The following is a 66,069-nucleotide window of genomic DNA, read 5'->3' on the forward strand; positions in this document are numbered from 1 at the left end:
CGTTGTGGCAACAGCCACTGCCCTCCACTTTCCTACCTGTGGTTCCCAGTGATGGACTAAGCCAGCTTGAGCAATGAGGAGGATATATTTGCCATTAAGTGCATGGGCAGAAATACCTGAAACTGTAATTGATGGAGTCATTGATCTCATTTGCTGATGTGAAGCAATGGACATCTTCTGTCTAAGAGAGGATGTCAGTTTGCATTGCACAATTTGGAAGTTTTATTCCCTTTGTTTTGAAAGAAGCCATTAGGAACCAGATGGCTCAGGGATTTGGTAATAGGATATGAACCCTCTCATCTCTCCATCGACCATTCAAATATGACCTATTGTGTTAGTCATAGAAAAGCATCAGATTACTTGCTGGTGTCTTATACAAAATGAGATATCCATCCTCTTCTGCAACCCAGCTCCAGCTGAACAGATTTTCCTGAAAATTGTTTCCTGAAATAGTAGGATTTTGTTCTGGCAATTTGAATTTCAGCTTTAAAAAAATCAAGTCTGTCTGGACTGCGAGCTGCAGCTCCTTGCTGGGACAAAGCTGAGCCTGACTGCTGCCTCATCCCTGACACAGATGTCTGCCAGTGACACAGGGAAGGGACAGCTCTGAGACACATCCTCAGGTCTGTGTAACTCATGAGTGAAAGTTCCTTATGCACAGTGCTTGGCCAATGCTCCTCAAAGAGAAGGAGTGCTGGAATGGGCCTGTGGCTTTATCAGGATCGGGAAACACTATTGAAAGCAGGAGAAGTGATGGAACTGCACATCCCAGCTGATCTGGGGTGAGTTCTGCAAGGAAAGGCTGTGTGATGGTGAATGGAAGAGAATCAGAGGTAACCCTCAATGACAAAACACTTTTATTATCCTTTCCACTTAGTGGAGATGCTTTGAAATGTTCATTCTCAGTGCTGCCAGCTGGAGTGTGAGGGATGGGAGTGGCAAGGCAATATCCTCCATCAGGTCCCTGGTTGGGTCCACAATCCACACAGTGGCTGAACAGAGCGCCAAGCCAAACAATCTCTCTGTTATGGTGAATCAAATGTCATGGAACAACAGAGGCTCATAAGGAAATACTCGTAAATATAGAATTGTAGAATCATATAATCATTTATGTTGGAAAAGACCTCTAAGATCACTGAGCCCAGCCATTATCCACCATAAAAGTGTGTCCCTAAGTGCCCTTAGGGGGCACTTAGCATCCGTTAAATACCTTCAGGGGTGGGGACTCAGCCACTCCCCTGGACAGCCTGTTCCAGTGCCTGATAACCCTTTCCATGAAGAAATCTTTCCTAATACCCAGTTGAAACATTCCCTGGCACAATTTGAGGCCATTTTTTCTTGTCCTATCACTTGTTACTTGGGAGAAGACAGTGACTCCACCTGGCTACAACGTCCTTTCAGGTGGCTGTGGGGAGCAATAAGGTCACCCCCGAGCCTCCTTTTCTCCAGGCTAAACAGCCCTGGCTCCCTCAGCTGCTCCTCACAGGACTTGTGTTCCAGACCCTTCCCAGCTCCACTGGACATGCTCCCGCCCCTCAGTATCCTTCTTGGAGTGAGGGGCCCAAAACTGAACCCAGGATTTGAGCTGTGGCCTCACCAGTACTGACTACAGAGGGATGGTCACTGCTCTGGTCCTGCTGGTCACACCGTTGCTGGTCCAAGCCAGGATGTTATCCTTTGGTGTATTGGGTTTTCAAGGCCAGGTTTTGGATGCATTTAGAAACACAGGAAAAGAGGAATGAAACAGGACAGCAGAGCAGAGAGAAATGTGTCTTCAATGTATTCAGTTTTTCCCAGTCATGACAAATCTCTGCTGTTGTAGGCACTGGCTCTCTGCTTGGACAGCTAAGGAAATAAGGCTTTTAAGGAAAATGTTGTGCATATTGTGGTTTAACCCCAGGTGGTAGCTAAGCCCACCAGCCTCTTGATCACTCTCCCCAGGTGGGATGGGTGGGGAAGAGAATCAGAAGAGTAAAGGTGAGAAAATTAATGGGTTGAGATAAAGAGAGTTTAGCAGGTAAAGCCAAAGCAGCACTCACACTAAGAAACAAAGAATGCACTGGCTACTCCCCATGGGCAGGCAGGTGCTCAGCCACCTCCAGGACAGCAGGATTCCATCATGTGTAATGATGATTTAGGAAGACAAACACCACTGCTCTGAATGTCCCTGCTTCCTTCTTTCCCCAGCTCTGTGTGCTGATCACGGTGCCACATGCTGTGGGACATCCCTGTGGTCAGCTGGTGCCAGCTGTCCCAGCTGTGTCCCAGCTCCCTGTGCGCTCCCAGCCTCCTGAGGGGCAGAAAAGGCCCTGACTCTGTAAGTCAACAACTAAAACATACAGGAGTTATCAACATTGTTGGTAGCACGCACCCAAAGCACAATCCCATGGAAGGTACTGTGAAGAAAATTAACTCTGTCCCAGCTAAAAACAGTGCAACCCTCCCATGTGCCCTCCTGGTCTCTAGGACAGGACCAGAATCCTGAGCAATGCTTGGTGGAAGACAGGGCATGGACACTGGAGCCTGCTTGCCTGATCTGCTCAGGCACAAATGTCAGCAAACCTGTGAAATCTCTCATGTTCCTCTGCAGAAGTGAGGAGCAGTCCCATCCACCGATGCATTATGAGCTTGGGCATGACCCTTGCTGTGCACAGGTTTTTGCTGGCCATTACCCTTCTTTGGGGACTTTGGGCAAGGCAGAGTCAGTCCACGCTCCAGCAGCATTCCTGGAAAAGATGGAACAGGCAAACAGCAGCCACTTGCAGCTGAGAGTTGCAGTGAGAACAAGTGGCTAAGGCTTGCCAGGCACAAATACACAGCTGAGGATGGTGGCACAGGAAGGAGAATGGAGGGCTCCACTGATCTCATTTCCAGCAGATGGAGAAAAGGAGGCTGCAGTGTCTCAGGCTATGCAGCTGTAACTGCAGGGGACAGCCAGAGGTGCTCTCCCACATGGATCCTAAAATATATTACAAAATGGACAAAGCCTGACATGTTTCTAATGGAGAAAAAATTTGCTGTCCTGATCCCCTTGCCACAAGCCTCGATAATGTAATGTAAAAAAGAGGGAAAAAAAAGGGTATGATCTCATGCTCAGTGATTTATCTAAAGTGAGTTGCTGAGCTCAGTCCAGCTCTTAGTGGGCAGATCTAGGCTCAGTGAGCATCTGCACACTCCTGACCTGCTGCTGCTTTCCTCGAGAAAGTCTGGCACTGAGGGCCCAGACCTTCCCCACAGGGGTTTTACTTTCCATGTCAGGGGCAGCAGAGCTGGAGGGATAGAGACTGGAGTACTCTTTATTTGTAGAGGTAGCTCTTCCCAGGTGAGGGATTAGATTTACTGGTGGGGTAGTCTTGCTGTGTGGTTTTGTGCCAGTGAGGGTTAGAAAGGTCCATGCCTGTAGAGACAATGTATTTCACACATCCAAGCTTCACTTAAAAGCAGGCAAGAGAAATAAAAGTGATAGGAAGTAATGAGCAGGAAAGACAGCAATAGAACAGTTGAAATATGCTTAAACCCACCCCAAAAGGGTTTGTACCCTCAGGACTAGTGGGTCCACCTCAAAAAGTCTTGCACTGATGTGACTTGTGCTACTGCTTCATCTTTTTGGTCCATTTATCTATTTTCCACCCCCAAAGCCCTTTGACTGGGAGGAGAGGCAGCCACCTTGATCAGTGTCAGGGCACAGAGAAACAGAAATGTGGGACTGAGAGTGAGCCCAGCCCTGTCCCCTGCAGGCAGGTGTCCTGTTGGCTGCCCCTGCAGGCTGGGGATGTCCCTGTGCCTGGAAAAGCAGCCAGCCCTCCACCACCCCAGCCACATAACGTGGAAAATATTTCTATCCCTCTGCCATCTTGGCTACGTGCTGCATATTCATCATCTTTATATTTTCTCTACGTTAATCTCCCCCATTTGCATATACACAGGTCCAAATGATAACAATTACCATAAAACAATCGCGTTGTCGCCCTACCAATAAAAATGGCTCTGTTAATCAGGAGGCTTTCAGAGGCACCATGCCTGAAAGACCTCATTTTAACCTGGCAGGCTGTACAGGGCAGCAGATAAATTAGCCTATATATGATTGCATGCTGAAATACATTGATTTAAGATTTTTCCCATTCAGCCTGACAACTTGTCTAAATAAGCTCATGCCTGAAGAAGACAGCTTGCAGACATGATGCGAGTGACAGGGCATTGCAAATGTAATGCAGCGCTCCGCGGAGCGAGGAGCAAAATCATCGCAGAAGGGATTGGGGGACAAAAGGCAGGGTTAAAAATAAACAAAAGCAGGTCCTCCAAAAGCACAGCTCTCAAATTTCGCCCTGATTTTCCTCTTCCATTTCTAATTGCTGAGTCACTACAGGGAAAAAGCAATTAGTGATCTGCTATCATTCACGGTGTCATCCTTAGGTCCTCATTAGCAATTCCATCGACAGTCTTAGCATTTAGCTCCCATCCTGTGATTCCGAGTGTCCTAATCACAAGGTGATGGTTCAGGGTGCCTGAGGAGCAGGGGGCAGAGACCATGCCTTCCCCTGTGTTTGGACAAACACAGTACCTTAGACATGCATTAAAGTGAGTGATTGAGATGGGTTCCGGTCACTGCCGGTGCTGTGAGCTCTGCCCCTGCCATTCCCACAAACATTTTCAACAAGAGAAACACTTGAGAAGGGCTAAATCCTTTTTGAAAAAGCACCCCATGAAGCACACTGTAAATCAGCCCTATTTCACAAAGGTTTTAACCATGTAGGTTAGACCCCAGTGTTTTTCCTCACCAGCAGCACACAATGCCAGGTGAAAGAGCTGACACTACTTGCAGCATTAGGGTTGATATCAAATAATATGCATATTTTGATACACTGTGTAATACCATCCATGTTATAAATATTAAGTAGCTGCTGGATTCGCAGTACAAGGCAAAGGCAGAGAGATGATTTATGGAGGAACTTCACTGGAGACCTTACCACCCAGAAAGCTCAGGAGGGCTGAAACTGAGCCAGGTGGAGGTTGAGGCAACTGGTGCCTGGGAGCCCCTTGGCCCTGCATGGGCACATGAAGAGCTGGGCTGTGTGAGGATGAGCTGCTGGAGCGAGCCATGGTGGAAAGATCCCCTTCTCCACCTGCAATGTACCAGCTGGGTCCCAGCTCAGTCTCTGGGAACAGCTTCACTGGAAATCCTCAGAGAAGCCTCCTCCCCAACATCCCAACACACATTTTGCAACTTTTTTCCTCCCTGAGAGAAACCTGAGGGACTTTTTGAGTTGCCTGCATTGCACCTCTGCCTGAGGGCTTCCCCCCTAATCCCTGCTGGGATAATCCCTGTGCTCCGTGGGGCACAGGGCAAAGCTCAGAGCAGAATATGTTTCTCAGGACATGAGGACAGACCTGCAGTTATGGATGTACCCATCATGTCTGGAGGTAATTTTTGAGGTTGTATTTTACAGATTTCGCCATTGAATATGCTGCAGAGAAGTCTGTGGGTAAAGCCTTGAGTAAAAGAGGTTTGTGGTCCTAACAAAGCTCTGAAACACGTGATTCCTGTGAAGACTGTGGCCTTGGCAACAGAGGAACAGAGAGGAAAGCAGGGGTTTTCTGTGTGTGCTGAAGCACCAGTGGAAAACCCTTCCCCTTTGCATGCAGACGTTCCCCACACAGGAGCACATCCAGCACAGGGCTGTGGGACCCTTGCCTTGAAACCCTCCCGTGCCCCTGCAGCCTGCGTATCCAGCTCCAGACCTCCCTTTTCAACCATGACCTGGCTCCTTTCTGCATTGGCTCACCACACAACTGGGCCCCCACTGTCCAGAGACCATCAGCTTTTCATCTTCCACCAGCATGGGGTGGTAACCCACGTGAGGTGGCGAGGAAAAACCAATTTAAAAACCTTGCTGCTGAGTCCCCTGGTGCTCTGACTCAGTGTTAGTCACCAGCAGGGCTGGGAGAGCTGTTGGGTTGAGTCCTCTGTGTGTCCAGCAGGACAGGGAAGGTGCTGCAGCTTGTGGCTATCAGGAGTTTCCAACGTGGGCTTTCAACACCAGCTTCCTGCTCCTGCTCAGTTATTGCAGTGCACTGACATCTGAGGAGGGTGGGGGATCTGGGAATGCCTCTCTGACACTGTAATTATCATTTATTTGATCATCCCTCGCCTTGGATCCTTATTAAAGCATTTCAGACATGATGCAGTTTTCTCTAGTGGACCAATAAATTAAGGAGACATGCATTTTTAGAGTAAGCATTTTAGTAAACAAACAGTCTAGGGAAAAAAAAATAAAATCTCTGAGAAGCTGGTATTGATGAGAAACAGTCTCTGTTCATGGGAAGCTGCTCATGTCTAGTGAGATCTATTCAGCTGCCTGGAAGACAGAGAGGGAAGGGCTGGTGTGAGGGGCAGGGGGTGCTGCCACAAACACACCCCAGGATGGCTGGGGGGTAAAGGAAACATTTGTCAGTGTGAGGGATGGCAGTGGGCTGCTCAGAGGTTGCCCTCTTCCATTTTGTTTGGAGGTTTAATTACAGCACAAGATGCTGCCCAGCCATCCTGTGAGACAAGCCTGTTCCTGAAGCAAGAGCTCCAGGTTTGATATGTAGAGGGAAAAGGGTTATACCCTGTGCTTCAGAAAATACCCAGAATCAAGGACTCTGCTTCACATGCTGAACTTATCTTGGTCAGCACTGTGTGCCAGGATAAACCCATAAAGCCCTGCTGCATGAGTTTTCTCTTCTTTGGGTTTAGAGCACTCATATCCCCTGGAGGACATCCCTCTGATCCCTTCTCCATTGCTCTGGCCCTGCCTAAAGGCATCCTGCTGATGGGAACAGGCACAACAGCACTGTAACTCAAAGAGCATTTCTGCCTGCAGTCACTGGAAATTGAAACTCTTCACCCACCACAGTTTGTCTGCTCTGCTCTGGCATGTGTCCAGCCTGGGATCCACAGATATTCCTCTGTTTTAGATGGCTGGTTCACTCCGGCCAGCCTGCACTGGTTTTGTTTCTCTGCAGGATTTGTTTGGGGTAGGAGCATGTTTCCCTTTCTCTCTGCCCAGGCTATGCATAGTCCACAGGTTGTGGCCAATTCTTCTGCACAGCAATGCAATGCATTGGATTTTTGCACAATCTTTGCCTGCACAGGGGTTGGTTTATGCTGGCTGTCACAGGCTGTGCCTCTTCACATGCCAATTTTTGTGAGTCTGACTTTGAACTTCACATGACCCCTCGTGTCAAGCCCTTACCTGCAGCATCTTGATTTTTCACTTTGTCCCTTCTGTCAAGGCACTGTCCTCCTCCCTCCATGATTTACCTCTCTTTCTTGACAAGCTTTCAGTCTTTGTCATGCAGTAATTCCCTGCCTTCCTTTATTCTCTCCCAGAAGGTCTCAGTCCAAACCTTTGTTACAACACAATCTTACAAAAGACTTTGCTCCTAAAATCATGAAGGCGTTTCTGCAGCTGGAAAACCCTTGCCAACCATTCTTCCCTTGCCTGCACATGCAAAAAGAGGTAGGTACATCTCCTTTGTTTCCTGTTGACATAACACCCCAGCCAAAGCTTCTGCCATGCACTTTCCCAGCTGAGTTAACTGCAGATCAGTAGGAACATGGTGTTTATTGCAGGGAACAGAAGAGCTCTTTTCCTGGCTCCAAGTGCTTGTGTGTAGCCCTTGGCCGTGGCTGAGCCTTTTCCAGCCCCTCTCCAAGTTTGTAGCATTTTAGTTCCTGTTGGGAAGGTTTGGTTGCATAAACAGCTTCCTCCTCCATCCCTTCCCAGTTTAAAGCTGTTTCTTGTCATTTCAGGTCCTAACTCAGGCTCTGCCTGGCAGTGAGTCCCCTTCCTGGGAGTCCAGACCAGGATGTGTCCATCCCTGGATGCTGTGCTGCAAGGAAGTCCCTTTGGGGACTGGTCTTGGTGCTGCTCCTTCGTTTGGGTCTGTCTCCTCTGCATTTTCATTAACAGCAGCATAAAGAACAGATGGCACCTTCTCCCTTTACTGCACCGAAATGAAATTTGATATTATTCTCTGTTCTTTGTTATGAGCGGCTTTAAATTGCATTAGAGGCCTCAGGATTTGCAGTACACGTCACCCCTTATCGTGCAGGGCAGGGAAAACAAACACTGCTGAGATCCCTACCCAGTGACTCATTCACAGCAGAAATTTTACACTGGGGGCTTGGGTTGGCTCCTGGTCAGTGCATGTGCAAGGGGCTGAGCATTCCTTCAGCTGGAAGTAAGGATAGGGCTGCCAGGGAATGTCAGGATAACAGAGTTTTGCTTTGGAGAACTAAACTAAAATAGTTAGGAGACCAAAAAAGGAAAAAAAGAGAACTAGATTTCAAGGATATAATTAGTCACTAAGATATTTGCATTTTCATGTTCAGTCAAAAAGGTGGAGGATTAAATGCACATTACTCATTGAAAAGTCTCAGGATAAATATTTAGATACATGGAAATTATCTCCAGATTTCTATTCCAAGACAAAATACTTAAGAGGATATTGAGAAATGGCCAATATCCAGAACAGTTGCTGAGAAATGAGTAAAAGCTAAAGTTCAGTTTTACAACAGGATGTGCTGTTAGCCCTGCAATGCCTGTGAATAACCCCTGGCTTCAGTGGATTTACAGCCTGACCTAAACAGTACTCAGGTTTCTGCTTGCCTTCTGCACAGGAGCACACTTCAGCCTTCTTCATACTCAACAGAGGTATGGAAATTTATGTTTGCATTTTTGCTTTCACACAGAATTTTTTGTTTCACCACAAAAGCATTTATTTCTACTGAGAATCTCTGGAAACGCCCACAGCCCACCCTCTCAGAAACTTCTTATATGCACTCCCAATAGTATTAGAGTGGGGTTTGCTCCTATTTGGATCTCCATATGGCTCTCATTAATTTTGTCATCATTCCTCAGTGCTCTGGAAGCCCAGTTTTCCCAGTCACTTTTATTATCTTAGAAAAAAACTGAGCACTTTGCAGGTAGCTAACATATTGCAGCCACTTTGTCCAGCTACTTTAAGTATCACAACACTCCATGGAGTTCAGCCCATGATTGAAAAGTAAAGAAGGAAGTTTGTTGACATGGCCCAGGAGTAAGGAGCACATTAAACAGAGAAAGGAGAATAAAAGCCACTTGTTCTGAGTCCCAGCCCTCTCATCCAGGGCTCCCTTACCTGCCAGGGGTACTGCAGGTGTGGGGAAGCTGCTGTCATACTCCTGTGCTTCCCTATGCTCTGACTTCAGCAGTCAGCTTTGTCCAAAATCGGAAGCATTTCACACCTGAATTTCACCATTTGTAACACCACTTAATTTTAGATGAGAAGCAAAGCTTTGTTTTTTTATCAATATGTAATAGAGGGCATTGTTTCCCTGGGTTTTTGTTGTTGTTGTTGTTGTTATTGTGCTTTCCCCACTCCTTTCTCAGTGGATTTGAAGTCACTGTTAATCTAGTTAAACTGAAGTTGATTAAAAATCCAGCTAACGAATAAAACCCACCAGCAGCACACACAGTCTTTCTGGAAAATTCCTGCACAGTTCTCCCCACCCCAGCTCCAGCTTTCATGTGTCAGAGGCAACCTGTTATCCACATTGGCATTTCCCCAAAAAGCTGCCACTGAAGTGGGCAGGAGTTTAAATGCTTCCATCCTGTAATCCAGTGAGAAGGTGACAATCCTCTGCAGTTGCACAGCCACGTGCAACTGGGGACACCTGAGCAGGGCTCAGCTCTCACAGAGGACTTGCCCATGGGAAATATTCCTGCTCCAATGGCTCCCTGAGCCCACCTGGCTTCCCCAGGGAAGGGAGAGAAAAGGGCACCAGGTGGATTTCTCTAAAAGGCATTCCTCAAAAGGACTGGCTTCCCTCTTTCCAAGGCAAAAAGGCCTTCAAAGAGATTTACCTCCTGTGGGAATCCAGGGCACAGGGAGTATGTCTCTGTCTGCTCTGAGGGGTGCTGACCCCCAGAGAAACACTGCCTTAACCTTCGCCCATGGAGAGGACTTCCAAGAGATAGATTAGAATAGACTTTGAGATAGATTAGAATTTACCAAAGTGTGAAATAGATAATAGAGAGTAGTATAGTATGTCACTTGGGTGGGAAATTTAGGTTTTGGGATTTTTAGTATGTTGTAGATGGGAACAAAATGGAGGATTTTTGGGTGTAGTCTCTGTCTTCTTCTTCATCTGCTCCATTTTCTGCAGCGTTGGTGGCGCAGGTGATTGGTCAAGGAAAGCACAGTGCAGAGGTTACGTGGACAGTCAAGGGATGAGTTATTGGCAGATAAGTAGAACTAATTTGTGCTTTAAGAGTTAATTGGATGAGAGGACTTTAAAAGACCTTGAAACTCTACATTTTGGGGCCATTTTGCGGTGCTTTTCCAGCGTGCTGAGCCTGGTATGGACAGTGTGCAAAACTTTAGATAAAATAACAATAAACAAGAAGATGAAGACTGAAAAAGTCCTGTGCATCTCCTTTTCCTAGCACAGAACTGCTACAGGAGGGTTTCTCCCATTTGAGGAGCCCCCAGAAGGGCCCAACACAAAACAAACACCAACAACTGGTTCCCCGACAACCTCCCATTCCCAGTTTTGGGTCAGCTAGCTCGTGGCCCATCCCAGGGCAACTCCTGCAGCCAGGAGGATGCCAGGCTTCTCCAGAGGGCTCTGGGACATGGTCCACCACCCTGGCATCCTCTGCAAGGGCTTCTGTCTCTCTCTGTCCTGAGGGGAAGAGTGAGTGGACCCACAGCGCAGGGAAGTGTGTCCAGCAGGATGATTATCCTAGTCCCAGCCCTCCATCTGCATGGCCAGGGTCACAGTTTTCCTCTTTTGATGGTTTCAGTTAAAGGTAAAATTTTCCCTGGTTGAAAATATGTTTTTGCACATTTTAATTTGTTAGCAGTCACACAGGCAGATCTCAGGCTTTCATCAAGAGCTCTGTGGCACTTGGTATGCCAGCTAAAGCACCCACTCCAGGAGATATGTGAGTTTATGGACATTTCAGCCTTCTTTTGATCACTTCACTTATTTTTTTCCTCATTGCTTTGAAATAGGTTTGCTTTGACTCTCACCTTGGAGATTTTACAGAGTTGTAAAATAACTTTTTGTCAAGAAAATACACATTCTACAAAAAATATTGCATGAGGTTTCTGACTGGCATTCTCACAAATAGCAGAATAACTCCACCTTGGTCCTGTGAAATGATCTTTGCTTCTAACTGAGAGAGTAAATCTCATGACTGTATATAAAGAACGTTTCAAATCAATAATGAAATAAATAAATGGAACTGAAAGAGATACAACTGCAGACCAAATCCATCAGAATACCAAATAACACTCCAACAAGCAGTGAAAATATGGAGACAGCATCTTTTACGTACTGGTTTATTACACATGATTTTGAATGTACTTGGTTCATCACAGTAAAGTAATACCTCTAGGTGAGAATCCACCAGCACATAAAAAAACAATAAAAAGAGTTTAAAAAAGAGAAAAACAACTAAAACCAGTTGCAGGTGTTGGATCCAGTTCTCGAGCTGTGACCCAAGCTGGAGGATGTTATTTTTAACAAGGAGGAAAGTTTGAAATTGTCTGAACTACTTAGCTCTCAAGTTTTTAGCTATAATAAGCTTTTTCCTTAAAATTAGTATCCTTCACAAATCCTTCCTACTTGATCATCTTCAAACATTTTAAAACTCTTTATAGACTTGATAATCTTGAAAATATAACAAAAATCATTTCCCAAGTCCTATGGAACAACCCACAGTGCAGAGAAAAAGCCCTTCTCCTATTTTGCAGTTAAGCTGTGATTATTAAATCAGGCTCAAGACTGGGGAGCTTGGGACTGGGAATTCATGGGACTGTTTTGTGTCATATGATCAATTTTCACTTCTCCTGTGATCCCTTCATCCATGTTTTTTGCCTTGTGGTACTGTGCTCAAACCCATAGGTGTTTTCTACATTTTAAATCTTCTCATCTTGGCTGAAAACAACTGTTTTTCCCCTTTGCTGTTAACTTGTATTTGCCCTAGAGCTGGAGATGTCTCCTTCAAAACTTGCCAGCAGGAGCTCAAACTCCCAGCAGCACAACTACCAGGAATCCAGCAGGTATCCTCAGATCCAGCACCTTCCTCCTCCACTTTGCAGAACTTCTCAAAGGAGCTGAGCAAAAACGGGCATTTGCATGTTTTCAGCAGCTTTGCACATTGCCTGGAGCAGCTGCGGCACTGTGGAGCTGAGGATGGACTATGCAGGACCCAGGTTTGCTCTCTCCTCAGTCAAATCTTGCAGGAGGAGGCTGGGGAGCCCCAAGCAGAGATCCTGTCACAGAATCATTGAATCATAGAAGAGTTTGGATTGAACTGGACATTGGAAGGCCATCAAGTCCAACTCCCTGCAATGAGTAGGGGACTCTTCACTCAGGTTAGGTTCCTCAGAGCCCCTCCAACTTGGCCCTGAATGTACCCAGGAATGGGGCATCCACCACCTCTCTGGACAACCTGTTCCAGAGTTTTACCACCCTGACTGCAAAAGACTTTTTTTTCTTTATTCCTCATCTGGCCCTAAGTCAGGCACTGATGGCTGCTACACAGAATTCTGCCCTTTCTAAATACATGAGCTGATTAAAAGTAACATCTCTAGTGAGTCCTGAAACTCACTCCATCTTGCCCCCAACAGATCAGTGTTAGAGGATCTGCCCAGCATCCCTGAGCCTTGGAGGGAGGTCATGGTGCTTTCCCCATGAGTCCCTGCCCAAGGACTCTCACTCTGGAAAGTTTCTCCATTTCTGAGAGGCAGATGTGCTCAGCCCTGTGCCCTGGCCCTACTGCAGCCCAGGGACTGGGGATCTTCAGAAATACCCTGGGTCTGATCACACAGGTGTACTACACTTGGGCATGAGAGATGCTCAGCTCAGTTTCTTGGAGTTTGTCTTCCTTTTTTACCATTACTCAGGAGACTCAACTCATTTCCAGAAGGAATAAGTATGTGCCAGGGGGATGAATATAAATTGTATATGATTGACCATCCCAGAGAAAACATAAAGAGAGCTGTCTCCAGGTGGGCTGGGAACCAGCAGCATTGCACCCATCTCTATCCCACCTGGCTGCCCTCAGCCAGGGCACAGTGCTGGAAGCCAGGCAGGGGGACCCTTCCTCACAAAAGGTCCTTTGGGGCTGGGTGTGGGGCAGCAGCCTGACAGACCCGAAGCCAGCCTGGTTTAGCTGGCTGAAGGAAGAAATACATTCTGCAGAGGCAGAGGAGAAAGAACCCCCAGGTGGGGAGGCTTTTCTCAAGGAGAAACTCCTCACAGTCGTGCAAGGGACAGCAGGAACTGGGGAGATCTGCACTGAGGCATGGGAGCTTTTATTGTAAAGCAAGGCAACCCCGACGCCCAGGGAGAAAGGATGCATCTGACTCCATCTTATCAGAAGGCTAATTTATTACTTTATTGTACTATATTATATTAAAGAATATTATACTATACTAAAGAATACTATACTGAATACTATACTATACTATACTAAAGAATACAGAAAGGATACTTACTGAATGTTCAAAAGATAGTAATGAAAACTCATGACTCTTTCCAGAGTCCCGACACAGCTTGGCACTGACTGGGCAATGAGTCAAAACAACTCACACCAGAGTCCAGTCAGGCAATCACCTTGGGTAAACAATCTCCAAACACATTCCACAGGAGCACAACACAGGAGATACAAATGAGACAAGAATCGTTTTCCTTTTCTCTGAGGCCTCTCGCTGCCTTTCAGCTTCCCAGGAGAAAACCCTGGGTGAAGGAATCATGTTCAGGGAATGTGAATTTCACAAGCTTTAGATGTCTACAGAGCATGGGGCAGCCAGGAGAGTCTGAGGTTGCTGCCATTCACTGACCTTTTACAGACCAACACACACTTCCAGGGCAAGTCTCTCTTCCTCAAGCAGCTTTGATGCCAGCCTGCTCTGCCTGTTCCTCTGTCCGGGGCACTTGGAGGAGAGTGACAGTGCCAGTCTGTGCCCAGCAGCTGGCAGTGCCCAGCCTGCACCCCAAACAACCCCGTCACCCCCAGCAGCTCCTGATAACCCCACTTCAATCCACCTCCATGCTGCTGGATTGAGGCTCTTGGAGCTTGCTGGGGTTGCACCCCCTTGCAGAGCACTGGAGGCCTGCTCCTCATGGAATTCCATCACATCCTGCATTATTCAGAGCACCCCTCACTTCACACCATGGCTGCACACACACACACACACACACACACACACACACACACACACATAAACTCACTCATCCTGTTCCATTTTACCTGTTTTAAAACTGTGCAGTGTGAGGGGACACCAAATGGAAATAATTTGTACCAAAAGTTGTGCCATGCATCAGTGAATGTTGTATATCCTAGGATGGGTGGTATTTACTCCACAAATGCAGCCCAAACTGGGATATTATAATATTTTGTAGACAATCATGACAAGTAACTAAAACCTGTAGGTGCCACAAACAGGCAGCCAAAGGCAAGCTGTGGGAAAGTGTTACTAGAGACCTAGAAGTGGCAATTTCCCTTCTTGCTGGATTGGGATGTTGGGGAAGACACACTGCCCCTCTCTGTTTTCCAAATGTGGCTTGGCAAAAGTGTGGAAAAGACTTTGCCAGTCAGCAGGAGGAGGTACAGCAGCAATCATGGCAGGGACCTTTGGACATTCTGGAGAACTTTCAGGAGAGGACTTAGGCAGGGAGGAGGAGTGACCTCTTATCTTTAGCCCGATTTTTCTGGCTTTTCTCCTCCCTTCTCCTTGCCCTGTTCCCTCCCTTTCACTTGTGAGGAGGCTGAGACAGAGACTTGCTTTATTCATGCAAAAGGTTTGAGAGAGGAGAAAGGACTGAATCACACTAAATGCACTTCACACTCCCCAGACATCAGGCATCTTTCCAGCACACCCCCCTACTGTGTCCTGGAACCAGCAGCAATGCTGCTTTTGGCACTGGAAACACAGGGACCAAAAGGATCTCTCTGCTTGTCTGGGCCAGTCACACACTGTCAAGGAAAGCTTCAAAAAGTTCAAAAAGTTCAATAGTTTGCCAAGCTGCTTCTCTAAACTAGTTAGGATTTTTTTTTTTTTTTCCCTTTTTTGCTCCTTTGTTTGTATCTATTTGTCCTGGACAATGTTATGACAAACTTTGAAGGCAGCAGCTGAATTTCCAGAGTAGGAAGAAAAGAAGATACAGGGTGATGTGCCGTGGATGTGTAGTGATGTCAGTGCTACCCATCCTCCTGGATTGCTTATGCTGCAAACCCACTGGCATGCCCAAAATACGTAAATATGTAAGGTTCATCAGCATTTTTTTTTGAGGGAAAAAAGATAATCCAAACCAGCAGATTTGTTATTTTCATCCACAGAACCACGACAGAAAACTGGGGTGGATGTGAGGGAGCCCACCAAGGATTACTAATTTTATCAGCACCCAGAGCACCCAAAGGTGTGGGGCTTGGAGGAAAGTGCCTCAATCTGCCTCTTCTTCATCTACTCCATGCTGCAAACTTCATTTCAAGCACAGCACAGATACTTTCCCCCAACAGGGCAGCCTGACAGAAATAATGGAAATCTCCAGGGCTCAGTGCCAGCCAAGCTCCCCAAATTGTGTTCTGCTCTCCATAGATGCACTGGGTACAGCTACCCTGGGTCAAGGCTGTGAAGGGATTTTAGAGCCTCCCTCTAAGAGCCCAGATTTGGAAACTGTTTTTGCCACAGTGGTAACTTTTTTTGTTTTTGCAGGGAGTTAGCATGAGCAAGCTGCACTTCAACTTCCCCTCAACTTCAGTGCTGAGAGAGCTGGAGCCTCATAAAAATCCCAGCAGTGTACTTTTCATGTGTTTTTTTCCTGGGGGAGCCCAGCTATCAGGCAGGAAGGGGCAGATTTCTGCCACAAGGCAGGTGAGGACAGGCTGAGGGCAGCCAGTCCAGGGGCTGATGCAACTTTCCCAGGGAGGAGGTGATAAAGGGATGCCCTCACCTCCTTACCCAGCCCTGACCAGGCAGGGTCACTTCACAGCAGGTGCAAGATCAACATCCAGATTATTTTTGTGTCTTTCTTCTGTGTTTCCTAACGCAATGTTTGTGGTGTTTTGTGAAACAAGTGTTTGTGGAAGAATTAGGCCAGATACAAAGCATCTTGGAACAGATACAAAGAGCAAACACTGACCCATGACAGATATTTCTTTTATCTGCTCCCTCGCGTGCCCCGATTGTTCCCATGCCCAGCTCCTCAAGGACACAAATCTGTCACAATCTCTGTCCAGCAGTCCCAGTTCTGTCTCCAAAAGGGCTGACAATAATTGGCTCCCTTTTGAGGCTCCCCAGAGCAGCCTTTGGGGTGCTGCATCCCCCTCAGCTGCCTTTCAGGGTGCCAGGCTCTTAGAGCCTCCCAAGGTGTGCAGATGGTGCCGGTGTTTCGTTCCCCTTTCCCAGGGGAAATCAGAGGCAGGAAATTATATGGCTGCTACACACATTCCCACACCCTGAAGAATCCATCCTTCCATGAAAATGCCAGAGAGATTTAAACAGCTTGCATAATTTCAAGAGGAAGCAGCGAGAGTAGAAATAAATATACATTGTAATTGTATAATATCGCTGGGTTCAGGAAAAAAAAAAAAAAGAAAAAAAAAAGAAGGGAAATATAATAAAAAGAAAGCTATGTGCTTACGAAGGTAAGCTGCTGGCAGCTCTTGGCACCAGATGGGACTGGATCTACAGGAAAGCACGGCAGGGCAAGTGCCCATGATCCAAAGGGAGTGGTGCCACGCTGCTCCCAGTCCAGCACTACTGGGAGTGGGACTGGCTGCTTCTGCAGTGACAGCCACCAGTGCCACCCATTGCTCCAGGCAGCTGCTGGCACTCCAGCTGTTTAGTAGAAGTTACAATGAATGCATGGACAGACTACCTCAAAAAATGCTCACTTTGAGACTTTTTTTCTGAAATTATTTTGTGCTCTTACCTTGTGTTTTAAGTTATCAAATGCTGAACTGCATGCATTAGCCAGGGTGTGGAAATCTTACTTAATAACTAAGATAACTAATACAGTAAAAATCTCTTCCAAGTTCCAAGGTGAAAAAAAGAGCTTAATCTCCATTTACCAGTGGACACAGAGAAGCACAGTGCCCTCAATCACTCAGAGATTCTTTCCCCGTGGATTTGCCCATTTAAGATAGCAGCACTTCTGGAGAGAGTTCCCACCTGTTCTGTATGCCTAAAATAAATTACTGGGCATTTTGTGGGCTGAAGTATAAGATCTTTAAGGCTGCAGGAGGGAAAGGCTGCAGAGAAGTCAGGTGCTGGTGACCCTGTGGAAGAACATTCCATTCTTGGCAGAGGCAAGCCCCATTCCCCCTGCAAACAAAAGGAGCATCAGATCCAGGAGTTTGCATGCTGTGATGACATTCATCCCAGCAGGGCTCTGCTCCCAAGGAGAGCAGGCACCAGGAAATTATGTGCAATACATTTAGCTGATTTACAGCTCTGTGCTTGTGCAAGCCCACTGTCAGCTCCAGTTGCTTTACAGCCAGCAGCAGCTTCTAGAAGTTTAAAGGCTTCTTTCCCAGCTCACAATATGCATACGAGGTGCAAAGGAAGTCTACAAAAACCATGAGTTAAAAGGAAAACATAATTTCAAGAAGGAAAATGCACATAACCATGTAAGAAAGAAGAGTCTAATATGTCCCTTGGAAGGAAATTCCCCTTCCCAACCCAGGTACCAAGGAACTGAAAGAGGGGCTGGTGGGGGCACTGGGCAGTGGTGGTCCCTTTGAGCACATGGGAGATTTAATTTAGGGTGAAAAGGGTGGGATGGATGCCATCAGCACATGGCATTTTCATCCAGGACAGCAAGAATCTGCCTGTTGTTACCCCCCCACACCCTGTGGATAGATAAAGGAGAGCCAGTATTAATATGAATTTATCTGGAGGCAAACAGCAATTCTCAGAAAAGCACTGGCAAGCTTGGGTGAGGCAGACATAGATCCAATCAACACACAAGTCTCAGATTCATACATCTTGGGAAAAATGTGAAATCACTAAATAATAATTCTGTTTCTCGTTACGCTGCATCATAAGGAAATACAACACATCTCTTAGTGTGCAAAACTTTAAGTTAATTTTTAACTTTCCTTCTTTATCTGCCTTTAAGCTAAGTTCAGACTATCACAGTGGGCACCTCTCCAATTTCTGCTTATTATTTTGAGTCACCCTTCCCATGGCTCTTGCTCTCAGGCAAAGACCAACTTTGAACTTTGTGCATTACCAAGCTTGCTTCACTGTGACTTACTTCTCCTTAAAAAATCACCCAAAGTGAGGCCATTTTACTTTCAATGCATTTACATTTTAGCTCCTTTAAGCCTGATGAGAACCTCACTGAGCTGCAATTTGGACAACCTTCAAAGCTGAGGGGAGCAAATGTGACTTTTGCTGTCCATATCTACCATCTTTAGTTAAAATCCTTGCTGTGCACATGGTTGAAGCACTAGGAAGTGTCAGAGTTTACTGTAATTCCTAGATAAGCTGGAGCAGAGGACTTCTTTCACATCTCTTACCTACATTAGAAGGCGTATCTGTATCTCCTTATTGCTGAAATTTCACCATAGCTGGACTTCCCAGGGGGTTTCTGTACCCTCTCCATCTTCATCAAACTCAGTAAGGAGAAAAAACTCCAAAGAATATTTATTTTTTCAGTTTCATTTCTGATTTTCTCAAATGTAGATTGGTTGTTTTGGGTTTTTTTTCCTCTAGAGTGGAACATTGAACTTATTCACTACCAGGGCATCCAGGGGCTCCACTTAGGGCCAGACCAGTCTAAATTATATTCAGACATGTAGGGAGAGACAATTGCTGCCTCGTAGCATTTACAGCTGGGATATCTTCTCTAAACCATTGACACAGAAATAATTTTTTGCAAGACCCCACTCTTTTTTTGTAAACTTGTTAGAGCCCTGAAAATATTGTCTGACTGTAGAGGGGTTAAAGCACCAGCACAGACCAGGTGGTACTCAGAGAGAAAAGCCCTCTGGGGAGTGTTTTTCCTTGCATCCCTATCAATGCATAGGGAAGACCTGCAGGGGCTCCACACCCCCTCCACAGCAGGCACAAACCCCTTCTGCCCTCTTGTCACTGACAACAAAACCACAAATGTGGTTCCATCCCACCCCTCCACTTCCATGCACTTCTCCTGAGCCCCCTCCTCCTGGCTGGGAACTGGCAGCTCAGGAAGCACCGAGTGCTGCAGCCAAAGCCAGATGTTTGGTCTTGACAAATTCAGCATGAAATGATTTTAAAGCAGCATAATAAAGATAACACTTAATGAGAGACCTACACACAATTTTTACCTAATGCAACTTCTTTTTTTTTGAGACCTCAATGCAAGTACCACCTAAACCATTAAAATTGAATTACTAGCACAGAAATTCACCCTTTGCCATGCACATAAGTAATTTGTCTTGTATTTTGAATATGGAATATTAATAAATAAAACTTAGCACCTATGTTGTGACTGTGTTTCAAACTGCTTTTAAAATTAATTAACTCTCACCAGCTTGTGTGAGGCAGAAAAACATTATTAGCCTAGTTTTTACACACTGAGGCAGAGAGCTTTCTGCAGCCTGCAAGCTCCTTGGGCACCATCACCACCGAGCTCTTTAAACAGCACTTTTAACTCCTGGAGCTCAGAGTACTTTGCGAAGGAAATTGGCTTCCTTTCCTTGAGATGAAAGGAGCAAGGAGGAGAGGAGAGCTGTCAATTCAGAGGTCTAGACGTGTTTTATTTAAATCCCTGGGGCTCCAGGTGCTTGCCAGGCCCCCTGGCTGTCCCCTTGGCTGCTGACGGGCACAGGGCTATGAGGAGGGTCTCTCTCAGCAACTGCAGCCTGGAACAAGGTGGGCACAGGGCAGATGCTCCAGACCCTGGGCAGTGTCTCCTGGGGTCTCCTCCTCATCCAAAGCAGGATCCTGAGCTGCCAGCCTTCCACAGGGGACTGCAATTCTAGAAGAAATTGCTGTGCCAGCTTTTCTATGGTTATTACCTGGTTCCTCTTGGCCAAGAGCCAGAAACCTCTGGTCTCAGCCAAGGTGCAGCTCTCAGGCCCTGAAGGCTCAGACCTGGGCTGTGACTTGGGTCTGGCAAGCCCTGAAGAACCTTCCTGGGGCCAAATGCTCCAGGGCAGGAGACGGGACAGCTCTGTGGGCTCCTGTAACCTGCTAGAGAGCGGCAGGGCAGGACGGGAGCCCCAGGCAGCCTCCCTGGTCATCACCCCAACCCTCAGACAGGCTGCTCTGCCTGAGCACCCCAGGCAGCTGGTGATGACATGAGCAACAGATTTGTCTGGGGCCAAGATGTGAGATTAAAACACCCACAGCCTCCTGCAGGGCTCAGTGAGGAGCCCTGGAGTACACGTGCAGGCACAGACACAAGCTGCCCTCGTGGAGACTTGCCAGAGTGGAGCCAAAGCCCGAGCCAAACCCGGGGCAAAAGGCAGGGTTGTTTTGGTTCATTTCTGTTTGCTGAAAGCAATTCAATGGAAGAACTAAACAAAAAGGGCTTGTAGGATTGCTGCTGCCAGGTGACAAAGGCCATTTTAAGGAAGGCCATGGCTTGACCTGGCCTTACCTCACCTTGCTGGCTGGCCTTCCCCTCACGTCTCCCACTCTCACACCAGCCCTCTCTCCCACCTTCTGGCATGTTACCTCCTCCAACCTCAGCCCCGTGCTGCTGTGTGCTGCGCTCAAGACAGCACCATCTACACCTGATAAACACCACACAGTCAGCAAACAGTAGGCTCACTGGTCTGGAGCTGGTTACTGGCAAAAATAAGTTGTCCTCTGCAGCAGGATCTCAGACCGAGCAAATGGTCCTTGTGAAGCACAGGGGGTTCTACATGGACACAGGTGTGATGGTCCTTGTGAAACACAGGGGGTTCTACAAGGACACAGGTCTGATGGTCCTTGTGAAGCACAGGGGGTTCTACATGGACACAGGTGTGATGGTCCTTGTGAAGCTCAGGGGACTCTGCATGGACACAGGTTTTGTAAAGCACAGGGGACCCTACATGGACACAGGTCTGATGGTCCTTGTAAAGCACAGAGGACTTTACATGGACACAGATTTTGTAAAGCACAGGGGACCCTACACGGACACAGGTCTGATGGTCCTTGTAAAGCACAGAGGACTTTACATGGACACAGGTTTTGTAAAGCACAGGGGGTTCTCAGCCACATGTTTGATTTAAATTCTGAGTCGATCTTGCAGGGGAGGGAAAAGCTGTGAAAGTTATAAATATTCTGCAGATTTCTGCAGTAGGTGATTGTGTCATGGGGACATGACTCCTCTTGTCACCGCCCTGGTCTCTGCAGGAGCTCAGGAAGCAGTGGGATGTTTGGTACTTGAAAATCTGTCAGCCAAGTGTGAGCCAGAAAAGGCCAACAAGTTCCTCGGTGTGAGGAGCTGACAAGGGGTGGAAGGAAGCCCAGAGCAGAGGGTCAGCTCTCAGCACCCCCTGCACACTCTCTGTCCTCTTCAGCAACAGGTGATTTTTCTGCAGCAGGCACATCGGGGGGCACTCACCTGCTTCCATCTCAGCTGGGACCAACAGGGCAGAGGGCAGCTCAGATGCATTTTTCAAAAACAAAAAGAAAAACCAACCAAAGAAATAAAACAGGAGAATCCCCCCATATTTAAAGAAAAGAGCAAAGCAAAGCCCCAGAAGACTTTTGGTGGTATTCCCAGCACCTCCAGTGGCTCTTGGCTTCTGGCCAGCCTGGGTGAACAGGTTCTACCATATTCTTTAGCCTCCTCTCCTCACCAGAGACTGCACTGGCAAGACCTTGTGGTGCTTGCATGTCACATCTCAATTAACTGGGTCTTAATTTGTAGGGAAAAACCCCAAACCCAAACCCCACCATCACCACCAAGAACACCCAAACAAAAACCCATAAACAACAAAAAATAAAAACCAGAAAAAAAACCTAACAACAGCAAAACTCCCAAATAAATAATAATAATACAAGATTTTTTTTTAAAAACCCACAGAGCTCCTCTGAGAGCAAGTCCCAGCAGAGCTCACAGGTCTGTCAAGCAGTTCCAGCATTATGTGAGACCAAAGCCAGAGGCTATTGAGGGGCAAGACCTCGAAGGGCCCTCTCTTCTGGGCTCTTCTTCACTCAGCAGATTTGCTGAGGTTTAACAGCAGCAGCATGTAATACAGCAGTAGCTGCTCCCTCCTCCAAATGATCATTTAGCCCAGGCTTACCAAGCCATTCATTTCATGCTTATTAACCTTTGGAGTATTGTTTTGTCCAGACTGCCAGACAAATTAACTTTTAAGAGGGGTCTATATGGATGTCTGCAAACTCCCTTGGACACAAAGCAACTCTTAAGGAATATTTAATGAAATATGAAACAGTCAGTTTATCTATCTGTAAACTAACACATCGTTCTGGACAACAACTCACTGGAAGTGGTGTGGGTAATTCTTAGGGAAAAAAAAAAGTATCTAAAGAGGCCAATAGGGAAGAAGAACAAGACAGTCAGGTACATCTATAGAAGTGCTCTAAAATCCCCATGCCAGATCCCTGCACAGCGCACCAAACCCAAGCACTGGACTGCAGCAAACTGCTGGGAGGGGGTGGCAGTTCCAGGGGGCTTGGATGACACTCATTTGTCGCTGTGGAGAAGCCTGTGGAAAGCAGATTCCCTAAAAATTGGCCCAGAGATTTTCTCTCACCACATACTTGCATGCAGGCCAAGTCTCCTTCTTAACATACTTTGCCTTTTGTTTTGTTTTTCTGACTTGCAACAACAACCCAAATAAACCCCTGGAAACAATGAAAGCATTAAAGGAAAATGTCATGCCTATCAATAAATGCCTTTGTGGCTGTGGGAGCAAAGAAGGCATGATGTCACTGGGGGGAATAGCTTAGAAAGTTCCATTGAGAAAAGGGATCTGCCTTTAACAGATGCAAAACATCCCAAAATATGCGTGGTGCCACCCAGATATCCAGGAGAGTGCTGAGCTGTGATGCAGCACAGGCCAGGAAACTGATTAAATTCAGAAGCCACAGAAGAAATTAGTACTTATTTACCACTGGGCACAGAGAGGTGATGAGTGCAGGGTTTAATTCTGTCAGCAAAGATATTGAGGGGAGCATTCTCCATACACTGAGACATAATAGCAACCCCTCAAGGTGTATGTGAAATGCTGAGGCTGGGTGAAGCTCTGCAGCTGAGCTGTTCAGTTCCACTGTAGGACCTTGCATGAAATCAAATAACAAGCTTGCTCCTCTCACCTTGGCTGCCTGATGGGCTTCTGTTGGTTTCAAGTGCATGACAAAGGGATCAGCCTCTTCTCCTGGTGACAGAGATGTTTTAATTTTCTTGTTGACTTTGTCCTGAAGTGGACTGGAAGCAGCAGCCTGGTCCCTCAGGGCTGGGCAATGGCTCAAAAAGCCACCTCTGGTCACCTTCCAGCTTCCACCCTTTAGTGGCTCAACTATTTTCAGTGCACCACTTAGCAGCTTTCTGGCTGGTGGCTCTCTATACTGACAAGTACACTGGATTGAGATCAGATAACAGGATTTTGAATGCTAGAAGAGCTAACACCGTGATGGCTAATTTTGGATCCAGATTTACCCTCCTGAAATTCCTGGGAGGGTGGGATCTGAAATTCTGGTTTCTGCAGCTCAGGTCCAGAGGTGAGTGAAGGCTTCAGTTCTGGGCTGGGTAAACGCTGCTGTAAAACACTTAACCACCTCTTCAGCTCACTAAAAACCTGAGACTTCCCCACCTGGGAATAAGAGTGAAAAAGCAGAGTCACAGACAGCAAGGTCCTGCAAAGCTTTCTGGTTTTCCTCTCCATAGTCACCCTCTTTTAAGGAACAACTCTGGAGGAAAATTAGATCAACTTACAGCGTTACAATAAACTTCATAGTGAGAAAGTACTGGCTCCTGGCAGTCTGTGCTGGGATATATAGAAATTATGGACTTTTGCCCAAATCCATGATCTGCTGGGCTTTTGCTGTTGCTGTGGATGAAAGGCATGAGCAGGTATGAAACAAGGTGAGCAGAGAGCCTTCCTGCCTGTGTTTCAGGTCATCTCCCCTCTCTCATTTGCAGCACAGCAATTGCTGCTGCCAGAGGCATCCACAGGTGGCAAACAGAGGGAGACAGCTCCAACTGGAGCATCGGGAAGTGCTAAGGTACAATTTTGTTCTGGGAGCAGTGGTGGTTTGAAAATGTCAGTGCAGGGCTGGGAGTGTGTCTGCACTGCAGAGAGCAGCACTGCCAGGGACAGCTGAGCTGGCCCTAAAGAGCTGCTGGCACAGGAAGGACATGAGCAGCTCTGGTGCATCTCAAACACAGGGCAAGTCCAGCTGGCAGTGACCTTGAAGTGGCTGGAGTGCAGACAGAGCTACATCCTGTCCCCATGTACCCAAACCGTGGGTCAGGTCTGCTCTCCACTGAGCACAGTCTGTCCTGGCAGCAGACTGGCACATCCCAGGGCTCCCTGCCTGCCTGCAGGTTTCCGTGCAATGTAACCAAGGCCAGTGCAGGGACTGCTGTGGACCTGCACCTTCTCACAGCAGGCAGAGATGTGCTCCCTTCCCACTGCTTAGATGCTGCAAATCCTACTGGCCCTTTCATCAGGATGGATGATTTCTGGCTCTCCTCCCCCAAATGTTGAGTTGTTACAGCTAGAATCCACTGAATGCTCCTGTTTATAAAGCAAAGGCCAGCACAGCTCACATTTCCAAAGAATAGCTGGATCTGGTTTAGAGAAACAGCAGTGAATTCATAACAACTTATTCTATCATTAAATTCAGCTGTCCCAGTTTGGGCAGACTTGGGAAGCAAAACAGTTGTAGGCTGAAGTTAAGCAGACCTTTTTCAGGGTAGATTTGTGCTCTAAAATGCGACAATTTGTGGTTGTTAGGGTCCCTTCACAAGGCTCCTGTGCAATGCTAGCACATGAAGGGTCACACCAAATGTCTACCATATGCTGCACAGGCACAGTTTCCTCTCGAGGTTTTCATGATTACATTTTTATTTTTTCCTTTAACTCCCTAGGCTTGGAAGTAGATGCAGTTGTATTGATGGGAGGAATTCCACCTGTTCAAATCAGGTTTTGAGGGATCTGGACATGCTTTATTTTAATGTTTCCTGATAAGCATTCAACCCTTGTCCCTCCAAAGAGTGGTGGTCATGCTTCTCATTTCCTTGCACGTACCCCAAGTACCTGTGGCTGTGCTGCACAGGGCTAAGGCAACACAAGAACCCACTGCTTACTTAACAGAAGAATGTAAATGAATGTCAGTCTCACCTCTAATGTCACACAAGAGTCAACACAGGAAGATTATATTCCACCAAAAGCCTTGGCCTGCAGGTCACTGCCCCCCTGCCGTCCTACTCCAGCTATTCCAGGAAAGTCAACAGACCTCGACCGGTCATCTCTTCCAGGTGGGTCAACAGATGATACCACTGAGTTCATTTAGACTTTTTAAAAGCATAGCTTTTCTAACTGGGAAAATATATACTGAGCAAATTTCATCCTAGCTCAGACACGCTTAGACAAATTAGAGTACAAAGTTCCTCTGCTTGTTTTGTTTCTCCACAAAAGCAGTTGCAAAAAAGGCTAATCCACATCATGAACTGTACTAAGTTGGTGAATCAGCCAATTCTATATTTAAGTTTCTAATTCTGGGTTTCTACACATGATGAAAAAAGATTTGCTGTCACAATTTGTGGACTACAGTCACAACCTGTAGCTTTTAAACACTTTCTTATAGGGCTCCTGAGTTTTGGCCCGAGTTGCAATTTCAAGAGATCATTCTCAGTGAAGTTGTGGATCAGATGTAACAGTCAAATTAATGCAAACAAAAGGCAGCAGGCCAGGTAACTTGCAGAATAAATGCTTGGGAACCCACTTACATTACTCTTTACACAGACAGCTTTATTTGGAAGTACCTGTTCTGAACAATTCAAAACCACATTTTTTATTGTAAAGGAGGCAGAGTTGGGCTCAGAGAGGTTCAGGATGAGAAGAAATAAAAGACTACTTTTTACAGCAATGCATTTTGTTTCCCAGCTGAATCTGTCCTTAGGTCTTACTGAGGACATGTAGAAAGTGTTATAGCTCCCATTTGATGTGCAGCACACAGGTCTGGTCCTACATTCAGTTAACAGCACTCTGCTCACAGACCATGGTAACTTTGCCTGGCTGTTCTAAGGTATTCCTGCAGCCACTTGAAAAACGTGAATTTTAATATTCCACCTGGATATAACAGGAATGTGAATACCAGGAGCTCTCGAAGCAGAACTCATCCTTCAGCTCGTGAGTGGAAGTGATGGCTTTCTTGACTTTTTAGCACTGTTGAAGATTCAACAAATTTCCCCTTCGACCTCCACATACTCTAGAGAAGGATTCCAAAAAAGGATGATACTTGAATTTCCCTAAGGCTTCACATTTTATGGAACACATAGTACAAAGACTGAGAGCCATGGCTTCAACTGAGCATGTGAGTGTTCCCATCCAGTGAGGGCTGCACTGGGAGGAGGATGAGGAAGAAATCGAGAAGATTGTGTGGAAGGTGTAGAGGCACTCTTCAGTCCATCATTATACACTTACTGTTTTTAAGACCACTGATCACATTCAGACTAACTCTAAAATACTGGATTAGATGCTTCAGCACTTCCCTCAGGCCTTAAGAAATTTTCAGGTATTTTTAAATCACTACTAATTACAAGATGTGAGCTGATGCACAACTCTGCCTTTTTCGGCAGCCATCTTACCCTTACCCAGTCTTGTTTATTTAATGGTGTGTTAATCCAAGCTAATCACGTTCCTAGCAGCAAATTATGTTCTAAATGACAATGAATTATGTTAGCAGGAGGATAATCAGGGGAGAGCAATCCAATCACTTCTATTTTTTTCAGCATACCTTAATCAAAAATGGCAGAGAAGAAGAAAGGACCCACAAGAGTCCAACTCTTAAGCACCAGAGCAAACCCAATGGGCTGCCCCAGGCACAGGTCTTGCTCACATTTGGGAGGAAGTTTTCCCTCATCCAAACACACTGCAGGGATCTCACCAACCTTGCAGGTCTGCCAATGCCTGCCCCAGAGGCATTCAGGCAGTCAGCCCTTGTGTACAATGAACCTTTCTGAGTTTTGGGACCTGCTTTCTCTCAGGCATGGGACCAGCAGCCCACGCAGCTTTCTCTCCCTTGACAGGCAGCCCATGGCTGTTTTTTCTTTCTGGAAAGGATGCCTGATCAAGAGTCTTGCTTTAAGCCTGGTTTTCAGGAAAAAGAAAAAGAAAAAAAAAATCATTATTTTACACTGTGTTTACAAATGTCTGGATCTCCCTTAGCAAGCTTTGGATCCACCAGCCCAGCTCACCCAGCTTTGACAAAGGAGTTGTTATTTCCAGCTGCACTTGCTGGGCTAAGAGACCTTGGAGGAGACACATATCAGGGGGCCTGATGGACTGTGTCACATTCCCCACAGGGACATTTCCCTCTTCTGGAAACCAGAGCCTCTGGCTGGAGGGACTGGGGCACTGACACTTGAGTCTGGTTTACCCTATGAGAAATAGCTACTCACTTTTCATAGTTTAGGAAGGTTTATTAAACCTTATCAAAAATACGACAGAGGAATGAATAAAGAAAAAAGGTTACAGCACTGGGAGCAAAAGACTTTCCCCACCATGTTCTCAGCCATGAATGCTGGTTTCACCTCACAATGCAGGTTTTCCCCCTTTTAACCCTTTAACCCCTCCCAAAGTTCTGTCCATCTACTCCTTCTTTGGTGTCCAGTGGTGGAGATCTCTTCCCCAAATCCTGATTGAGGTCAGATGTCGCCATTGTGACAAACCAGCTCTCCCAGATGTCCCAGCTCTGGTTGTCCCTTGATAACCACGCGAGGGGGTACAACATAACTATAAATCTATGAAACTTTTCTTAACCTATGTACATTCTATTTGTCTGTTAATTGTGAGAGTCAATCATTGCATTACTCATCTATCACAACCCTCCTACAGGGTGAGGGTAAATCTGTGGAACCCAGGGATGCAGAGGCTTGGGGGTTTCACTGGCCAGAGACACCTGGCTTCTGCAGGTTTTGTGGGAACAGCTGGGTATTCCTGCTCTCCCCAGGGAGAAGACTGAAGCATGAGGTCATGTTTTGCTGGCAGGGAACCCCCATGCCAGAGAAAACATGGAGACAGACCTCATAGTGCCCCAGCTTCAAGAGGAGCTGCAGCTGAAGCTTTCATTTCCTCGGATGTCAGAGCCAAGCACCACCAAGACACAGATCTGTACCAAACCATCTGGTCATTAGCTCTTTTACTTGCTGCTTCCCATCTTCCCTGCCCAGCCCCCAGCTGCTCTCTGAGCCCACTCCACTCCTGGGGTTTAGAGCTTAAGAGGAAAGTATCTGCATAAAGTAATACACTTTATAGTTTGCAGTTATATTCTGCCCTGCACATCTTCACATCTGTCACAGGTTTTTCTCAAGGTCTGAGCTCTACAGGCAGGACTCTCGTATTCCCTAGGATGTAAATCTGAAATCACAAAATGATCTCATGCTTTTTTTTTTTTTTTTTTGGCTCTGGGTTTCAACCTCCCTCCCCTTTTACAGCATACTTCCAATATACAGAATATGTTTCCCTGTGTTCATTTTCAACTGTTTTCTATTTCCATTTTTGCATATTCTTACTCTTTGCTCTCTCTTTTTGTCTGTCTTTTGTCTACTAGTCCTCCTTTCTTCCTTCTGTCCTATTTAAAAATCTTCCTATGAGCCAAGCCTACTATCTGTAAAGAGTAATGCTGTCAGCTTTAATAGGAGCTGAATTAACTCTCATGGCTTTCATCTTCCCATCTTTTTTTTTTTTTTTCCCCTGCATCCTCTGTTCCCAGACAAAAATAAATCCTGGTTCCTGCTTCCATTTTCAACTTCTTTGGAATTTACTTGAACTTTTCTTTCCATTACTTACCCCACACCCTTCTGCAGCCCCTCCTTGAGTTTTTCCAGCTCTTTTCCCTCTATCCATGTCGCAGTAAACAATCTCCCTAATCTACCATCTCCCCGGCTACCGAGCATTTCGGTCCACACCCGCCACTGTTGGATGGGAGAACCTAACACATATTTAAGATTAGGATCTCTCTCCTGCTCTCTCCCCTTTCCTTCACCAACGATGCCAAAAAGGCTGCTGTGGGGTTTTGTTCAGTAGTTCTGCCTCTTCCTTCCCTGCTCTTCCCTAGCTCTCCTGGAGAAACAGAAAGCCAGAGATGTGGGTTACACAAATTTACAATTAGCCTGTTAAATACAGGAGAGATTTACTGTCTTGCTTTCTCCCCCCGAACGCGACATGAAGCCTGATGTAATATCATCCAAATCCGTGCAAGGACTGAAATGAAACCATGAGCAGGAACAGACCCCGGGGACAAGAGATTGGCAGAGGATGTGTGGGAAAAAAAAAGAACAGGATGGCACAGAGGACTGTAGGAGATGGAAATAAAAGGGAATATTAGAGGAAGCCCACGTTACCTGACACATGGTCTTCTCCCTTATAATCAGGATCTCCCTTGAAATCTTTATTTCACTCAAACAAAATATCATTCCCTGGGAAAGTTATTTTAGGAAGCTGATCTAGACAGTAGGGTAAAGGAGGATCCACCCATCATGATCTCAGCTTTTTCTTTCCCATTGTTCATAGGAAAGTAATTTTCTCACAGCCACTGCTTCTCTCAAACTTCTGTGCTGTTCTGAGAAACAAAAAGGAAATGGGCAACTTTGTGTATCACCCAAACTTGATCCCAGAAGTACAAGCAGATCTGGAAGGGATTCAGTAACTTTGACAATAACAAAAAGGAGTGGATCCTGCTCCTTTCTGTCCCAAAACCAGGAGGAGAGGACCGTGAGAGATGTTTATTGGAGTACCTCCCCTTTCTGTGGGGCCAGGAGGGAAAGGAAACAGAAATCAACATGAAGGGCTGAGAGATATGAGCATCTCCTGCCCTCTTCCAAGGTGTGAGAGAGAAGAGGAGATGGGGAGCGAGGATGAGAGCCTCTTCTAGATTTTCCTGGGCTGTGAAACATCTGCCTGGGAAAAGCAGAAATATTTAGGGTAAGGTGCTGGGAGCAATATGGGGAGCAGGGGACTGAACCTAGCCCTGAGATTTCTTCAGAGATTTCTTTAGTTCCACAGTGGAAAAGGGTCAAAAGTGAAGTAAACTTACATCCATGTTTTAGAAAACATGCTTCCACCCTGGAAGTCTGTCTAGGCTGCTGCAGGTAGGCACTTCTCCAAAACACGGAGGCTAAATGCAAAAAATGCAGACAGGAAAGCCACTCCAAGTAGCCAAACAGTTGTTCTGAGAAGGAAAAGGAAAGACAGAGGAAAAAAGAGAATAAGCAGAAGAAGAAAGAAGGGAAAAAAGCCCAAGATCATAAAAAACTTAATTCAAAATATCTTAATTCACAAAATCCAAATCAGCTGTGTTATGTTAAGTACATCATGCTAGTAAGTTAGAACTGCCTTGACTTGCCTTATCCAGACACCAAGTTCTTTAAGTGCATCAGCAGTAAATTAGGTCCATTTGCCATGATGTTCTTCCTACCAGAATTAGGTTTCTGCACGTTTTATTTCTCCTCCTTTCCTATGGCAGGAGCTGAGATGGAAATGATGAACAACTCTGCTCATATGCTTCTCACCATTTCCCATTCCTTGATTACTCAAACTTTCTACTCCAGGCAGTGTAATTAGCAGCTCTTTCTGCCACAGTGAGGCTTTGCAGCAGGTACAGGACACCAGCTCATGTCCCAGTCTCAGTCCACAATGCCGAATTATTGTGGTGTGGTTTTCCACAGACTTCCACAACTGCAGGGAAATATCTGCAGGAAGGAAAATGGAATAATTCCACATCCATTCGGATGAATTACAGCCCCAAAAGAATAACTGGAAACTTGCTTGCAAAAGTCTGTAGACTTGAGAAACAGTGGTTTGTGAAGAGAGGTAATGATGTTGATTGCCACTAGAAGGAAAAGGATTGCAGTATAAATAATGCAAGAGGGAAGGAAGAAGGGTCAGACAAAAATAATATATTATTGGTCATAATCAATAAAAATAATAATTTTTAATGATTTTTATGAGAACCTCTCCTCCTTGAATAGGTGAAGGCATAGGAGCATAGCTCAGTAGCCTAAAAATTAGAATGTTAAAGAGAAGTAAAGCAGACCATGTTTTTTACCACCTGTCAAGTAAAACATGATGCTCCTGAGTAAATAAGGCAGTATGTCTGCTGGCAAAATGTGCAGGGTATAATACTGTCATCTGTATATTGAGGAACCCAAATCTGCCAATTCAGAGAAACTGGGGCTTCCTAGAAATTAGTAATTTCATCTGATTAATAATGAAAATACTCTTCTCTCTTTCCTTAGGTAACATGTCCTCTCTTTGGGTCAATTCCTTGGGGAATCATCCCACATCAGACTTCCACCTGAAGAACTTGTGCCTAATGGTTCTGGTGACTGACTGTGTCAGAGAGCACAGTTTAGGAGGCATCCTCAGAAAAGCCTTTATGTGATAAATTCCTCAAGTGGCAGAGATGATATTTTCCCTAGTGCCCCAAACCTGCCTTTCTCTGCTCCACTGCATCAGTGACAGATCGTGCCTTTTGTTGTCTGTGCACCTCAGGGTGCTTTCCTTTCCCTCTGTAAAAGCACCTTGATTTTCTAGTGGAAACTGAAGGATACTTACATGTCCTCATACATCCATGAAACTCACAAATAATGGAAGAAGTCTTTAAAATGCATTTGTGTTTCCTCTGCAGAGAAAACTGGGAGGACTGAGGTCAAAGACAACTCACCATCTCTCCAACATTAGTCAGTGTGATGCATCTATACTTAGCTTTGCTTCACATCCTTTGGTATCCTTGTTCCTAAACACTTGTGTTTGCTACCTTGAAGCTGGAGCAGAGGTGACCCACTCTCCTGCCTTTAAAGGCAATTTAGAAAAGGGAAGACATCACCGTGCAACAGAAAGGATGACTTGGCAGTAGATGCTCTGCCAGCATGAGTCATGCTGCTTTCCTAGGAAGGGGATTTTACCATGCCCTGGACATGGACCAGATGACTTTTTTTTTAAAATGCAAAACAGTGTCCTGTAAACCATGCACTGACCCAGTGACATTCAGGATAATTGGGTGGAAGGAAGGTAGTGTATAGCTTAGCCAGCAGAGACTGAATGATCAAGCACCCAAGGTAGTCACATTGTGTTCCCTCAATATGCTCTGACAGTCCACAGACAGCTGGCTGGTCATATGGTGCCAGTCTCTTTTCCCTGCTTCTTGCTGCTGCATGATATTAAAAGGAGAAGGAAGGAAGGAAGGGAAATCCCTTCTTAAAATCATGTATACAAACAATAGCTGCATCAATGCAGATGGAAGGGGATTCTGTCCAAAACACACAGTCAAAAGCAGCAAGTGCTTCAGAGTCTGACAGCCAGTCTCTCCTGAGGCTGACTTTCATGGAGACACCCACTGCTCCTGGAGATGTCCCCTGAGCACTGAGTCAGGGAGGAGGAGAGGGACTTGGTGTGGATCCCTAAAGCTCAGCCTTTGATGCAGATCCTTGGTGCCCCACTGCCACCAACCTCATCAAAATCCTCACCCTGTGTGACTGTGTGATTCAGGCCATGGGGCAGGGCCCTCAGCCATGTTTCTGATGGAATCTCTTCTCCAGAATTGCCTGGGTAAATCATTACACACATGCAGACCAAAAGAGCACCGTGGGCACCAATACATCTTCCTCATCCTGGTGACCCAGGTCAGATGGGGCATGGTGAACAACATCCTCCCCTTCCTTCTGCTTTCTGTATGGAGGAAACTGGGCAGGAGGCTTGGAGGAGCACTGTGGGTTAGCACTCTTGTTCACATTGCAGTGGATTCATTTCTGCTTCTCCTTCTCAAGAAGGCAGCATCTTTGGGCAAAATCAACAGGCATTTCTTCCTACTCTTTCCTGGTGGTACAGGCTCCTGCCTGCAACCTCCTGTGTTTTCCAGGTGGCTGCCCTAAGAGTAGGGAAGTAACAGAAGCTGAGAGTCAGCGTAAGGCATGGCAAGGCTCCAGTGCCATAGGGAGGAGAGGGAGGGAAGGGAAGGTCATTGCCATGCAGAGCTACCTACCCAACGGAGAGAATTAGGCAAAATCCTTGCTGCCTTCCTTTGCTCTTCATCCATGATGGTTGCAGCAACAGCAATGGAAAATTTTACCTTTCACAATGATGTGGAGGCAAGAGAAGAAGTCTGGTTGTTCCTGTACTGCAGTCAGATCCTACCTCCTGCAGAAGGCAAGGTGAGCCAGAGGAGAGAACTGTGCCAAAATCTGCACTCCACTAAACCACAGCTCCCACGAGAAATGGTTTTAGGCTTGGTAGTGGTCTCACAGCATGTCTGCTGAGAAGGAGTCCCCACAAAATATTCTGCCTTTTTACCCACTGGCACCTTTGAGGGGTAGCAGAAACCTTATTTTCAATCCTCCAAGTAGCTTCAAGTTCACATCTGGAGGTTTCTTTAAGTGTGCTTAATCACTTCAGGAGCAACCTTCTCTCCTGACTCTCAGTCTTCTGGCCACAGCCTTACTTTGCATGGCATCCTTTAATTAGAGAGCAAGAGAGACCTTGTGCTCAGGGTGCTCCCAGGGAGGGCAAGTCCTGGGCTCCCATCCCTGCACCAAGGCCTGGCATGTGTCACTGCCTGTGTACAAGATGCACCAGGGCTCCTGTTGTCCCTTCCTCTTTCCCTCACACACAATCCAAAAGTATTAAACCCTTTCACAACAAGCAAAACTGCTGCCATGGTGTACTCAGCGTCATTGTCCCATGGAATAGGTGTTCTCTGGGAAGCTGGGACACCAGTGGAGGCAGGATGGCAGCAGTGCTGTTGGCTGTGCTCTGAAAGAGCTGAGGGGCTCCTCCTTAACTCCGTGTGGGACCATCTCTTCTTGGCCATGGCTGTTAAACTCCATGTGGGACCATCTCTTCTTGGCCATGGCTGTTAAACTCCGTGTGGGACCATCTCTTCTTGGCCATGGCTGTTAAACTCTGTGTGGGACCATCTCTTCTGAGCCATAGCTCCTAAACTCCGTGTGGGACCATCTCTTCTTGGCCATGGCCACCACAAGGGGACAGAGGCAGCCAAGAGCCAGAGGAATGAGAAGTGACCTCAGCCTCCTCAGTGCTTGTCCCCAGTGGTTCATGCCGCCCTGCTGAGTGTCCCAGCTGCCAGGAGGGTGTGGGGAGCTGGCTCTGCCTCCTTAGGGACCATGGGCTCTGGAGCAAGGAGCCGGCGCCTGGCACAGGTGGCACATCTGTGCTCATCCAGTCCTGGCACAGGTGGCACATCTGTGCTCATCCAGCCCTGGCACAGGTGGCACATCAGTGCTCGTCCTGCCCCGGCAGAGGTGGCACATCAGTGCTCATCCAGCCCTGGCAGAGGTGGCACATCAGTGCTCGTCCTGCCCACCAATCTCAGCCCCGAGCAGTCCCAGTTTCAGTGATACTGAAACTCATCAGCATACAAACCTCTTTGGAAGATGGGACTCAGATGACACTTTCACAACACGCTTAATCCACTCTACTTGGAAGTGGCTGCCAAGAGGGGAGGTCTGACTCTGCCTTCTGGCAGTGTGTTCCCAACCCTCCCTCCAACAGCAGCCCGCAGCTAATGCAGCTACACCTTCTGCTGAATGAGGGAATTAGTACAGCTGAAAGCTTCTCTCCTCTACTAATTTTGATCTGCATCAGCTCCCTAAGTCTGGTAACTCCATGGCTGCATGAGTGCTGGTGCCAGCACAGCAGAACTGGAGGGTTCACGGGTTTGGGATGGGAGTCAGGGGATGGAACAGGACCAGCCCTCCTGGCACTGCCTGAGCTTAAACCAGTCAAGAAATAGTCACTGCTGGGTCTCAAAATAAATAAAAAGACCTTCAAAAATAGTGATTGTGTTTGGTTGTTGAAATTAAGGCTTTCATGACTGTATTCACCTGGATGAGGAATTATTTTAGTCTTTGCCAAATACCAGTGAAAACTGAAAGAAACCTACTGCCTGTTTCATTATAACCAGACTTCTCAACTTCTTTAAATGAGGCATTTTTTTTTCGTTACACTGAACTTGAACACAAAAGGCAGTATCAGAAATGCCAAGGCCATGATGTGCCAGCTCCCCTGCTTTTCCTTGTCTGTTCAGGCTCACTACAGGGTGTGTTTTTCTCTCAGTGTGTGATGCTACAGTTAATAGGAATGCCAATTATTAGGGCACGTTGAAAGATGAGCACTGCACACATTAGCAACAGAAACCAGCTTTCTGCATTGTTGGCTCTGCCTTCAAAAGAGCTATTTAGACATTGATATTTCTCAAAGTATGGATTGGTGATCAGCCATCACCACTGAAACATTTTAAAAAGAAAAGTGCCTCCACATGAAAAATAGCACGCTAATAAAAGAAGCCAGGTTTAATTATACAATTCAGACAATAAAATATCATGAAATCACTTAATACTCCTGTTATTAGTAATTGCAGTTCAGTTCAAAACTGAGAGCTGTCTGGGTGACAAAACTATCTTGGTTTACTAGGAATTTCAGAGAGGAAAATTCTCAGAGAGAGGGGAAAAGGAGTTGGAAAGGACACATATTGGTCACATGGTGAGAAAACACCCCATTGCCCCATTCTCCCTTCCAAACAATGTATGACCTGAAGGAATGGTTCACCTTGCATATCTCCCTGCTCCAGCACATAAACCAGTGACCAAAAAGCAATCTCAAAGCAAGGAGGCTGCCATGCTCCTGTGCTGTGGTCTGCGTCATGGCTTCAGGCACTCTGCACATCTTCTCAGTTCAAATTCAGATGGGAAAGTGAGATGCGCTTCAAAAGGCTCAGCTAAAGTGTCCAAAGTGCCTGGGCCTGTGGGATATTGACCCTGCTGTTTGCACCCCAAAGTTGCTAAGATATAACAGGCCAGAACAAAAAGAATCACTTTAGAATCAGATATATGTAGATATACATGATAAAAAGATACAACTGATACTATGACAGACCTTACAAATATGGGGCAAGCTCATTCACTGTTTTGTGGTTTAACACAGAGGCACCTGATTTCTCTGTAAGTTCTCTAAGCTTCTACTGTGCCATTCCTTCAGGACAAAATTCAAAAGCACAAAAACTGGAAGGTGTTTTCCTCATTCTATCACTCCGGGCCAAATAAGGATATTTGAACAGGGAAGGAATGTTACTTTTTACAAAGAGTGCTCATTCTGGCAGTTGGCCTACAAAAAGATATACAATTACTGCACTTCTATTTACAAATTTCTTTTTGGAAAGGCATTTATAGCTTCATTCCTTACAACTAATTTTGACCTAAACTTGTCATGCAAGTCTGTGGTCTGGGGGAAAAAAAAAATTGCAACATTAGAACTAACACATTCGGGTATTTCTGCTTGTTTAGGGGTGACAATGACAAATAACAGAAAAATTCATGCAAAGCTGGAAATGCTTTTGTAATGCTCACCTTGATTGCACTTCCCTCAGATTTTGTGGCAGGCTATAACCCATTGTGCCCTTCCATTTCCCCTGTGTGTACTATCACTTAAGATCTTTGGAAGCAACTGACGTGTGCAGGAAATTGTGCAAAGCATTTGACACACAACATCCTTGTCTCTAAACTGGAGAGACATGGGTTTGATGGGTGGGCAACTCCATGGATAAGAAATTGGCTGGTTGCACTCATAGAGTTGTGGTCAAGCGCAGAGCAGTGACCAAAGGAGCTCCTCGTGTGTCAGTACTGGGACCAGCGCTGTTCAACATCCTTGTTGGTGACAGGGACAGTGGGACTGAGGCACTCCCAGGCTGTGTGGTGTGGTCCACATGCTGGAGGGCAGGGATGCCATGCAGAGGACCTGGACAGGTTGAGAGGTGGACCTGTGTGAGCCCTGTGAATTTCAAAAAGGTCAAGCACAAGGTGCTGCAAGTGGGTCAGGGCAGTCCCAAGCACAGACAGACACAGGCTGCATGGAGAATGGGTTGAGAGCAGCCCTGAGGAAAACAGCTTGAGGATGTTGTTTGATGAAAAGCTTGACGTGATCCAGCAATTTGTGCTCACAGCCCAGAGAGCCAAATGTGTCCTGGCTGCATCCCAAGGTGCAGGTTATGGGAGGTGATTCTGCCCTGCTACTCTGCTCTCACGGGACCCCTCCTGCAGTGCTGCATCCAGCTCTGGGGTCCCAGCACAGGAAGGATGTGGACCTGCTGGAGTGAGTGCAGAGGAGACCACAAAGATGATCAGAGGGGCTGGAGCACCTCTCCTAAAAAAACAGGCTGAGAGGATTGGGATTGTTCAGCCTGCAGAAGGGAAGGCTCCAGGGAGACCTTAGAGCAGCCTTCTGGAACCTAAAGAGGGCTACAAGAAAGCTGGAGAGGGACTTTTGACATGAGCATGTACAGATAGGGGGAAATGGGTTCAAACTGAAAGAAAATAGGTTTGGATTAGATATCAGGAAGAAGTTTTTACTGTGAGCATGGCAAGGCACTGGCACAGGTTGCCCAGCGAAGCTGGGGATGTCCCATCCCTGCTCAGGGCCAGAGTGGATGGGCATTCAGCAACCTGAGCTAGCAGAAGGTATCTCTGCCCATGGCAAGGGGGTTGGAACTACACCTCTTTCTCTCCAATTCTGTTTTTATGATCTTTGAGCTCTTTGAAATACGGTACCTAACACACTGTTACCTAGATATAAATAACAAAAACATTAAAAGTTTAAAGGTATGAATAATAAATAGCAATACCTCCACTCAATCCCCTCCCATACTCAAGATTTCAGGAAAATAAGTCAGTGAAGGAAAATTACTGCAGACTTTTCTGCAGAGAGATTAGCTCTGTACCGAATCCAAAGGCATAGAAAGGAGATACTTTCTATTTCTTTCTTTTTTAGTTTTTTTTTTGTGGTAGAACAGGGTGCAGAGCTTAAGTACATGATAATAAGATTCTACCACAACCTTCCCTCTGACCACTAACATCAGTGCCTCTTTCAGCAAAGCCAGTCTACTGATGACTCATGTTGTCTTGGTGCAAGAGCCTGTGCAGAGGGGGAGGACACAAACCACAAAACACGAATATCTTGATCTAGTTAGAACCCTCTGCAAGGAAGAGCTTTCAGAGGGAAGGAAGGAAGGTGACAGCCTAGCCTGACTCAGCTTGATCTGCTTCCACCAAGCACTGACCAGCTCATGATTCTTGTTCTTCCCATGGAACTCACACCCTCCCCTTTATTTTTATGGAGAGAAAGAGAGAGAGAGAAAAGCATGGCTTTCCCCTCATTTGTCCTTCTTTTGTATACACAAAAACAAGAGTTGACTCATGAGCTACAATGACAGATACTGCACTTTTATATATAAACCGATGCATGCCATGAGCAATGTCCTTGAGGCTCCTTGGCTGTAAGATAACTTCTGCTGTAATCAATTTGTTAGTGCAAACAGCTCTGAATCTCATTATTTACTGCTCTTCTAATGTCTGCCTTACTCTATGTGGAGTCTATTTCACTTAAGTGAGCTAAAAATGACAACTGCTTCTCACAGTGCATATCCCGTTTTGAGCATGGCTGGGGTAGTTTGGCAAGTTGTCTTTTTGACTGCGTGTGGCTAAGAAATTAAGTCACTTCCCAAAGTATTTGAGATCATAAAGATACTTTTTACATTAGACTGATGTCATTTGTCATTAACCCAAGTACAAGAATCACTTTATCAGAGCAGCCTAAAGGTTTGCTGAACTCTGTATACAATTATAGAGACTTAGAGAGACTTAGGACTATAGGGAGACAAAGTGATCCAGTCCTTCAAGAGAAAACTTAACTCCTTAATAATAAACCTAATTGTTTTATATAGTGCTGCTGATGGAAATTTTCCCCAATTCAGCACCTAACACACAAAATCTGCATTAACACTCTGCAATCTCATCTTTGCCTACTGCAATGCCAGGAGTCAGCATTTACATAATTGCCTGACCACCCTACTTTTTAGGCCAAGTTGTTTTACACAACAGCCAGCAGCAAAGTCATCCCTGGTTTTATCTCCTGCTGTCTTCCCCCTGCATTAAGATATCACTTTCTTGATCCCAAGAGCCTCAATCCTCTCCCATGACCTTGAGAAGGGGAAACTCTACAGCAGCTCCCAGGTGGGAGGTGGCAGGAGTGTCTAGCTGGTGTGACTCTCAGCAGGTTTTGCACGGCTGAGTTGGGATGATCAGGGCTGCTGCCAGCCCAGCGCCTGGGCCCCGCGTGGGAGCCACGTGCAGTTCAGCAACTGCAGCTTAGTCACAGACAGAGGCAAGGCAAATCCTTGAGTCACAGAATCCTCCTCCTCCCCCTGTCACCCCAAGTTTTACCAGTAAGGAAATGCTACTTTTGCTGCCCCATAGCACAAGATTTCAGCTGCTCTTCCACCGAAACTTTTCTCCTGTGCTTCTTCTTTAGGATGCAAAGGGAATGAGTCCATAATCATGGCTGTGCTGCGCTAATGTAACACTATTTTTCTGACATTACTCATAGTCTAAATCAGCAGCACATTGTCTCTTGTGCAACATTTAAACAGTATTGTCTAAACCCATACCAGGAGAAGTTCCTGGGAGATCAAAAGGCACACGGGTGAAACTGTGTGAGCTGCTTTTGTCTGAGGTTTCGCCTGTGGTTTCCAGCCGATGGAGTGCAGGGCCAGAAGGGAGACACACGGGCAGAACAGGTTCTCCCTCTCAGCCTTGTCTTCAGAACAGAACTTCAGCATCCAGCACAGGGCACTGCACCTTTCACACTGCATTAGTTTGACTGCAGAAAGACTGGCAAGCTGACATGTTAGGAAACCAGGGTAATCCCTCGCCTTGTTCCTGACTTTTTTCCTGGCATCTTCCCAAGAGGGGAGGGGAAGAGGAGTTAAAAACATTACAAAAAGAACAAGCATCACCAAAGTAAAAATCATCCAGCCTTACAAAGCTGTTCTTTACCCCAGAAGGGAAAATCCTTCCAAAATATATATTTTTAAACATAGATTTAGGCCGAGTGTTTTAATTTACACAAACATCTGCCAACTAGTACCATGTCTGGAGTGCTCATGCTTTACAACGTCCTAACAGTTGGGCTGAAAAATAAAGTGCTAAGGAATATCTGAATTCAAACAAAAATATCCTTAAAGTTGAGAGAAAAATTCTTCTATTTTTAGAAGAAGAAAAACTCCAAACCAACACCACCAAACAAGCTCTAAATTTGATGCCAGTAATACAAAGTGAAATCTCAGTATGCCTACAAACTTGGCATTTCAGTGCCTGAGAAGAAAACTTACATGATGTAAGGACTTACATATTTATCAAACATTTATTCTGTTATATATTGTATCACAACCAGCAAGTGCGCTTTAATATCTGAACTTAATGTTCGAACACAATATAGACACCCAATTCTGAGGTACTTTACCTCACAAAATGGAAAAAAGTAGAGAGAAAAAAATCAATACAATCTGGATAACATAAAACCGATTAACTCCTGGTATCTAAGGAGGATTAGAGGAAAGAAATGCAGGAGACCTGGGAGGCAAGTCTGCCAGATCTATTCTGAGGGACAGAAAAGAGCTCCCCACAGTACATTAAGATACTTCCCGAAAAAAGCAAGAGTCATTCCTAGGCTTTGCTCCAACTTCCATGAATCGCTGCCTGCAGAGTAACCATGACTCGATCTTCTCAGATTTTGTTAAAGAGGCACGACCTTCAAGCCAACACTCACACAGAGCAACTGCACTGTGCAGCTCAGAACAGCTTACTAAAATTCAGGCCATGTATGGTTAAGTTTAATATGGTGATTCAAACATTTTAGATATGCCAAGTTACCATCACTGCCTAATTGCTTTGATGGAAAAAAAAGCAAAGCCACAAAACCCCCTCTCTTGCACAAACAGATTTCGGTATCTAGTAAGGCAACACTGAATGTAACATAGAAGAAAAACAGAAGAATTCCAGATGTTAAAAATATCATTTAATTAAAGAAAGATAAATCATACCAAAAGTTTAGGTCACTCTTAGTTAATACATTTGCATTTATTTTAGAATATACTCTACATCTGAGTAAAAAAGTTTTAAATAAACTCCAGTACATGTACAACCATGGGACCCGCCATCTCTCCCACAACAGAGGGATGTTCCTTAGCTCACTGGGTTCCCTCCGAGGTGACAGAAGCAATTTTGTGCCAGTTTCGTTATGTTCATCGGCTTGAGTGGAGCCTCCTTATCAGCCAGCAATGCCACCACCTCGTACCCACACGGGCTCAGCCTCCCTGCCGGGGCGGGCACAGCGACTGCTCGCCCCGGACCGTACAACGAAAAAAACACGGAGGGGGTCAAAATAATTAATAAACTAGTATTGATTAATTTACATTTCTTTCTCTCTCTTGTGCGTTGGTAGAAAACCTGCTGCAGTCTCGGGAGCGCGCAGGGAAGCCCGGCCCGGGGCGCTGCCCTCGGCCACCGCAGCAGCGGCGGCGCCGGGCGGGGACGCGCCGCTCCCGCCGGGTCGGAGCCCCTTCCCCGCTCCCCCCGGCGCTCACTGCCCCCAGCTGCTGACGCCGATCTCCTGCTTGTATCTGTTGGTGAGGACGTTGGCCTTGCGGGTGAGCTTGGAGAGGACCGAGTGGAGTCCGCTGAGGTGGTAATGGAACTGCTGCTCCAGGTCCTCCTCCCCCTCGCCCTCCTCGGCGGGCCCGCCGCCCAGCTTGTCCTTCTTGCGGGCGGCCTCCTCGCCCGCCGGCGGCTGCACCACGCCCCACTCGATGTCGTTGCGGATGGACTTGAGCAGCATGTAGTGGCTGTACATGTCCCTGCGGGAGAAGTAGGCGCCGGGGTCGCCGGGCGGCAGGGCAGCATCCCGGGGCGGGCACACGGCGCCCGCCGCGTCCAGCTCCTCCAGCAGCAGCGGCACGTCGCGCAGCAGGCTCGGCACCATCACCGTCTGGTCCATGTTGTTGACGGCGCCGATGAAGCGGTTCATGGCGTTGAAGAGGGAGTACTTCTGGCTGTACGAGTCGCAGATCTGCATCATGCTGGCGGCCGGGCAGACGTGCTCAGCGACGCGGCTCGGACCGGACCGCGGGGCTCCTCCGGCGGCGACCTCTTCCTCCTCCTCCTCCTCCTCCGCGCTAGCGGCACCCCCCCCCCCCCAGCCCGCCTTCCCGTCCCCTCCCGCCAGCGCCTTCTCCTCCCCCGCCGCCTTTATCCGCAGCCCCGTGTCCTTCCTCCAGCCTTCCCCTCCCCGTCCCTTCTCTCACCCTCCGCTGCTCCGCCTGCCCTGCTGCAGCTGCCGGGGCTCGCTGCCGCCGCTCCCCTCCGCACAAAACTAGCCAAAACGCAGAACTTCCCCCACACCTCCTCCCGGGAACCGGGTGTGGGGGTCGGCCGAGTGGATGGCAGCCCCGCACCGCGCCGGTAATTAAAATTCAAGCGGTCCCTTGCCGCCGTGCCGCGGGGAAGGCACCCACCGTAGCTCGAAGCTGTTCCCCGCCGCCCGTGGCCGCACTCCCATCCCCGGCGCCGTATTTATAGCGCGTATCTTACAACAAGGTGTTCCCCAGTGCCACCCCCCGCGCCGCCACGCCAGATAAAGGCGGCGGGCGGCGGCCACGCCGGCTCCGCCTCTCTCCCCCCACCGGGGGAGGGCGCCGGGAGCGCAGCCCGCACCGCGGGCATCCCGAGGGGGCCGGGCCGCGCGGGCTCGGGGCTGGCGGCAGAAACTGCGGGGCTGAGGCCGCAGGGGAGCCGTTCCAGTGCGGCGGCGACTCCCTCGCACCCCAAGCCTGGGACAAGGCAGCGGCGGCCGCAGAACGCTCCCCGGCGCCGGTGCCGGCCCGGGCACGGGCGGCGGTGAGGGGCACCGTGACCGAGCGGCGCTGCGGGCCCGCTCTCACAGCGCCGGGCGGGGGAGCGGCGGGCGGGGCGGGGCGAGTGACAGACTGGCGGGTGATTGACAGCCCGTGCCGCGGGACACGCGGGCCCCGCGTGCTGCCCGCGTTCTCCCGGCCCGCCCATTGGCTGCCGGGCGCGCGGCGAGCGTGACATCGGCTCCGCCCCTCCGCGCGCCGCGTGCCCCAGCGCCAGTTGGAGCGGGCGGCGGGGCGGGGAGGGCGCGGGGTCTGTGGGCGCCCGGCCGGGCTCGCGTTGCCACCTCCCAGCAGCGCGCCAAGAGCCGCGGCTCCCCCGCGGCCATCCCGCGTCGCGCCAGCCCGGGGGCGCGGGGGGAGCCCGGGCAGCCTCCGGACAGCCTTTGGGCAGCCTTTGTCTGTGTCCCGGCGCTGCGCGGGGCGGCCGGCATCACCCCACAGCCTCACCTCCGGGCCCAGCCAATCGGCGCGCCGCCGTCCTCCTCCCGCCAATCAGCGAGCTCCGGTAGCAGCCAATCGGAAACAAGAGCGCCCCCCCCACGCCCCCGCCATGGTAACAGGCGGGTGGGCCGCGAGCCCCGCCGCGGGTCACGTGGGGCGGAGCGGCGCGGGCTGGGGGGTGGGGGGGGCCTCCGCGCTAGCGGCACCGGCCGCCCTCCGTCGCGGGCTGCGCTCGGCGGCTGCTCGCGATCAGAGTCCTGCTGGGAGGCGGTGGCGGAGGCGCCAGGGTTAGAGGCTGCTCTCCCTCTCTCTCCCTCCTCCCTCCCCCAGCCCGCCTTCCCGTCCCCTCCCGCCAGCGCCTGCCGCGCCGCCGGGATCCGCGTACGAGCTGCCCGGCCTGAGGGGCCCGGCACCCTGCGGCTGCCCGCCCTGCTCCCCACAGCCTCTGTGGTCCCGGCCCCAAGGCAGGAGACCGCTCCCCTGGGTGACAAACCCGGGATTGGACCGCGGGCAGCTCGTGCGCTGCAGATGCTTGCGGTTGAGCAGTAGTCAGAGATACGGGCTGGTATAAAATTATGAGTTGTTCGCTGATAATTCACTATGGGGAAGAGAAGGAATTATCTCACCGGGCCAGAAAATTTGCCGCGACTTATATTTGCATCTTTATGTAGATGCAGTGTGTCGTTAATAGACCATTAACAGTTTTGCTGCCTTTAATTGAAATACAGCCTGCACTGAATGTTCAATAAATTGGAAAAAGCAGTAAATCTTTGGAAATGAGGGGAATTGGTTTATTGTCCATCTTTCCAAATTAAAACAATTAAACACTTGAACAAATTAAAACTGAAGTGTTTACCTGGGCTTACAACATACTGGCTGGGGAGGAAGAAGAGTTGGCAGAAACAACCCAGCTTGGACCTGCAAAGGGGGGAAGTGAGTCTTCAGTGTGATGGTATTATACAAATTAGGGCTTGAGCAGGAAATTTGTTTCCCAAGAGGTATAGCCACACATTCTGCTTTCAGCTGTAAATGTTTCCTTATTTTAGTAAGGCATGTGTCTTACCCGTTAGGCTGAGACAGATCATAGTCAAGCCAAACTTAACAGCATAAGGAAATTTGGGTTTTTTTTCCCTTATGTTCTGATCGATTTTGATATGTGACATAAATGTCCCTGGTACATATAATGTGCATCATGAACACAAGCCTGGGTAGGTTTGATTGCTCTTTGGTTCAAACAAAATAAAGGAGCACATATTCCTTACTCCAGTGGTATGTAATTGTCATGTGCACATGAGAGGAAAAGAAATGGCACTTTTTCCACTCCTCTTGAGGAAAAGATGACCCCATTTAGGGAAAAAATACCTGTATGCAAGTGGCATTTGTTTGAAATGTGTCCTCTTCAGAATGATCTGGTTATCGTGGCCATGCAGGCCCTGGAAGGGAATCAGATGGAACCCCTTATCGTGTCCCGAGCAATGAGGAAGTTTGCATGTTTGCTATCTGGCAGTTCAAGAAAGTGTAAATGTGCACCTTTGCCCAGCACAGTCCTGCATGAGGCAACATGCAACAGCAGTCTTTATCCAGCACCTCAGCTGGGTGGAGCACTCCTGACGTACAAGCCCAGCAGTGTGAGTGAAAACACCTTTCTGCCCAAATAAACTTGGTTCCACTAGGAAAGCAGGAGTCACATAAAAGTTACTATATTAGCTAAAAACCTTTCATTTTCCCTGAAATCAACGAGGGCTCGTGGGGTTCAGCCCTTTGTGGACAAAGACCTTCTTCCTTTCTTCTTCCTGAAGAAGATCAGGGATGAGCTATAGCTGTTACTATGTAGCTGTGCCTGTTTCTGAGCTATTAATGGCATTAACTGTTTGACTTAGCTGCAAACCAGTCCTTAGCCCCAGGAACACTGAGGTTCGTGCTACAAAGGTTGGCTATAGGAGCAGAACTGCTACTGGCCTGTCTCCTCTGGCAGCATTAGCAGCTGTGCAATGTTTTTCAAGTAAAGACAGATGATTCTGTCAGCTCGAGTGGGTTTTCATACCATTTGCAAGGCCTATCTAATTTCTCTGTTCAGTGGCAACAGGATGACAAACCGTCTTTGTTCACAGTTTTCCCAAGACACGTGCTGGCACAGAAGAGGTGCCACTGGCACGCTGCAGACCAGAAATGGCTACACTTTGGTGGCTATGAAGTTGTTCTGCTGCAGAGTGTTTGCAAAATAAGATGAGATCTTGTGCGGGCAAGAAGTGATAAATATGTGCAAATATTTAATGTTGCATTCTTCAGGCTGGGAGCGCCATTTGGGCCAGCCTTGTAAGGGCAACATCTCTTGGGAATTTCACTTCCTCTCATAATCTGTTGTCAATGTGACATGGCAGATTAGAGTTCAGCCTTGGAAACTGCGAGTTGTTTCCTTCTATTCCTATTTGACATACATTTTTGCTCAAACTTGTGAACTGCTCCCATCATTTCGGGGAGCAGTACAGATGCACTCATTTAACACTTTCTCTTTCTGGAAGCGAGTCCAGTTGTACCAAACACTGAACCGGGGAAACCCGTCATTTCTCATCCAGAAGGAATGTATGTAAATTTATCATCTTAATTGATGCCTCTCCATGAGGTTCATATAATCAGCCCTTGTAGCTTAACATGCTAATGAACAGGGTAAGTAGAAATCTAATATATTAAAGGAATGCAGACCAATTTGTCTGAGCCCTGCTGAGACCTGTAGTGTAAGTTTTGCAAAGATTTACTCATCTCTCTCCTGCCTTTAACTTAGCTGCCTTTTACTCCTCTCTCTGTTGATCCTCTGCAAGTGGAGTGATTCTCCCAAGTGCACAGAAGCCTCCTTGAGGATGTGCAGCGGCGTCAGGAGGATGTTTGGAGGAGGCAGCGGTGATGGTAAATCCCCTTTCCCTCTGGCACACACACAGATCTGCATGAGACCACACACTGCCAGGAACACCACGAGAGCTCTGCATTCTCACATCCTGGCACAGAGCAGCAGTGCCTGGTGAAAAGTGTGGGATCCAGCAGGAGATCTGCTGGCAGTGGGATCAGGGAGCAGTGCTGGGCAGGTAGGCAGCTGTCTCAGGCAGCTGAGCTCCTGTGGAGCCCCTCTGAGTTGCCTGGCTTCAGTTTGCACCCGGGTCTCTCCAGGTCTGTCAAATCCTTGCTTCCTCAGCTTTCCTGGAAATCATTACATGCACAGCTTCAGTCTGTTTGCCAGTTACCCTGTATTTTCAGGGCCTGGGATCATCTAGCTAGTGCTGTGAGGTCAAAACAGGCTGAATCCTCTTCCTCCTTAAAGGAGCCGGTGGGATAAATGCTGCCACAGGCTGTTTGCACGGCGTGTGCATAGCATCCCTCTCCCCTATCTCTTGCCAGCCCCATTCATCTTCCCTGGAAGCTGGTCTGAGCAGGCACTGCAGTGTGCAGTGCCCAGGACAGCAGCAGCCCTTTTCAAATGGCTCCTTAGTGCTGCCATAATAAGCCTGATAAATAAAACATGGCTTGCAGACACGGATTTACTGGAGAGGGCTAAGGGGGCTGTAGCTCCCTCATTAGTATCTCCCAGTGCAGCATGTGTGCTCCTCATTATGTGGCACAGTGGCGGTTGTCTAGTCATCCATGATGAGGCTGCAGCCACTCCAAGGATGCACCAGGGATCCCAGGGATTCTTTTTTTTTTTTTTTTTTTTCCCTCCTGTGTTAATAATAGGAATTTAGAAGAAAAAAAAAAAAGAGCTTGAATATGAAGAGGATGAAGGGGAAAAGATTGCAACTGGGTCTGATTTTTTCTCCCTTGTGTCTCTGTAAGTCAGCAGCAAATGCAGAGAAATCCGTATAGCTGTGCTAATATGGAACTGGCATGAGCAGGATTGAGACCTCTGTACTGCACAAACTCCTATTTTGGGGAGCTTTGTTTCTGTTCATTCTAAAATGCTGCTCATAAACTTGTGGCCCAAGTATAAACTTTTATCCTCTCCCTCACCGTTTTTGTCTTCTGTTCAAGGGAAAGGATCCAATTTGGCTGATTTCAAGTCCCTCAGAGCTGGGGACTCAGGAATCTGGGTTAATCTGAGCATGGTTTGTGGAGGTTTGATCCAGCTTTTCTTTCTGGCCATCGCTTAAATCCCTCCTACCTCCTGCATACAAGTTGCAACTGCATCATCTTAGTAACCCTGTGACCAAGAGGCATGAGAGTCTCCTCTGAGACTGTAATCTCACTCTAAACAGCTCTCTGGCGGGTGCTCGTGAGTGGTGATACATCATGCAATTTTCTCCTTTGGAGGTTTGCGGTGTCATCTCCACTGTGATCCCTGCCCTGCCTGGCCAGTGCCGGCGATCCAGAGACCAGGGATTGCCTGGGAGTGTGCTCCTGGCACAGCTCTGCGTGGCTGGGGCATGCCTGGGGTCATGAACAGTGATAGCAACATCTGCCCCTTCCTCTTTGCCTGTCAGCCATGCTCTGGCAGGAAGAAACCTGTTTAGGATGGCAGGAGACTTTACTGGTGTAGCAAAGTAATCCTCAATAAGCTCAGGACTTTTCTGTAATGGTATTTAATATGCAGATAGTCAAACGAATGCCACTGTGATATATTTTTATGGACAAATATTATATATTAAGCCCTGATTTATACGTTTGAGCGTAATACCTGGGGCTCTGAGGAGAGCCTTTAATCTCTGTCAGCGAGGCAGCACGCATGCTAAAGTGCCGAGCAAATCTGCACGGGAGTGCTGAACTGAGCGCAGCATATATCAGAGTTCTTCCGCCTGATAAAATTAAATACACGAGACCACCTTTCTGTGACATTACCGGGCTGATACACCGGGGCTGACAGCAGGAAATACCCATCTGCTTCCCGCTCTGACCCAAACCCGCGCCATTCCTGCGGCATCCTAGGGGTGCCATCTCAAGGTCCCAGAAGATGTTCCTGGGTGGAGGAAGGTCTCTGTCCCTGGGGTTCCCTTCCTTCCATCACCTCGCTCCCGTGTGACTGCCTGGGTGCAGCTGAGCGGGTGCCGGTGCCCTATTTCCCCTTCATCAGGCGAGCATCGTCTCAGCATGGGGCTCTGCATTTAATAATCTCAGCAGCTCAACTGTTTTTATCTGAATCTCCCTCCTGAACTGATAAATCTAAATTGCACATTTTCCAACCCGCTGTAGCTGAGGGGGAGATCTCGCAGGTATCCTCAGGTGACGCCCGGGCTCTGCCGCGCCTCTCCGGCTCCATCTACTGCACTTCCCTGGGATTGCCGCCCTTCCCGCCCGCTCCCGCGGGAGCTGCCCCTCCATCCCGCCGGGCCGGAGGAAAAACGGCAGCTCTGCTTTTGTTTGAAAGGCCCGCAGCTGTCCAGGTGGTGAAACAAATACAATACGCGTTCTTGCAGTCCTATAAATGGTAATTCCTCGTTGTAAAGAAGTCACTGATTTCCAGCATCTCGCTTGCTGCGCGGATTCTTCACGAGAAGAAGCAGAACAAAGGTGGCCACTGTCACTGAAGCTTTCTGGTGGAGCCAGAATTGGGGACATGGCAGGATGAGGGGCTGGAGGAGAGCTCTGTGTGGGAAGGAGCGGGCCTGCCTAGGAACAAATCTGCTTGCTGCCAGAAAATGCCGAGGGGAAGACACCAGATTGGATTTCTGCCGTCTGATGGGGACTTAGAGGGTGGGACTAGAAGCAGCAGTATTTCCCTGTGAAAGTCCTATCTCTTCATCTTGCATTCAGTATTAAGAGAGAAGCTGCTCTGAAAGAATATCCTACTTTTCCTGGCTCTGTAGTTCAGAGCTGACATGGAGGCGTTATGTGTCCTTATTATAAGCACTCCTATTATAGTGTGGTTTTGGCTGGAGGATGCTGTGTGGCTAAAGAGGACTATTAGAACCAAAAATAGTGCCAGAGCTTCCCGGATGCTATGACTATTATGAATTTGTAGGATTAATATTTAGTTACTCTACAAAAAGCACCAAAAGCTGGAAGTCAAAATCAGAACAAAGTTGTGCTAAGGACTGCATGTAAATTTTTTTTTTTTTTTTTTTTTTTTTTTTTAAGAAAATATATATCTATTTATAGTGCATATTTATGTAGGTGATAGATTAACATAAAAATACTGCCAGTTGTTCAGGGTCGTAAAACACAAGGTGCATCATATATTATTTTTTAATTGAGACTCAGATTATCTGCTTGAAACAAATTTGTTTCAATGGCAAGTAACATATTTTTCCACAGTCCTTGTGAAAACTGGAAATAAGGTATATAAACTATGAAGTTCTGGGGCAAATCTCTAAACCAAAAGACCACAGGGTTTTGTCCTGGCTTTGATGAAGTTCTAAAAAGAGCTAAATTAAATCCATGCTGTGGCCATATGTGTAATTTTGTTCTACTGGAATAGCTTATAGCTGTCAGTAAATTTCTCCATACTCCCAGCATTGTGTAAGGGATGACACAAGAGACTGAAGGTTACTCTCTCCAGTAGTTACGTGCATTTGCAGCCTTAAAATTATTACAACAGTATTTTTTTCATTTACATGGCTAGAGAGAATCTGTTTTTGCAGTAAATTTGTATTTCAAAGCAGATTTTTGTGTCCATCATTATTGGTGGTTTACAAGACTTCTCTTCCTTCCCTCCCCCTCCCCCCTCTATTTGGGGATGTGGGAACAAATGAAATAAACCCTTCATAAAAAATAATTTTGTCCAGGTGGAACATAAATCAGCCAAAAAATATTATTCTACATGGCAAATAAAAAGCATATGCTGTATTATTTAAAGCACAGCCTCCATATTCACATACAAAATTAATGCTACAGTGGGAGGTAAAACTGATGGAGGCAGACAATGAAAATATTAGGAGTAAAGCATCATGCCAGGAACAATTCAAGCAGAGCCACTTGCAGGGTCATGGTCGTATTCCATTTCAAATGGGCATGGAAATACACTGTGGGTTATTCTTCTCCAGAGATGCACACATAATAAGCACCTGCTCCCCATGTCTACTCTTCCCTTTTAACTGTTGATTTATTGGATGTTTCTGAAAGCTGTGGTCAGGCTTGTGAGGGATATATAACGTGGTGCCTGCAGGAAGGAATGGGAATGGGCAGAGGAGCTGCCACGCTTCCCATCCCTGCTGTGGGGTGAAGGGCTGAGCAGGATTCCCAACAAAAGCTGGCTGCTCCTCAGCTTCCAAGAGAAAGGGCACCTCTGGACAGTAAATCATAGCCCTTGTGCCTGGCTTGCACCTAGGAAAGTCAAAAAAATTATAAACTGTGTTCCTTGCCTCAAACTGGAGGAAATGGAGGGTTGAGAGGGGAAACATACAGTGTTCAGCAGTCTGAGGCACCAAAAGGGATCTCTGCCATCACTGGGCATTTGTCTTCTACTGCTTCAAGGAAACAATATATGAGTATAAAACATAATATTGATGTGTTTTAAATAATTTTCAGAAGATTGTGAATCCACCCTTGTTACATGTGTGGGAAGGTGCATACCACATACTACTGCTCCCTACTACACTGGAGATAGGATCACCAGCAAATATTTTATTCTCATCCTGGCTCTCCCTGGGTTGGGAGGGGTTTTCACTCCATTCCTCCTCTGAAGTGGAGCCTCACTAAGTAAGAAATGAACATAATCTTCAGATAATGTTGAACAGAGGTCACTACAAAAAGACTTTGAATTAATATGATGTTTGTTCCTTTAATTTAACAACAACAGCAAAAAAAGCATGGAGAGAATGTTCTTGCTCTCTGCCCTTCTATTGCGCTATTCTGTGATATTTTCTTCTCTGCAGCAAGAGTGGAGCTTTGCAGTCATGAGGTCTTGAGATGTTCTTGTCTTGGTGGCCCTTGAGATATAATGACAGAGAATGCTCATTTAGAAACAAAAGCAAGAAAATTGTATTTAATTTAAAATGTGAATCAGAAAATGTAGGGCTATTGAGAATCACCCTGAACTGGACATTCTATGTACGTGGCTAAAAAAAAGATGCACTGTAGCCACTGGAGTAATTAATGGTTCAGTTCCCCTATGATGGTAAGCATTTATTGACCTAGAACTACAAAATCATTCAAAATGACATTTGGCAATGCTGAACTTCTGACACAAATCCCCTGATGTAAGGAAATGGAGAGGGCAGCCACATTACCTTCAACTGAGCCTTGCTGTGTCTTTAAATAGCAGCAGGAGAGGTGCACCTAATTCAGAAAGGTAGAAGAGCAATATAGGAACAAGAAACTCCTGCATTTTAGCCCTGGCTCTTTCAATGGTCCTGAGTCAGTCACCTTGGGCCAGACATTCAGGTGTTAATCAGCCAGAGTGCAGACCAGGCTTTACACAGAGCTTCCTGTGCTCATTCCTGGGCCCCTTGGACCTGACTTACACACCCTAAGAGCATCAAAATGTTTAAAGACCAGGTCCTGGTGGTGCCTGCTGGGCAGGATGAAGAAGGATCCCTAAGGCCTGATGGTGCAGGGTCCTGATGGAGCTGTGAGTCCAGCCCAGCTACAGCTGTGCTCGTGACTCCTCTCAGTCAAGGCAAGGTCTGGCTCCTTGTGTGTTGTCACCTGCAAGAAGACACAGCCTCGGCCACCGCATTTGCTTCAAGGACCTGTTGGGGCTTTCTTGCAGCGTGAGTGCATGGGTAGGAAACAAAATCAGCAGACCTTATCACTTGCCTGGCAGGTTGGCTCCTGACCAGCAGAGGATTTTTGACTCAGTGTGAATCTTTTTCTTTGACAGGCCTGTTGCAAGGAAAACATGGTTCCCAGCCTGACCTGCGCACATGGATCATGTCTGCTCCACCATGTAACTGGCAGGGGGCTTTGGACACAAGGTTGCCAGAAAGCACAGCCAAACTTAGGAAGCAAGCACACCTCCCAAAATGGGGGGGATGTGAGTTTCCTCTCTGATGTCTTTCAGCTCTAGTAATCTCTGCTGGTCCAGTAATCTCAATTGCTACAAATAACACCACAAATGTTCTCCCGCAGAAGCTTTATCTTTTGGCTGATGCCATCCCTTTCAGTGTTAAGACACTGTTGTGCCCAGTTTTTTGCTGTAGCCAAATGGAACTAGAAGGAAATCAATAGCCCCATTTTGCCTGTCACTTACTTAAGCTTGATTTGAACCCATGTCTGTAAAGCTGAAAGCTTTTGTAATCCATTGTTGTTGTCCCTCCCCCAGCCAGCCCACCTCTGAGAATTTCATATTCCTACATTTTAAGAAGAAATATATTGGACAATCAAAATACATGTTTATTTAGTTTTAATATGTTTAAATCAACACTTTTTCTGTTATTACGGCTGTGCCAGAAAGAGACTGCTTTGAAAGGAGACACATCTGCTCAGAGCAAAGACTTCCATAACTCATTCAGAGTTATTGGTCATACCCACAATATTAGTGATAAAAATTGATTATCCATTCCCACTTGCTTCACGATCCATAGCTTTTTTTTCATTCATGTTGTAAGTTGGTTTATACAGAGTGAAGCAGTGTTATTTAAATAGCCAAAGACAAGCATGATACACCTTTCTAAAAGCCCACACTAGCAGAAAACAGGATTTTTTTCATGTTAGTCTTGTCCTGTCCTGAAGGTAGAAATAATCTAGACTTGGCAAGTATCTTGACCTCTGTCAGCCCTGAAGAGCAGATGCCCTTCTGTCAGTGTGTGTGCACTGCCCGCTTAGGGTCACTGCTGCCCTTTTATCCCCAAGTGCAAAGTTTGGGACTTGGTAGAGCAGTGTCATTTAAAGAAGAGTATTCTGAGATGCCTAGCTCATTTTGGGACTGCCACCAGCAGCTCACAGAAGGCAAAGGAGAGGGGGAAGGACTGAATATTGCAAGGATGGGGAGAAAAATTAAAGGGAGAGACAAAGCTCAAAGCTTTCTGAGTGAAAGCTCTGTTTTGAACATCATGTTGCAGCAGCATGGGCTCAGCTGCTCCCAAGGAGGGTACCATGCATAAGACACCTCCAACAGGGTGGCATCATGACCATTAGCATCCAGAGCCTTATGCACTCTCCTGCAGCTGTCGGGAGAGGAGGAACATTCCTGCCATCAGTCCTGTGTTCACAAGCATTGAAAGGACAGAGAAGTTTGGATATCCCCTCTGATGAAACTGTAAATGTTGCAATCTCCAACTTAAGTTGATCCTTGGAGTCTAACAGGTAAATATGGTGGGAGAATAGAGGTAACCCTTAAATGGTATAATTTGTGGTGTTGCAGTTGTGAGGATGAGTTTATTGACATGACCTTAACCCCCTGTTAAGAGAGTAATTAAACCATGACACTCCCTTACAAAAAATAGAGAGGGATTTACTGGCCTGCCTAGAGATTTTTTTTTTTTTAACTTAGATCTAAAAAGTTTTTGTTATTTGATCCAAAACTGGATCCTGAGGATTCCGTCTTTCCCTCTGTAACTCCTTTTAGCATAAATAGGTATTATCTGCACACAAGGGAAAAGGGAGAACAGACTCCGAATAAAATCACTTCGCACCTTAAGTGCATATGTGGTAGCTTCCCTCACAAAGTTAAACACCCAAAGCACAGACTGACATGAGATTGAAAGAAGAGGTGTTCCCACTTGGGACTATTAAATGTAAATCTCTTTTTGTTCAACAAGGGGATGAGACAAGTTTTGCCACTCACTTGCCGTGTAATCTCTTTTGGAGCGAGGACTGCTTGTCCTGCTCGGGATCTCGAGCTCCCGAGAGCAGCTGCAGCCAAGCCACTAACGCCAGCAAGAGCAGTAAGGAAACCAGCCCGGTCTGCATCCTTAGTCCCTCACTTCCCGTGTTTATGAGCTGCACCCGATCTTTAGGGCGCGATCTCTGCGGCTGGATGCGGTTTGAAGGAGAGGGGCAGGGCACGCAGAAGGGCAAGGGGGGATGAGCAGCCCCTCCTCCGCCAGGTGCCCGCGGGACCCGACCTGACCCACGGCCCCGGACCGGACCCACGGGACTGGACCCCCGGGACCGGACCCCCGGGACCGGACCGGACCCACGGCCCCAGACCGGACCGGACCCCCGGGACCGGACCGGACCCCCGGCCCCGCTGCGGGGCTGCTGCGCTGCCAAACCTGGCGCGGCTTTGCCATCTAGCGCCGCGCGTCCGGATTGCAAGAGCCCGGCGTCGCATGGAAACCCGGCTTTACGGCCCAGCTGGAATTACCGGAATCCAGCTTGGGTTGGTTTTGTTGGCTTTTTTTTTTTTTTTTTTTTTTTCAGCATTAAATCCCATCAATATTTCATGTGCCGCAATGGCTCCGTATCAATCACCGGAATCCAGCTTGGGTTGGTTTTGGTTGTTTTTTTTTTTTTTTTTTTTTTTCAGCATTAAATCGCATCAATATTTCATGTGCCGCAATGGCTGCGTGTCCGTGACTGGGAGAAGCGGTGGGTGTTCAGTGAGGTCGATAGCAGTGGGAAGGGAATGAATCACTGGTGGCCACATGAGCTGCCTGTGAGCAGGGAAAACCCTTCTCTCCCTGATTTGTAGTCACCTAAAAGTGGATATTTCGTGTCATTGGGATCTCCTGAATTAGGGTTGGAGCTGTGACGGAACAGAAGCCCTGGAGCACTTTTGCCACCACTCGTTTGGCAAAGAGGCTGCTTTGAGCTGTGAGGGACGTGGTTTACAAGGGAAGGCTTGGGAGCACAGCCAGGTGAATCCATTGCAGTGACACTGAGTAATGGATCCAATCAGCTTTGTGGACCCTCCCTCTCACCTGGAAATTGTCCACAAGGTGGTCACTGTTTTCTCACATTAACTCATGCTTCTAAATTACTGGGTCAAAAATTTCAGTGAACATAGGACAACTCTAAAGGATGTGGAGGCAGTTTATTGGGGAGCTCTGGAGTCACAGGAATTATAGCTGGTTGACTGGAAGCACAAGAACACTGTACTAAGCCTTTTGGTCCAGACACACAGGCCTTACTCATGTGTATGAATTTCTGATTTACTCTCAGAAATAATTCTCCCCTGTTCATTTAGAGAGTGCTGTGTCTACAAACTTCGGGGCTATGACATTTTTAAGACTATAACTAGATATGAAAAAATGCCTGAGATGCAAATCCAACCTAATTTCCCATAAAGTACAAATTAATATTTACTGAACCTTTTCATTTTAGGTTTAATTTCAACAAATTCTAGTCACCTCTGAAATAGAGAGGGCATAGATAAGTGAGTTTGGCTGCCTCACAATCAATTCCCAGCATGTAGAACTAAAAGGTCTCATGCTTCATGAACTGAATTTAACAGGGACAGGTTTGGACTTTGAATACCATTTCCTTAAAGAATTAAAAACCAATCTTTTTGTTGGAAACCTGTTTCCAGAGGAGTTTTAGAAATAATTTCAGGTTCTGTTATGTAAAACTTCCTTCACCGGCTGGATCCGCGCAAACATCTTCACAGGCCTAAGAAATTGTCCTAGGGAGGGGTTGGCATTGCTTGGGTAAAGGACATAAGTGTGCACATAAGTGTGCCAAGCAGCTTAAAAAGCAGATAATGATGAGGCAAAGCAAAAGGAGACTGAGTTAAGCTGGAGACTGGGACAGTCAGAAAGGGTGAAGACAACAATAATAAACTAATGAGCTGTTTTCAAAACGCCTCTCCCGCTGCGCAGCAAAACAGGGCAACAGATGTGCCACCACAAAGAAAACTTGGCAGGTTTCAGGTAAAGCCATGCCACACCCTGTAGGCTTGGTGAGCTATGAATAATACCAAAGTTTCATTTTACATGCTAGCACAGGCTATATTGTCATCTACAATTCAAATGTTTACCTAGGAGGTTATTGGGTTTGCTATCAAGAGAGAATAACAAAGAGGTGTTTGAAGACAAGATCCAGAGAGACCTGGTTTTCTGCAGATCCATGGCTGAAGGCTGAGCACCTAAGATGAATTTGTACTGTGTAACAGCAGTCATGCCCACACTGTACCCTTTCCCTCAGCTGGGAATATTAATAAGGTCTTTTCTATCCACCTTCCTGCTTTCATGCAACCCACAGGAAATGTCTGTCTTAGACATCATTGGCCCTCTGTCACATTTGGTTAAATTGGGTGGTAAGTTTGAAAACTGTTGAGGTTACCTGGACTCAAAATCAACAAATGGCTTGAATTAGTCTGTTTCCCTTAGCAAACTCAAATTCTTCAACACAGAGTTGGAGGGATAAAGACTTCAGCCTTTAAAAAGGGATTCTATTGCAGAAGAAAGGATGACCTTTTCTAAGCCTGGCAAGCATTTCCATCATTATCAACAATCATGACTAATAAAGTTATAAAAATAACAGCTGATTTTCTATGTAATAGCTTACATCTCGAAGTGCTTTTCAGCTCATTTTCCACTTTCAGAGTAATTCTCTCAAAATTCATTGCATTTTTTGCAGTGCTGCTATAGCCCAGTCCCTTCTTGGATAGGACAAAGACAATCATGGATTGCAGCACACTGCAGGTCAGTGGAGGAAGAGGAAATTTTAGGCAGAGGCATTCAGATAGATTCCTGCTTATTCATAAAATGTCAGGGTTTCTTTCATATTAAAGCAAGGAAGACAGGACTTAGATAGGAGATGTCTTATTCAGTGTTTTTGTTTTTTTTTTTTTTTCCCTAGACTGGGCAAACTGTGAGCATCATTGTAGGTGAGACACCCCAAAGCCAGTCTCCTGTCAATACAAGGAGCTGGGTTTGGATCAGAGTTGTACTGTGAGTACAGGAGCACAGCAATGTTGATTTTATGAGATGTGCAGTGATGTGCGATCTCACAGATCCTAAAACACCCAGAGCACACACCTGATGATGCCTCAGATCCAAACTGAGTAAATGCCTCTCTTCTGAGGACTTGAATGCCAAAGATGTGTTCAAAGGCAGAGAACAGGCCATTGAAAAGCTTTTGAAAGGATTGCTGCTGAGCTGTGGTTCAGTTTAACTTTTGGGGCAGGATATTTGCTTGTATTCTTACAAAAATGTGAGCTCTGGAGTCTCTGCATGTATTAGGATATGCATACAAAGAGACAGAGAGGAAAAATTACTGAATACTTTACAGTTTACAGATTCTAAAATAGATGGTAGTTACACATTGAGGGGAGGCTGAACTTGCTTGCTATCAGCACAGAGACTATGATTGTGCCATTTAGAAAACATGCAGAAAGGGTACTACAACACTTATTAATTAATCTTTACAGTATTTATTTAAGGTATTATTATTATTATTGTTGTTGTTGTTGTTCTTTTTCTCCCAGTGAGTGGGCGGAGAGAATGACTAAATAATTTGGACAGACAAAACATGACTGGGAAAGAGAAGGGTTTCTAAGCACTTTATTTCCCTCCATCTTGCTCCCTCCAGAAAGGAGAATAAAATAAAAACATGGTTTTTGCACAGAACTTTGGGCGGGAGACAGGCAGCAAACAATTAAGCATTTTTTTCTGACAGCTCAGCTTAGGTATTCCCTGTGTGCCAGTGAGGGTAGGAGGGTGCTGCACACAGCCAGTGTTTGGCCACTGACCCAAACTGTGCCAGAGGGTCGATGCCAAGCAGGGCTGAAGTCCAACAGATGGGCACGAACAGCAAAGGGTCCTGGCTTTGTAGAAAACCTTGAAACCCATCAAACCTCCATGACCTTTAGAGGGAGAAAGGAGGGGCACACCTTTGGCTTTCCTTGGGTTCATATGAATGCAAGTTAGTGGCATAAGCCAAGTCCATTTCCCCCTGAGTGAGACACAGGAACAGCCAGGAGATGCTGCAGCAGCCCCAGGTACAGCCTGTACTGGAGCTGATGGATCAATGGGATGGGATCCTGAGTAACCAGCCCTCCATCCACATGCTGCCCTCTCATAAGGGATCTTGGATCTTGGATGGCTCCTTTAAAGCTCCTTAGGGCTACAGAAGCTCAGTTTGTTGTGGTTTTTTTTTTTTTGTTTTTTTGGGTTTTTTTTTGGGTTTTTTTGGGTTTTTTTTTGTATGAAATTATAGTTGTGGCTGGAGGTGGAATTGAGATAATAGAAGGATAAACTACACTGAGGCATCCTTCTCTACCTTGATGCAATCAGCAGAGATAGCTAAACTGAGGCCCAACCCTTCAGAGAGACAAAGACAGATAAGGAAAGGACTGAAGCACTTTTCAGAAGGGCTGAGCCACCTTTCCATGTCAGTAATACCGTGTCAGGAATGCTCTTTGATTATTTTTCCTTCCAAAATATCAATATGTGAAGTTGTATGAAGAATGTTTGGTAGGAAACACCAATTGTGTGTAAAGCTACTTCTGGAAGTTCTATAAATGAGCTTTTCAAGCAATTTACAGAGGTGTGAGGTCAATTTCCATCAAATTTTAATGGGATTTGTGCATCTGTTATTTCAGTCTTGAACAAAATTCTAAAACTGTTGGTTTTCACAGGAGCATTGCTTAACTGCCTTCTTTGTACTGTAGTAAAAAACATCAAAGTCCTTTAAATACAAATCAATATAATGGAGAAAATTACCATTTGAAAATTGTAGGCTACTATAGTAATTTAAAGAAAACATTCTTAATCTTGCTAATCCCTATTCAAATAAATCCAGCAACTACTTTAAGAGGCATATAATGATCTAATGTACTCAGCCAGCTCTGTGTCTCCTTGAATAACTCAAGGGGACAAAACAAAACAAAATTCCAGCCAATAGCCGGATGGGGATATGGCACAACTTAGTAAATTAAAGTAAGATGGGAGACAGATGGAGGCCTTTTCAGAAGTCAGATTTTGGTAGTTGGAAAGGACAGTGATACTCCGGCTGTGATAAAATCCCAGCAGATTGGACTTAAAAAAGCTGTGGGTAACGTGTGGTCACAGCCTGACATTAAAAGTCTGTAAACTGTTTGTGTAACTCCACAGATCTCTTATGCCTCAGAGAGGAATTATTTCTCGAGAGCATGGCTGGGGTATTTGGGCAGGAGCAGTGCTGGGACACTCGGGATCCCTGAGGAGCAGCAGCAGGAGGGCTTCCACAGCCCTGATCTGAGCCCCTCGAGGTGAGGAGCCCCCACCTGACTGCCTTTGAGGGCAGACACAGAGGTCCTTCTCCTTGCCCACCCCGGAACTTCCAGGCTATTTTCTCTCCATTTCAGTGTCAGTGAGCAGAGTCACTGCAGAGTGCTTTCCCACACTCCCCCTTCTGCTCCTTCCTTTTCAGCATCGTGGGAAATACTGTGCCCACACTTTTCATGAATATTCCCTAAATGAGTGAATGTTGGTGTAGGGGGATCAGTTACACCATCCCGCACTTTGAGGGTTTGTTGCTGTTACAGTATTTCCTCTTTGGCTGCATTTCTTTCCCTGCTCTCTCCTTTTTGCTGGAGGTACAGCACATCATGTTCACATGGGAGGCTTCTGCTTTCTCCAAATCATTTGTATCTCATCGAGCTGAACACACTGACAATTACCAGGTGGAATGCTGGCTGCTCTTTTGAATTGACCTAATTTTTCATCCAGACTTTCAACCTGCTAACAAAGGCACTCGTGGTTACCTGCCAAGGTGCTACTCCCTGTCTTTTCCTTGTCTGTAATGTAGTGGTTTAGGTGCCATTTATATTAGGATGCCACAGAGTGAGGGGATGACCATCAAAAGAACATACAGTGACCTACATGGCCTGGCACATCTTCCCAAACTGGTTCCCATCCTTGCTGTGCCTCATGTGGAGTCCAGTACAGGCTACAGGTACTGAAGCCTGTATTTCTTGGGTGACATACCACCTCTCCTCTCTTTAGTTCTCCCTGTGGACATCTAGTTCTTTTTGATTTTTTTTTCAGATTAGCAGCTTTCCAAAGGCAGAGGCACTTGATCATCCTCTCAGCTTCACCAAGCATGTTAAGTCTGTGCTGCACATCAACAGATGCCACACTGTTTGATGGATTATAGTTTAAGAGCGAAAATATGGCCATGCTAATGAAAGAGACACTTGTGAAGGTGGGAACTACAGACCATGGAATATTTTGTAGTCATTGACACAGCTTGGCAAAGTCCTATTATTTATTTACAGCTGCATTTTGCCCTGTAGCATGAGCCTGATTGTAGTGGTAGGAGGGTGAAGGAGGAGGAATACTGATGATGCTTGTAAATGCTTCAGGTCCTCGCTGGCTCAGAATCACACAATGGCTAAGGTTGGAAGGGACCATGTCCACTGCTCCAGCTGTGACAATTACTCTATCTGAGTGATGCACTTTCTTTAGCAAGTGGTTTGAGTTTCATGGCTGAGTATGACCTACTTCAACCTCCTTTGCAATTTCTGAATTTCCCTGTTTACCCCTTTCATCGTCAGCTTGTTCACTGTTGCTTATAATCAGCAGGCTTTGCTGCCTTTGTGGTTGGTTTCTCCAGACACAATTAAATCATCTGCGATTGACATCTGGCTCTGCTGAAGTTTGGGTTGCATCTTCTTGGCTGCCTCAATGTCCTCCTTGATTTGGGATTCTGATCACTGCCAGCCTGGGCATGGCACATCATCAATGGGAGCTTTCATTCCTGAGGACTCCCTTGTGCCTACAATAGCACAGTGAAGTGTTTCTGGCTCTCACAGCTCTCCGGAAGGTTATTTCAATACAGACTCAGCTGTTGTGCCTGTTGTGCATGCTGGAGCCTCCAGCAGGACTGCATTGAGCTATAGGAATCTCTAAGGGTCCCTGTTCCTTTGCAGGAGGACTGTGAGCTCCCCAGGGCTGTGAGCTCTCCAGGACTGATGTCTTCACCCTCACACCCAGCCAGAGATCTCATTTGGAGTGTCCCTTGGTCCTTCAGTGGCTGATACATTCCTAACAAAAAACTGGTTCATGGAAGAATTTGGTTTCTTCCTGCTGTCTGTGATCTTGCTAAAGAGTCAAAGCAAGATCTGGTACATCTCCTGTGCCCCTTCTCTCCTCTGCTGTTTCTTATGGCTTAACCCAAACTGACAACTGAGCCCCAGGCAGCTGCTCACTGACTCCCCCACCAGTGGGATGGGAGAGAGAATCAGAGGAGTAAAAGTTAGAAGAGTCATGCATTGAGATACAGACAGTTTAATAGCAAAAGCCTCCTGTGCCAGCAAAGCCAACCGAGGAATTCATGCACAACTTCCCATGGCTGAGCAGGTGTTCAGCCATCCCCAGGACAGCAGAGCTCCACCACATGTGATGGTGACTTGAGAAGACAAACAAGATCCCTTCTAACATCTCCCCCTTCCTTCTTCCTCAGCTCTGTAGGCTGATCATGACACCATATGGCACAGGACATCCCTCTGGTCACTTGAGGCCAGCTGTCCCTGCTGTGTCTCCTCCCAGTGTCACATGCACCTGCAGCCCCCTTGCCAGCGTGTGAGCACAGAAGCAGAAAAGGCCTTGATACTGTGCAAGTGCTGCTCAGCAATGACAAAAACACCTCTACATTATAAACACTGTTCTCAGCAAATCCAAACCACTGTCCCATACCAGCCACTGTGAAGAAATTTAACCCTACCCCAGCCCAAACCAGCACACTGTTATGGAGCTTTCTCTCATTTCATATGTTAAGCTGTGCTATCTACACTCATTGTCTGCAATGCTTCTTTTAATCCTTTAATTTCAGGTTTGTGAAACATTGCAGGTGGTGGCAAGAACAGGGTTCATCTTTTCTATGACATACCCTTGTGTTTCTGGTGAACAGCCCTGTGCCTTTCCTATGGATGCAGTTGGTCTCTTGCTCCTGGGAGGAATTTTTGCTTTTTATTGTTGTAGCTTTTGGGGATGTGCACTCTCTTGGTCTGGGGCCTAACAGCTCAGGTATATGCAATCTCACAGCCTACAGCTTTTCTTTGTCAAGTACATCAGCTTTATTGGAATAAATGACAGGAACCCAATCTAGAATGCCATTCATTGGAAAGTTTGGCATGGCCAGTTTTAATCTTCATACTAAATTTCCTGAATTTTGTGGTCCCGTGCTTGCTTGCTTGGCAATGGTCAGCTATGACTGTCACTAGATGTTTTCACAAGTGAAAGCCTTAAAAGTTGACAGATGGTCTTCTCACTGTGCTTGAAATTGCTCCTATCTTTCCTGTAAAGACCCTACACATTTAACCTTCACCTTCCAGTTTTTCCTGCTTTGAGCTTCTTGTGATTCTTTCTGGTTGGAAGCTCTTCAAAGTATTCATCCAATCTATCTTGTTATGACTCCTTGTAGGAAAGGATTCCCCCTTTCCCCTGGGTTTTTTGTGCACTTTCCTTCAGTCTGCTTTACTCTGGTGTTTCCAGCCACATGCTTTTTGATGCTTTCTAGACACCACCTTACAGATATGTTTGTTCATTTCTGCTTTGCCCAGTGTGATCTCTGCACCCACACAGAGGGTGCCATGTATCTTTATTTTCTATAGCCCAACAGGAGACATTCTGCACGCCTGTAGGATGCTAAACAAAATGTGTCAAGAGCTGATCAGTTTGAAGTTATGGGGTTTCTTTTACATGCCAGACTAACAAGGCTAATTATTTCTTTTAAGTCTGTTTTAAATATGTAGGATTTTTTTTAGATCTCTGACTTCTTATGCAGAACATTGATCTTTGGTAGATCATTTATGTAAAATGCATAATTTCTGAAGTAATGTTCTTCCCTTCTTACCCTCACTCTCAGCTCTCAACTCCCACCACTAAAACCAACAAAAAGTGACACTGACTTTGCTCTTTCCCATTTTCCTACCAAAAAGCAGGCCTTTATCTGATTTATTTTTCATGGCATGCTTCCATGTTCCCTATATTTAATCTTTTACACTCGGTGGCTGATCTGTAGTAAGACTTCTAAAGTAAACAAAGTAAATTCATACAGCACACAGCTCTCCAACAGCACTGTGCTCTAGGCTGGGTGTATTTTGGAGCTGCTTCCCAGCTCCGTGTTCAAAGCACTACCAAAGTCAGCTGGAAACTCAGTGCCCCACAGTGACCCATGAGGAGATACAGTGGCTCAGAACTGCTGCTGGCCTTAACACTTCCCTGGATATAACCCAGGGATCTCCTGCTCTGGCCAGAGACTGAGCCTTGTCCTGCAGGGGCTCTTCCAACTTGCACTAAATGAGAAATCTGTTATCCGTGCCAAGGTGGAGAATTGTGTTATGAAGTCCTATATTCGTTGCTCTGATCCCATGCACAAAGGCAATCTGTTAATTGCACCCTTCCTTGATTAGACAGTCTTCTCCCAAGCACCTGAGATGCGTGAAAGTTCAGGCCCTGCCACAAGAGCCCTGAACAAACCCTGGTTGCATGGTGTGAGGGGCAGAGCCCTGCCTGGGAGAGGGCTTCAGGTGCTGGTGAACAAACTTGTTTAACAGAAGAATATCTGTACAACAAAGATCTACATCCTCAGTTTTGTATCCGTGATCCAAACTGTAAAGAGAAATATTTTTTAACCTTGTGGGTTTGGTGCAGAAATCTTCGTATCAAGCTCCCCTGGTAATCAGCGTGTCTAATTGTGCATTTCAGCAGTACCTCAATTACACCTAGACTCGTTAGTAAGAGCTGATTTACAGGAACTGCTGTAGAGACAGGGATCTGCTCTTCCTTCATTTATCTCCCTGGACCCTCACTAAAAGCACTCCTGAGGAGAAGGGAGTGGACCCACAAATAATTGATATCCAGCATAACTTGTTTTCCCTGGTGGAGCTTCCAGATCAATCAGCAGGAACCAAACTGGGACCAGTGTCAGGCGACTGCCACTTGTTTGCCATCGGTTTCCGAGCTGTCCCTGGGAAGGGCTGGTGGGGCTGCCGGGGATGCCAGCGCAGCCTTCCCCGGACCCAGCTGCTGCCATCTCACAAAGAGGCGAGAACAACTTTGATTCGCGCTCAAGGTGAAATGGCAAGTACAACTGTGAAGCTTGAAAGGGAAGTGGCAGCAAGCAGAACACGAGCTCCTGCTTGTCATTTAGCAGAGACGAACACGAGCGCCACCAGAACAACAGCATTATCCGATTAGCAAGCGCCTGCAACGCGACAGGAGCGGATCTGCAAAGGCAGGGAATCTGTCAGCTGTCATTGCAACACCACCGCCAGTGCCACAGCGCATTAAGTGGGAATGAGGAGAGGTGGTGTTACAGGTGTCATTGCAATAGTGCTGAAAGGGACACTGTCACAGCTTGCAGACCTGAAATGTGACCTCTCGATCTCCTGCGTGGGCGCGCGGGAGGTGCAATGTTAGATTGCACCGAGGGCTCCTCTGCCTTGTGGATCCATGGTGACATCCGAGGATGCCACAACCCTGAGCTTGTGAAACTCAGCACTGACCTTGTTTACAGAAAAAGCAGAGGACTGTTTTGGGTGGGAATATCTCAAAGTGTCTGGTGTGGCCATGCTTTGGGTGAACTAGCAGATCTCTGCTGCCCTAGAGAGCTGTGTCTCAGAGATCAGCTTTAAAAGAACCCAGACACTTTTAACTTGTCCTTCCCTTGCCACATTCTCTTTCTTCCCATAAGGCAAAACATGTATTCAATTTCAATCAGAGTACAAGTTATACAGGTATATTATACAATGATGATGATGATAATGATGATGATGATAAATGGCATAATAGCTGTCTTTTTTACACATACACAGATGTGAGTGCCACCACATGCTTACATTATAGAAAATACTCAGTATATGAACTATCACCTAAGCATGGTTTATCTGATCATATTTTTACTCTGAAGGGTAATTGGTAAAAATAATGAACATTAATAAATTGAAAAGTGTTTATAGAGTTTTCCATGGTATCTTCTGATCAATAACCTGCATAAAACAAAGAAGGTGTGGTTCACATGAAGGGCTGATGTATCATGCTCATCTTTCACTTTCAAGATGGTACAGGCCATTTCATTAGGCTGCCACTAATACATTCAGTTTATTATTTAAATCAATCAGCCATGGGTTGTTGAGCTGTCTTGAGACTGTGCCTTAGATGCAGAGATGTGCACCCTCACTAGTACCTTCCCCAGATGGCACAGACACACACCTTTCTCTAGAAATCAAAAGGTTGAAAACATTAATTGGTGGAGAAATTACAAAAAGTTTGGTCCTGGAATGCAGTACTGAAAATTGCACTGTCAGTACCAACATGGGTCTGGACTTCTAGAACTGGGAAATGCAGTTCTTGCAGACCTCGGCAGCTGGGCCTTTGGGCTGTGCCCTCCCCAGCATGATCAGGTCTGGCCAGGTGCATTGGGCAGCAAGGCAGAAAAGCCAGGACAGTCCCTATTTGCACCCCTGGCATTTCAGTGGATGTGCTGCAGAAAGGATGAATTTCCAACATCTTTTGTGTCCTGGGATCCCATAACACCACCAGGTGAAACTGTGCTCTCCACCAGCCAGGGAAGGGATCAAAGCTCCTGTGAGAGGGGAGCTATGAGCCCTCCCTGGCCATTCATCAGCTGCTTCCTGGCGTGCTGGTGCCGGGGTGAGCATCACAGGCAAGAGCAAATTGTGGGTATTGCATCCCTTTGGAGGGATGCAGCCCTATCACGAGATAAATGAGGGTCTAGGGATGGAAAGGCCTCATTTTTCACCTCCTAAATATGCCCTTCAGGCAGCAGGAATCATGGAATTATAGAACTATAGTCACAGGATGGTTTGAGTTGGAGGGGACCATAAAGATCATCTCTTTCAACCCCCCTGCAATGAGCAGGAACATCTCCAAACTAAATGAGGTTGCTCAGAGCCCCACTTGG

The 66,069-nt window shown here is 46.7% G+C and overlaps 2 protein-coding genes across 5 annotated transcripts; both read right to left on the bottom strand.

Annotated features, from left to right (window-relative positions):
- Nucleotides 1–41,063: 41,063 nt before the first annotated feature.
- MID1IP1 (MID1 interacting protein 1) lies at nucleotides 41,064–43,757 on the bottom strand. 4 transcript variants are annotated; one of them, XM_041487930.1, is made up of 2 exons: nucleotides 43,606–43,757; nucleotides 41,064–42,224 (listed from the first exon to the last, which is right to left on the bottom strand). In XM_041487930.1, exon 2 carries the CDS (start codon nucleotides 42,138–42,140, stop codon nucleotides 41,646–41,648), a length of 495 nt encoding a protein of 164 aa, XP_041343864.1. In that variant the 5' UTR covers nucleotides 42,141–42,224; nucleotides 43,606–43,757; the 3' UTR covers nucleotides 41,064–41,645. The 4 variants fall into 4 exon arrangements, with proteins under 4 accessions (XP_041343864.1, XP_041343863.1, XP_041343865.1 ...); XM_041487929.1 differs by having other exon boundaries at nucleotides 41,064–42,230; XM_041487931.1 differs by having other exon boundaries at nucleotides 41,064–42,234; nucleotides 43,607–43,753.
- On the bottom strand, nucleotides 42,649–48,319 carry LOC121364522 (collagen alpha-1(I) chain-like). Its single transcript, XM_041487877.1, has 3 exons — nucleotides 48,238–48,319; nucleotides 43,568–43,813; nucleotides 42,649–43,457 (listed from the first exon to the last, which is right to left on the bottom strand). Exons 1-3 carry the CDS (start codon nucleotides 48,317–48,319, stop codon nucleotides 42,649–42,651), a joined length of 1,137 nt encoding a protein of 378 aa, XP_041343811.1.
- Between the last annotated feature and the right edge of the window lie 17,750 nt (nucleotides 48,320–66,069).

The sequence above is a fragment of the Pyrgilauda ruficollis genome, unplaced genomic scaffold (genome assembly GCF_017590135.1).
Source record: "Pyrgilauda ruficollis isolate IOZ18807 unplaced genomic scaffold, ASM1759013v1 scaffold85, whole genome shotgun sequence".
In the NCBI taxonomy this organism is placed as follows: Eukaryota; Metazoa; Chordata; class Aves; order Passeriformes; family Passeridae; genus Pyrgilauda; species Pyrgilauda ruficollis.

Bases quoted from the DNA above. Each gene is read 5' to 3' on its own strand.
- MID1IP1 (XM_041487930.1), bottom strand. From the start codon at position 42,140: ATGATGCAGATCTGCGACTCGTACAGCCAGAAGTACTCCCTCTTCAAC.
- LOC121364522 (XM_041487877.1), bottom strand. From the start codon at position 48,319: ATGCCGCAGGAATGGCGCGGGTTTGGGTCAGAGCGGGAAGCAGATGGG. The intron at 43,814-48,237 runs GTAATGTCACAG...CGGGCCCCTCAG, and splicing joins AGCCCCGGTGTATCAGCCCG to GCCGGGCAGCTCGTACGCGG. The intron at 43,458-43,567 runs GTGACCCGCGGC...GATTGGCGGGAG, and splicing joins CCCGCGCCGCTCCGCCCCAC to GAGGACGGCGGCGCGCCGAT.